Source organism: Arvicanthis niloticus, chromosome 1, assembly GCF_011762505.2.
Source record: "Arvicanthis niloticus isolate mArvNil1 chromosome 1, mArvNil1.pat.X, whole genome shotgun sequence".
Classification (NCBI taxonomy): Eukaryota; Metazoa; Chordata; class Mammalia; order Rodentia; family Muridae; genus Arvicanthis; species Arvicanthis niloticus.
In genome coordinates, this window is record NC_047658.1 from 63,489,179 (window position 1) to 63,561,267 (window position 72,089).

Consider the following 72,089-nt stretch of genomic DNA (forward strand, 5'->3'; position numbering starts at 1 on the left):
AGCATAAGAAACAGTCCCAAGACATTTTAGATCAAGAATATTTTTCTTTCAGATGACAATTCATCCCTATGGTTAGCTGATCATGGTAATGTTAAGATGCAGAGAAATGCTTTGGTTTTACTGTCATTTAAAAGAGTCGTGTTCCAAGGCTGTCAGAAACACCCACAAGAATGCTTTAGTGAGCTGGGGGAAAAGGGAGGAAGGAATTGAATACACATTGGTTTTGAAAAAATTTTCTTTAGTGGAGTGGTACTTTAAGAAAGAAAGCTCATAAATAAATAAGTTCTCTCCAGAGAACTCATAAATTTGGAACTGGCTAGAAGAGTCTAAGTCTTTTCTGAAATATAATGCATCTGAGAAGCCATTTCTTTGAATAAAATTGATTAATTACAGTCAAATATTTAAGACAATTTAGAAAAGCATTAGTTAATTAATTGAAAAAAATAATATATGAGGAATCATCTAGTATTATACACAATGCATATTGACCTAAAATATTCCAGTCATATATATTCATCCATCTCTGTCTGAGAAGAGAAAGGGGCCTCAAGGGTGCCTGGTAGGAGTGTATGCTGGTCAGAGATCAACTTTGATGTCATTCCTCAGGAACTATCAACAGTGTTTTTGAGAATGGATCTATCACTGCCCTGGGACTCACCAAGTAGGGCTAGATTTGCTGCTTAGTAAGTCTGGGATTGCTAATGCACACTAACATTCTTGGCTTTCACATTTTATTTTCTTTAGACAGGGTCTTTTTGTTTGTTTGTTTTGTTTTGTTTTGTTTTGTTTTGTTTTTTTCAAGACAGGGTTTCTCTGTGTAGTCCTGGCTATCCTGGAACTCACTCTGTAGACCAGGCTGGCCTCAAACTCAGAAATCTGCCTGCCTCTGCCTCCCAAGTGCTGGTATTAAAGGCATGCGCCACCGCTGCCCGGCTAGACAGGGTTTCTTAATTTAGCCCAGGCTATCATGGAACTCACTCTGTAGATGCTTGCCTCTGTCTCTGGATTGCTAAGAACACAGGTGTGCACCATCATGTCGGTATCTCTAGATTTGTTTTAAATGCTTTAGGTATCAAACTCAGTACCTTTGCTTGCATGGCAGCTACTTTGCTAACTGAGTTATCTACCACCTCTCACCTACTTTTTTAATGTAACCTACTTTTTAAATTCCTATTGGCTTACAATGCAAGGCTCCACTCAACAGTTAGCATCTCCACCTGCCAGGTATGAGCCAGGCATGTAAGAAGACCTCTGCTAGCATACTCTCTCTCTCTTCCCCTTCTTCACTCTCTCTTTCTCTATTCTCACCTGTTCCCAGCTGGCCCCTGCTGCCCCTCTCTCTCTTTCCTGTTCTTTCTTCTTCTCTCTTACTGTTTTTCTCCCCACCTTTCTCTGCCTATACCCCTTTCCAGGCTACCACTCCATTCCCTGTAATAAATCTGCTTCATACTAGGCCTATCTTATGCATGATTGTTCCAGGGACACCTTGGCCAGGCAGTGGTAAAACAGTATATAAGACAGTATCTTTATAGATACCATACATGGAATGTCTCTATCCCCAGAAAAGATTACATTAAAATGATAATACTAATACTAGTATTTATTGAGAGTATTATTTAAAGATCTTTCATGGAAATAATAATCAACCTAACTGCACCTAATGCTAAGAATGTCACAGATTTAGACTTTATTAAAGCTCTCCATGTTCCCTAAATCTGCCTTCTTTCTCAATTCTATCATATATTTAATGCCTTAATTCTTTCAGAGCTCAGATCAGAAACAAGAATTATCTTGAAAAATTTACTTTCTTGTTTGACTATTAGATTGTGACATATTGATCAGAATTGATGGCCTCTCTATTTCTCATCTAGGTTGTGACTAATGTTCTTTCTTCAAGAGTCCCACATACACACACCCACATGCATACTTCATAGATCATCACTACCTAGTATTGTAGAGCAAAAGCAGAATAGAATATGCAGTCTGGAATGTAAGCTAAATTACTCCAACATCTTGGAACTCAAGATTAATCAGACATTTGAAATAATACACACACACACACATGTGCACACACACAACATTATATGAAGTATGCTGCATTTACTTGCTTCTGCAGTCTTGGGAACAATTATAAATGCTATAGTCTACCTTCATTACCATATACACTTCTAATATTGGGAACTGATTGGTGATCAGGAAAGATTCTTTCATAGTAAGATAAAAAATAAAAAATACAAAAATTAAATAGGATAAATTTTCTAAGTAGAGAGAGTGATGGATTGGGATGGGTTGAGAGGAAAGGAGTGTCTGGTTATAGTTGGAGGAGTGACAACCATAATCAGAAAATACTGTATGAAAAATCTATTTTCAATAAAACAAACGTAAAGAAAGAAAGATTTCATGACATTCTACCAGAAAAGATGAGTTAGTTCATCAAGTCTTCAGACTAACTTCTCAGTCTTAGTGCTAACCACCCCACCACTACATTCTCTTGCTCATTCTTCCACATCTCTGTCCGAGAACCTTTAGCCTCATTAACCACAATCATCTGCCCTCAAGGGAGAGGCACACTGTTATCCTGAAACATTAAGGCAGCACAAGTGTTGGTTGACTGCCGAGATGCTCTGTGAGTTTGTTCTGACAGATGGTTGAGATGATATAGTGAGTGGTTCCTGAACAACATCCTTTTGCAAAGAATACACTTAGACTATAATGTGAAGGGAGTGACTTTCATTCACAAAGAAATGGTTACATTTGGATGATAATTATATTTGAAAATGTAAAAATAGAGGTTGAAAAGTTGTCAGGGTAACACATTTTTGCAGCAGTAATACAGCCAATAACAAGTGATACTGGCAATAGTAGAATGTGATGCTATTGTACAAGGGGTCTCAGGCTTTAGGTCAGAGTAGCCTTTAACATTGCCTGTGACTCTAACTTTACTCTGATGGTGGGTGTGGAAAGGTGTTCTATTAATGCTGAAAACCAACATCTGCTTTTATATGTCATTGATGCTGAAGTAGCAATGTGGACAAATATAGTGACAGTATGCCTGACAAATATGCTCATGTGAGGAGTCCAAGGGACAAGATGTGGGGGAAAGCACAGTAGTAGAAGGAGTCCCATTGCCTGTTCTCCCTCTTTAAGATTTTCTTTCTAGTTATTGCAGTTGGTTTTATAAATAGCCACAAACATAAACAGTTGATGTGAATGAAGGTGAAACCAGAAGCTGCATTTTCTACCATATTGTAATTGCATTTGGCTCAGAACCATATATACATCTCAAAACATACCAAGGACAATATATACATCTCAAAACTAGTACAACTACACACTTAGAATGCTAAATTTTATTCTGCATACTCATTTTAGGTGGAAAACTCTAATAGTATAAAGGAAAAGCAAACTAGAAAAGATGATCAGAAGAAAGCTTTCACAGAACCTACAACAAACAATAGAAGGGAGGTGAGGAGAGACCTCTCAAGTGGAAGACATTTTACATAAGAGCCTAAAGCTAGTCTTTAAAGGTCTTAAACAAATTTTAAAGGATGATCAGTTAGCATTTTAGAAGAAACCTTCTCAGTACATATCCAAAGAATACTACATAAACTTGAGAGAACTTTTCACAAAATGTTAATTTTCAAAAACAAAAAAAACTGTATTTCATAATAAAACATTGATTCTCAAAGCTCTACTTAAAATAAAATTTCATTTTTCATGTGAAAATAAAGAATTTTAAAATGTGGCAATATTAAAAGTGAATTATGAAAACAGACTTTGTGGGGAAAAGTACTTTGAATATGTGCATAAATGTAGTTAATTTAAGATTGATTAAAATAAAAATAACAAGTGATATGTCTGTAATGTATGTAATATCAGAAAACAAATTATTAAATGCAAATAATTAATAATGCAAATATGTATCATAATTGTGAACATTAATGAACCTCAATGATATAAAATAAAGAAGTATATATATTAACTCTAGTGAAAATGTAGATTAGTGTTGGAACAAAATTAAAATGTTCTAATTGCTTTTTAAAACATGTATCAAAGAATATTTTAAAAAGTAGAAATTTAGTATTGGATTTAAAATGATGGTGCTCTTTTATGCTACTTTGGAAGACAGAAAACAAACATACATTCTGCATTGTAGTCTACAGTAAACAAATAACAAAAAAGAAATATAAAAACCTTACTGAGAATGTAAAACAAAGTGACAGAATTAAGACACAGCACATGACACTAGTGCGAGTAAAGGAAATTACTTTGAACTCTTAGTGATTCAGAATGAAGCATTCCCAAAAAATGATAAAAGCTAACATAAGCTTTAAAACATCTGAAAATGCAGAGGCACATCTCAAATGAATGTGTGAGTGAAAGTTTATCATGAATAGACACATAGAAAACAAGTGAGCATGAGCGGCTAATGCAAAGCAACGAAATGTTAGTGCAAAAATGAATGGGCTCCTGTTATAACTTTGAATCTGGCAGTTACAATCTAAATGTTATTAAAACCCCATGCCTTAAGTGATATAATATCAAATCATAGAAGATAAAACATGGAATAGTAAATTAGCAATAGGTTACACAAACACAGAGATATTTAAAATGTTCCAAACATATTAAGACTTAAATTCTTATTTATTAAAGCACTCCATAAATATCAATATTTATTGGCTATTTGATGGAAAATATACTTTCTTGGTGAAAAACCTCACTATTTCTAAAATATAAGAATTGTACCATTTCCTTTCTTTCAATACAAAAATGAAGAGATATTTGTTACACTTATTTTGCAATGTTCAACAAATAAATTTAAATATAAAGTATAAAATAAATATAAAATTTAATTATTGAACCAAAATAAGTACAACATAAAATAAATGCCTTTATTTCCCTCTTCCCAATTTCAAGGCTTTCTCCTCTCCATTCTAAAAAGTCTCTTGGTTACCACAGGAAAAGATACATTTTATAGGAGCTGCATATGTTAGTCCTTTCAGGGATCTTGGTCAATAGAAGAAGTTCAGAGCTAATCCCACTAATTGATATCACAGGAGCAAACCCAGATATAAACTTCAACTATCTTCAAGTATCTGTGAACTGTTATTAGAAATATATGAGTTTGCCAGTCTGTCCTGCTTTCCACATGATTGGGAGAAGAACTGAAAAAGGGTTGTTCTTCAGGAAAGAAAATACACAGATATTGGGGGGGGGGGTGCAGAGGTGCAAAAGCTTGCAGCAGAAAAAGAGTATCTTTGCTGTTCCTCCCACCATGAATTGGTTACAGTAACCTGCAAATGTCAGTGCCTGAGAGAGCTTCAACTGAATGACTCTTGCCAAATGTGTCCAGTTGATCATGTGCCAGTGGAAAACAACACACTCAAGAAAAATCAGTTGGTCTTGATTAGCTAAAACATAAGCAAGCAAAATGTCAGCAAACAAAAAAGACACTAAGTAAAATAGATAGGGAAGAAGGTGAGTATGGGAAGAGTTGAGTAGAGAAGTAAATATAAAACAGGATGCATGAGATTATCAAAGAAGAAATGAGCACATTAAAGACAACAAAATATTTAAAAAGATGCCCATTATCTACAGGGGGCATAATATAATGATCAGAATATATATGCTGAATAGATTAGACATACTGAGATAGACAAATGGAGCGTAAATATTCAAACGATGAAAGTGTTGGATCAAAACTAGGACATTCCCCTCATCCACGCATATGCAAATATGACTACACCTATAGATACATCCTTCAGAAATAGAAACTAAAGACATGGTTTGTATTAGAAAGCAGTGAATTGATACTAAGATGTAATATATATATATATATATATATATATATATATATATATATATATGATTTATAGTAACTCAACATGAACAAATTCATATTTCTCATTGAAACATTAGGACTTGGGGCTGGCATGAATGCTCAGCAGACAAAGGTTTGTGCCACTATAACTGTATTCCAGCCTAGGAAACCATGATAGAAACCGCTGTATGACACTCACATTCATAAAAACATACACATAGAAAATAAGTAAATGGTGAAGAAATAAAGCTATTAAGTGCATAATGACTGATAAAATAATTACCAGTTTCTGAAATGATGGGAGCGTTTGCCTCAGCTTGACCTTCACTGATGAATCAAATGATTTGGACAAAGTAGCACACATCTCTAAAACCTAGGTATTTAAGGAGCTGTAACAGTGTGATTTCAAGTGTGAGACCACCATGGGTATTTCAGTGAAATGTGATGTCAAAATAAAAAAGGTTTAGGTATGTAGCTAAGTGAAAGATGCTAGCATATATGGGAGCCTGGGTTCAGTACTTTCACCAGAAACAAATAGTTGATAGATAGATAGTAGACAGACAGACAGACAGACAGACAGATAGAAAGTAAGTATTTGAGTGAGTGAGTGAGTGAGTGAGTGAGCAAGCAGGCAAGGAAAATCAAGTAAAAGACACAATTTAATATTAAAAATAGAAATTGTGAGTTTCTCTCATCACTCATCAGCCGTGCAACTTCAGTGGACTCCAGTCCACCTTGAATTCAAAATAAATTTAATTCAGCTGAATATATCTTTTGCTCTATCTAAATTAAGTACAATTAGAGTAAACTACATGGAATATTGAGTACATATGATAGATTTGCTATAATACTTCTTGAAATATCATTAATACTCAATAATATTAGTTGCTTATATACTATTATAAATGTTTAGTTTCATCATCAATATTGTTAGGAATCTTCTATGATAAAAGATCTATTTATTTGGGGGAAAGGCAAATATCTAAGTCTTCAGTAAAAATGATGACGCCATAACTAGCTTTCATCTTATTTCAATAAAATGTCTTAGACTGTGCATTTTGAAATGCACAGCTCTGGAGGACAGGAAGTCTATGACAAAGAAAACCACAGCTGCGGCTAGTAAGGTTCATTCTGTGCTTTATGGATAGCACCTGCTTCTATAACCCACAATTGAAAATGGGCAGAGAGACTCCTTTAGTCACCTTTTAATTCTCTCCCACCTCAGGACTAAAGTGAAGGAACTGAATAAAGTAACATCTTTATATTTCTGATTTTAGTCAGTGTTGGGGGTTGATCTGGTGCCGCTATGTATTCAAATGCTAAATACTGGGCCCCAAGATCTGGTTGTCTACAGAAGAGAGAATTCCAATGTATACCAGCCTTTGTTGTGTAACCTTTGCTTCCCAATTTAAAGCTATTGGTTAACTAAATCTGTCTGACAGCCAATTACTAAGGAGAATATACAAAGGCAGGGTTTTGGTTACCAGGCTGGGGGTCCCAGGTAGAAATCACAAGGAGAAAGCAGAAGAGGAGAGAGAAAGAGAAAGAAGCTGGAGGAAACAGGAGGTCTCCATAAGTGGTGATGGACAAGGAACATGAAGCCAAGTGAAATGCCCCCTGAGGACAGACTGGTGGAGTAAAAATAAATCCAGGGGAGGATCAAACAGCAAGTACTTGGAGAGTGCAACTAGAGAAATAAGAGTCTAGCCTATAGAAAAATAGATTAGGGGTAACTTACCCAGTAATAGTACAAAAAATGATTTAGAATTAAACAAGACTCTGCCTTGATTATTGGGAGATATCTGGGTACTTTAATAACTAATAGAGCTATTGATAACATTTTAAAAATACCATGTACAAATCATCCTTTGTAAAGCCATTCACATGTATAAAGGAAATCATTCTTGGTTATCCAATGGCTTTTCAGATGCTTTCCCTATGTCTTGCTATGTCTTGTTTTTTTTAGCATGTCCTTTCCTCCAGATCACCCCATCCTGAGAAACGTTGTCTCATACAACATTAGACATACAATATATAAACATCAGTTGAATAACATCCATTCTGATCAAACAGGGATGAGAGGAAATCCAAGTAGCAACACCCACCCTTTTTACAGGTTAAGTGTTATTTTAGACAACGTATTTAATATGTAATATATTTGATAGTAATTGGAATCTGCCATACACTAATGGGGGACAATTTGTAAGTACAAACTCTGTAGCCTGCTAGATTTTTCTAGGTATCACTCAATGTGTTGCTTACATATATTTAAACCAAACCTACCAACTTTCTATCAACAATTCTGTAACTTGAAAACATAGTTTTGTAAAAGTGTTCTGGAGTCACTGAGGTTCTCATACCTCTCTCAATGTTCAGGTCTATCCACTATATCTGCTTTACTTGCAAGACAATCAGAGATAAGAATTGATTTCACATCAGAAGGCAATGATACATATCTAGTATTTGATATTTATATATGCACACATGAGGAATCTGTTGAGCTTTTCAGATTAATATTCTTTCATTTTTACTTCTTTGCTTATTTATGAGTAACTCTGTTTGACTCCATTCAATTCCTGTCTTTTATTTTTTTCTAATACTTTATACGCATCTTTCTTCAAATTTGGAAATATATTTTGTATTTTCAAGATGCACTGTTATGTGCTAGCCTCAGAAATTTTTAGACAGAATGATGTATAGCATATATAGAACTACAAGGAAATATTATTATTGTGCTCTTTCTGGTGTATTAGATTTCCTAACACTTGTTTTCAATAAGAACTTCCTATTTATTAGTATGGGAAATATTTTCAATACTGTTATTCCTCATGTGAAACTCATAAATTTTCTCATAGATTTATAGGATACACATCATGGATAGAGGAATGGAGATTTTCATTACACTGTACTGTACTTTACTTCAGAAGTCTTCTGGTCCAGATATGCTTTACTTTTAAATCTCTTTTGTATAGAGTGTAGGTTCTTACTACAGAGGTCAGAGATGGAGTTATAAATTGCACACAGTATTTAAGTAATGCCTTGGAGAAAACTGTATTGAAATAGAAGCAGTTGTGCAGAAATAACACTCTCAGCAATGTGTGAAAGACTGATTTTATACCCTCAGCTTTAGTTTAAAAAAATGAGATAAAAGAAAGAACAGAATACTTGTCAAAAATGATGAATTGGAGGACTTGAAAATAAGAGTGTAAGAAAAGAAACTTGTCAATTTAAAGCAAAATTTAGCACTCTATTGAGTCCTTTAGAGTATCCTCACAAAGGATGTATCTAGTTTGTCTGGATTCTTGTGATATGGAAACAATAGAGATTTCTTGCTTCTAGACTGAAAGAGCTATCTATATGTGATTCTCACTAGGGAATGATATTTGGTGATGCGCTTCTAACATATGAACTTATAAGATGCTTGCCAAAAAGCAGTAAAGACACTCTCCCATTCCTTTCTCAGGTTGCATTTCACTTTTTAATATAATTTTTTCTGTAACCCAGATGGGAGACCTGAACCTCAATTGTGAGTACAGGCATTCTATTCACTAATCTGAATCCATAAGCAATCATAGAGCATTCCAGATGCTATACATTAAAGACAACTTTTTTTATGAACAAAAATCCAGAATTTTATGTCAACTTAATTAATTCTAGCAATAGACAACTCTCACCATATATCCACAGTGCACCAATGTCTGTATTTCCCCACCATACCTCAGTCTAAGAATATTATACACCATTAAAATCTTATGTTTCTTTTACTTGGTGTGTGTGTGTGTGTGTGTGTGTGTGTGTGTGTGTGTGTAAAACTCTTCCACTTAAGTTAAATACCTCCTATGTAGTACTAATTTTGAAAGTATCAATAAGTGATATAGGAATTGATACAACATGGGCGGTGGTGGCGCATGCCTTTGATCCCAGCACTTGGGAGGCAGAGGCAGGCAGATTTCTGAGTTCGAGGCCAGCCTGGACTACAGAGTGAGTTCCAGGATAGCCAGGACTACACAGAGAAACCCGGTCTCAAAAAACAAAAAACAAAAACAAAAACAAAAAACAAAACAAAACAAAAGAATTGATACAACACACAATTTAGGTAGTGCAGGATTATGTTACTAAAGATTCTTCACCTCCACAGATAATATTTGCTGCCACAGTTTCTGTCAACTACATGCAAATTACATGAGAAAGGGCTTTTCATACATTTTCAAAAAGTCGTCTGGTGAGTCTACAAAAAAATCCAATAAAATAGCAGAGTTAGCTGCTCTTAGTTAATTTCCTATTGATAAACTAAAGGTGGGCTCGGAGCCAAAAATTCATTTTATTTCAACTGAGAAACCATGAGTTATCCCTTAAAACTTTAGAATCCACACATTGAAATGTATAGCACTTGAAATTCAGAGAAAAATATTAGGAATTGTGAATAATTGATGTGAGAAATGAGTGAAAATATTAGCATAGTACAGGAGCAAGGAAATAATAGAGACCCCTAGCTGACATATACTTGAGGGGATTTCTGTTAAAAACATTATCAAGATAGATGATCTTATTAAGAGTATTTTGTAAGAAGCTTGAGTAAATCTTGACTGCCTGAATTTTCTTTATCTGATACACAATCTGCTCAAAGTTTCTTTTTATTTGTGTATCATTACTTACCTATTGAAAACCCTTCAGGTGCAAAACATTCCTTTTACTTTATTATGAAGCAATTTAAAATAATTTCTTGTCATTCAATTGGACAATTTACTCTCCATACATTTGAGGGAATGCTGTATATATCTAAAATCATCTCTATGAGCATAATCATAGAGAATAATCAATTTTCAAACCTACACATTATAGTCATCAATGCATAGGCCAGGCATATACATTTTTTATTTTAGGAACACTGAACTAAGCTAATTTCATTGTGCTGGAACATTTGAAAACTGCATGCTTTGTCTGACCATAAAAAATCTAAGAAATAGCTATGAAGTACATTAAACTTACTTATAAAAATCCTTAGTGAGTTATATAACTGATATATATATATATATATATATATATATATATGCAGTTATTTAGAATTGTTGGCCCCAATCATATTTAGGAAAAAGTGAAGGGATTGTACTTGATAAGGATTGCTAGGCTTCTTCTACTTATACTTACTATATCCTGGAAGGATTCTGATCTTTATCAAGATATATATCTATACATATTATCCATATCTAAGTCTATATATTTATATGTGCATCTACATGTATTATCTATATATCTATGTATATCTAGATATACAGATAGATATAGATATATAGATGTGTATGTTTTTACTCACACACAGAATGATAAGAGACCTTCAAGATACAAAATTGTGCCTTAAATATAGCTATTGTTTCTATATTTTATAATAAACATACATTTCACTAATTTGATTATCTTAAAAACTACATTTCTATCACATTCATTTATGTTTGTAATGTTTATGCCATGATGAAACCATGGAAGGAAAAATAACTTGCAGTATTTGTTCCAGTCTTTCATTGTGCTGGTTCTGTAGATTGAACTTGTGCTCTCAGGGTTGGTGGCATGAATCCCTACCTATTGAGAAATCTCATTGGCCCTTGTTCATAATCTTCAAATCTGAGATATGTGTATTTTTAAATTGCCATAAAATTTTTTCTGTTGCTTTTGATAATTAAAATACTGTGTTTTAGGAATTAATGTTTTTGAGCACTTAGAATATTTTCTTATTTTTTTGATCATGATCTCAGTAAATCATCTAAGATGAAATGCATTAAAATTATGAAGAACCCTCCATATGACAGACACTATATGACATGAGCTTATATTAGAGATGATTTAAAAGAAAACTTGGCATGAAGTCTCATTCTGGTTCAAGGATCTGTGGATTATTCTTAACTTCTTGGAAAGAAAGTGAAGAAACTCTTATTGTTTACCAAAGACATGATTGCATATACATGAAACTACAGTACCAAATGGTAATCCCTGAATACATACATGTGAATAAAATTATTCTGACTAGGCAAGGTATATTTAGGAATGTATATGTATATATACATCTATACATATAAAAATTATTTTTAAAAGATGTAATTTGGAAAAGAGCAAGAAGGGGTATACTGGGCATTAGAGGGAGGAAAAAGAATGGGGAAATAATGTAATTATATTATAATATCAAAAATTTAAAAACAATAACAAAAGATTCTGGGGATCTGTATTTATTTCAAAACTCCAGACAACTATTAATGTCTGTAAGTAAATTATCCTTTTATAGTGCTATTAAAAGGGAAGCCATGTGTCCCACGATGAAATGTAGTTTGTGAACGTAATTGAGTTACAAATGTATAAACAATCTCACAAGATGAGGAAGAGGTTGATAGAGAGGAAGAAGAGGAGACACAGGGATGGGATGAGGAGAGGGAAGGAGAAACCTGTAAAACTGACACTTTGCAAACCAATTGACTGAGTTATTAGGTTCACTTAAATATGGTAAACAATGGCAGAAATAAAAATGACATAAAAATGTTTAACATTTGCCATTATCAGGGGTTTAAGAAGTAGGTTTGGCAGTAGAATGAGTTGACAGGCTAGGGAACGTACATTCCTACAGTTTAAGAAACTCTCTGTCTTTCCCTGTCAGCCTGCCTGCACTTCTGCAGTGATAGGGCTGGAATCTTTTTTCTATGTTCTATATAATCCAACCTTTTATTTCCGTGGGTTTTTTTTTTTTTTAGTTGAACACTTTTTATAATGCCTCTTAAAAATTTAAGTGCGACATTTTTTGTTTGTTTGTTTAATCGTTGGCCCCTGAAGCATACAAATAAAATATTTCATCTGTGAGTTATAGATGGCCTCAGCTCCATTTGCTTACTGTTTTGTTTCATTTTAATCTCATGCATGTATTAAGGTCAGTTCTAGGTTGAGGGACTAGCAATACAATAGATGTAAGTAGTCAAGTAACAAGCAAGACAATAAACACATATAGTCAAAGAACAAGCAAGGCATTAAACCCAATTACGTGAACACTCCTGTGGTCACTGTTTCTAAGGGTTTATCAGGATGACCAAAATATCTGAGTCTACTTTTCTCTCCTAGACCAAAGTCATTTTCATGTCTCAAGTCTACTTCCTTTTTCTAGCCTAAAATTTAGATTCCTGTCCCAAATTACTACTTTGTTCTAGCCTAATTTAGATTCCTCCCTGAAATTACTTCCTTGTTCTAGCCTAAGATTTATATTCCTACCTGAAAATATTTTTTTGCTCTACCCTAATGTCAGATTCCTGCCTGAACCCCACTTCCTTGTCCATGGCCAATATTATACTCCTGCCAAGCGGTCCATTTCCTTGTCCTTGGCCCATGTCAGATTCTTGCCAAGCAGCCCCAAAGGCTCTCTGCCTCTCTGCCTTTTTAACTTCATTAACAAGACTGAGCCTGCCTTAGGTCATTCTGACAAGAATGCCTTCCTTACTTGTCATGAAATATGCATTATCCAAAGCAATGCACTTCTGTCTTAGGTTGGTAAGGCTCTATGCAGAATCTTTTCCATCCTTGGCTTGCCAGCATATTAATTAAATAACTATGTCTCAGTTTTAATGTTACATAGTGAGCTTATGAATTTCAAGAATGATGCTCTGCTGAGCATTGATGTGGTAGGTACTGTAGATAAAATTACCCATGGCCTGAGGTCAGTATTTCTATTTTGGTCAAGCTTCAAGAATGGCATATATAGCTTGGTCAAGCTAGCCCTTTTTGTCCTGGGAATACCTTTATTTCTGCCCATCATGTTAAAGCTTATCTTTAACAACATCAACATGTTGGCAGCCAAAGTTCATGGTTTGAACCTATTTCTGTGGTTTATGACAATGCATCTTAACTACTTATCTATTCTTTTTCTAGGAAGTACACAACAGTAAGTATATGGGAGGTTTGGGTGGCTTTCTAGGAAACAAGCTTTCTTAGACTTATGAGACTCATTTGTCTGGAACTTAATGTCTTTAGAGGTTGGTTCCTTAGCCCAAAGTCATTTCCACATTTGGGAGCTTTAAAATCTTTACTGAGATTTCTTGTAATCCTATATATTATTTTGTATTGCTCACTGTAAATTTCAGTCATACAGGACTGTATATACAGTCATAGTACTTCACAACAAACAACAGAAAACAATGATGACAACAAAAATCTAAAATGACAACATGAAAAAAATTAAAGCAATATTTTCAAACAGGAACAAGCAAGCATTTAGACAGACAGACCAACACACACATGCACACGCACACGCACACGCACACGCACACACACACAAGTACAGAGAGAGAGAGAAAGAGAGAGAAAGAGAGAGAAAGAGAGAGAGAGAGAGAGAGAGAGAGAGAGAGAGAGAGAGGGCATAGACAGAGAGATGGAGAGAGAGAAGGCGAGAGAGAGAATTCAAATTATAATAGAACTTAATAGAACTGATTATTGTTACACATTAAAACAGGGACTTTTGCTATTTACAAGCTTAAAATATTGGAGGAAAAGCATTTCATTAGTCTCAAAGTTGGATAGAAGACTTCTGGTTACTGACAGCAATGATATTCTTAAAGTTAACATTTCATCTCTCAGCAGCAACTGATTTTGACAGCATCTTCTAGAATTATTGACTGTGAGGAAAACGGTACCCATGTTTAATGCATATTTGAGTTATCTGCAGGCCGTATACTTTTGAGCATGTTGTCTAATCAGAAACATAGCTAACTTGTACAGAAGACCCTTAGTAATCATCCTGTGCTCTTCTGCTGAGACAGAGAATTGTGCTAGGTTTGGATCTCCAGCCACAGATGTCCAGAGTAAACAATATTCAGAAAACATTTTGGACTTTAATTTAAAATATTATCCTTTATTTATATTCAAATATCTAATAACCTCTATTGGGCACTATAGTGACTCATCTAAGTCACAAGAAGAGTTTAAATTTTGCTAGTGTTTTTATGATTTGGATTCATTCATTAAGACTAGTTTTTCATGAAGTACTAAATGGACTTTTGACACTTATAAGGCATGTAATGAATATTAATCAGTTGATTTTTCTCCTGGAAGAAGTTAACTTTTTTTTTTTCCATAAGGGAAACTTTGGCAGTAAAGTTCTGTCCAGCACTGTGTAAAACATTCAGTGAAATTTGAACTGAAACCATACTATAAGACCAGCTTTTACAAAGTATTTGTTAGTCAAATAAATTGTATAGCCTTCATTGCCAGAGGAACATAACCAGATACACATGGCTCTAAATACTGTTGCACCATCTGTTTGCTCACTCCAGGGCTGCTCTCTCTCCCTGTCGAGTCTCCTGAATTAGTTTCATCCATCCCAATGAGGTTAAGGTCCCCATAATACATCCTTGTCTTATTGTCAATCAAGTCAAGTTTTAGTGCTGATCAATTGACACTGTGTGGTCACTAAAAGCACCATGTCAATGTCATTCATTTAAGTTTTACCTTCCTTGGCTGCATTCTGAAGTCTGTGTTGGAGTGTGAATTATCAATACAATCATCTTAATTATGTGTCCATTCATTTATACTTACGCTGAAGTCCACAAACATCTGTTGGTTAAAATTATTGGGTTACTTTCTTGGCTACTGAAGACTAAGTTCATGCAAGATATTAGATATAAACTGAGAAAATGTTGCATATAATTCCTCAGAAGATGTTCAAGGATTTAAGTGAAGAAATTATCATTTGTCCAAAAATAAATAATGGTGTGAAGTATTTGATGAAAAAAAACCCTGCAAGACATAAGTAAAAAGGGAACCATATCACAGTGAACTTGGTACATAATAAAATATGGATCACATTCAGTGTGGAGGAATTTTAATTCAGCAACATGGCTGCTCTTGCAGGGGAGAATCTTCTAGGTCTGGGTCCTCTGGCTGAGGTACAGACTTGCCTTTAATTCCAGGAAACAGAAGCAAGTGGATCTGAGTTCAAGGCCAGCCTGGTATAGAACAATTTCAGGTAAAGAAAAACACACATGGTATGTACTCACTAATAAGTAGATATTAGCTCAAAAGCTCACAATACCTAAGATACAACACAGACCACATGAAGCTCAAGAAGAAGGAAGACCAAAGTGTGGGTGCTTCGGTCCTTCTTAGAAGAAGTAACAAAATACTCATGGTAGCAAGTATGGAGACAAAGTTTAGAGCAAAGACTGGAAGAGAAGGTGTCTGGAGACTGCCCTACCTTGGGATCCATCCCATGTGCAGTCACTAAATGCAGACATTGTTGTGGATGCCAGGAAGTGCATGCAGACCTGTCTTCTGAGAGACTCTGCCAGAGCCTAGATATTTTACACTTCCCAAACCTTTCCTACGCCAAGCTTTTTCTCTCTCTTTCAAAAATATGTAATTCAAAGAATAATAAAACAAATAATCAAAACGAAACACCATAAACACACACACACACACACACACACACACACAATTAAAAGCCATAATATACAAAAAGAAGACAGCAAGGCAAAAAACAAATGTTCAAACAGAGCAACAGAAGACAAAAAATAAGCACTGAGTTGGTTTTGTCTTGTCCATCTATTGCTGGGCACAGTGTGTGTATCCTTATGTGTAGTTTCTATACTCAGTGAGACTGTATTGGAGAAAATTATATTTTTGCAAGTGAGTGACAATTGGAGACAGCTTCTGGGTTCAAGGTGGAAGCTGTGTCTACTTCTCACTCCTAGCACTGGAACATGGTCTGATTTAAACCTGTACATGCCATGTACATGCTGCCATAGTCTCTGCGAGCTCCTATGTGCATATGCATTGTTTCTGTTGTATCTGAAAGACATTGTTTCCTTGGTGCCATCCATCTCCTCTGACTTTTATAATCTTTTCACTTCATCTTCTGCACAGCTATCTGAGCCCTAAGGGGAGGACTTTGATGTAGACATCCTAAATAGGACTATTTCAAAGTACTTTACTCTCTGCACTTTCTTGTTATTGTATTAGTTCTGATCTACTGCAGGAAGATTCTTCTTTGATAATGGCTGAGCAAGACTTTGATATACGGTTATAGCAGAATGTCATTAGTGGTCATTTTATTGCTATGTTCCTTTCACCTTCTCACTTATTAAGAATGAGTTGTATATAGAAACTTTCTTTGAATGTGATAGGAATCTTGTAAGTAAAGTTTAACTAAGGTATCATTTTTTCCATAAAAAATTACACCACATCATTAAAAAGAACAATTACCTAATATTGTAGAATTAGATTGTTACCAGATAATATACATTTCTGACTAGTGAATACCTGGCTTTATAAAATTAAAACTGTAAGGCTGGGTAAGCAAGTAGTCTCAGAGTGAAAGCACTTGCTACCAAGCCTGAAAACCTGAATTTAATCTCTGAATCTTAGAAAGTGACACTGCCTTTTACATGATTTCCTCCAGCCCCCCACCCCAATTTGTGCAAGGTGACACATGCATGACCCCCACAAACAAGTAAATGCAAAAGAAAATTTTCAAAAATTTATGAATTTTCTAATATAGTCTTAATAAGCAAAACAATCTAGGGATGAGATTCTCCGTAATGACATTTAAAGTGATGACATTCATGGATTCTGAGCTAAGCATTTTTTATTTGTATGGCAAAAGATGTATTCAAATTTTCTCCTAGTATAAATATTAAGGACTTTATTCTCATAAAGATTGTCTACCATCTGTCTACAGTAAAGATGGCTTCTGAACCAGAGAAGAGACTGAGCTGCCCCTGATATTTGTTTATGTTTAATAATGGTAAAATTCTCACCATTGAAGGCATTGTAGGAGGAAAAAATAAAAAAGAAGTACTTAAGTAAGTGCACACAGGACATGGAACAAGAAACAAAACAGTATTGTTGATCTATTCATCTAAAGTAAGAAACTCTCCGAAGATGACAAATAATTATAATTAATAGAGATGCTTACCAAGGTGACTTTATATGTAATTGATATGTAAAATGCTGTAGTGCTTTTATGCTGTAGCGAGAAACACAAAATGTAGTTTGTACTGCTGCAGTTCACACAGTAGCAACAAAATGTAAGAGTTGGGGGAATATAACTCATTTAAGAAAAACAAGATCTTAATGACAAATTTATATAATAGATAATGTGGTATGTTATGAGAATCAAAATAGTTGAAGAAAAACACTTGTTTTTATTGTTAAAAAGAAATTATTTAGACATGCAATTTTCTTTAGATTTAGGATTTTTAGTGACCATAAAAATCCCATTAAAACTCCATAGATTTATTTTTAAAATATTTGAAGTAATGAGTTATAAAGAGATAAATCACTTCTGAAGAAACAAAGAAGAGAAAAAGGAAACATCCATATGGTACTAACAGACACATATGGGACCTCCTAAAACTATAGTAGTTAAAACACCAAAGAATTCAGAAATAATTAGTTTGGGGTAGAAAATGCGCACAAACCTGAACACGAGGGAACATATGAGTGGTACCGCTGTTTTACACAAATTTGATGTATAAAAGGGAGTCTTTTCAAACACATGGGAGAAATACAACCTTGACAGTTTGAAAAACTCCAGAAGTGAATCTTTTCTTATTCTACATACAATATTCAATCATTTTTGTCACAATTTCTTACTTGTATATAATTCCCCTCACCAATCACTCAACCATGACTGCTAGACCCATTTTCTAGCAACGGAACCTGGGTATTCTGCAAGCTTATTAAATGATCTTTCTCTTTCTTATTTATTTATTTATTTATTTATTTATTTATTTATTTATGTTTTATTCTTTAACTATTTTTTATAGTCCAGAATTTATCCCCCTCGCAATCTACCCTCAAACTGTTCCACACCCCACATCTCCTCTCCACACCACCTCTGTCTCCAAAAGGATGTCCCCCTCCCACCACACCCTACCAGACCTTCTCATACCCTGGGGCCCCAAGTCTCTCAAAGGCTAGGTGCATCTTCTCTGACTGAGTCCAGACCCTCACATATACACAAGTCCTCTGCTGTATATGTGTTGGGGGGCTGCATATCAGCTGGTGTACACTGCCTAGTTGGTGGCTCAGTGTCTGAGAGATCTTAGTGGTCCAAGTTGGTTGAGACTGCTGGTCTTTCTCTAGGGTCACCCTACCCCTCAGCTTCTTTCAGCTATTTCCTAAGTCAGCAAAAGGGGTCAAGAGCTTGTGTCTACTGGTTGGGTGTAAACATCTAAATCTGATTCTTTCAGCTGCTTGTTGGGGCTCCCAGAGGGCAGCCATGCTAAGCTCCTGTCTGCAAGCACACCACAGCATCAATAACAGTATTAGGACCATCAGCCCTTGAGCTGGGTCCCAATTTCAGTCTGTCACTGGACCTCCTTTTCCTCAGGCTATTCTCCATTTTTGTCCCTGAAGTTCTTTTAGACATGATCATAGTTTTTGACTGTGGGATGGCAGCCCCATCCCTCACTTGATGCTCTTTTTCCTTGAAGTGGCCTCTACAAGTTCTCTTTCCCGACTGTAGGGAATTCCATCAAAGGTTCTTCCCATTGAGCCCTAAGAGTCTCTCATATCCCAGATCTCTGGTACCTTCTAGAGTGTCCCTCCATCTCCTACCTCCAGAGGTTGCCTACTTTGATTCTTTCTGCTGGCCCTCAGGGCTCCAGTTTTGCCTGCTACACAGTCAAATAGATAAATAGATAAAGGAATTGCACAAAGCAGTCCAAGACCTAAAAGTGGAAGTAGAAACAATAAAGAAAACACAAAGGGAAGCAGCCATTGAAATGGAAAACCTAGGAAACAAGTCAGGAATTACAGATGTAAGAATTGTCTACAGAATATTAGAGATAGAAGAGTGAATTTCAGGTGTAGAAGATACCTTAGGAGATATTGATACAACTGTCAAAGAATTCAAAACATAAAAATCTAACCCAAAACATCCAGGAAATCTAAGATACAATGAAAAGACCAAATCTAAGAATAATAGAAATAGAGGAGAGAGAAGATTCACGGCTCAGAGGACCTAAAAATGTCTTCAACAAAATCATAGAAGAAAACGTTCTTTAAACATAAATTATGTTTTATAGTTTTATCTCCAATCAAAAAAATCAGGGTGATCAGTAAGTATAGGAATCAATTTATAATCAATTCCTCATTAATTGTAATCAAGGGAACCAAAATTTAAAATGCACTAGCCTATTACAGTCACCTGGTTAAAAAAACTGGGACTCAAAGGTAAAACAATGTCTAAAAAAACCTTCAAATAAATATAATTTTTCACTGAGATGGTGGTATACAAATCATTAAATCCAAGTAGGAAGCAGTTTATCAGTATCTGAATGGCTAAATGAATCAATATTTTTAGTTTATGTGTATTAGAACCATGTTATAAAAGTAGAAAATGATAATGAATTTGAAAATGTGATAGGAAGGCAAACATATCCTAATTGTGTATGAAACTACTAATGCTAAAGGAAAAAAAAATCCTAAGAAAGCTATGAGTTCGCCAACAAATAGATTAACTTAGAAGAATGAGATAATCTACAATGTCAAACTACAGAGATTTATTCAAGAAGATATATAAAACATAAATGAGTGCAGGGGATGGGAAGATTGAACTATTGATTAAAAATCCTTAAAACAAAGACTCAGGTCACCAAAACTCTTTGGATACCTGCTAGAGACCACCACTTCTTCCAGGTCCCTTTCTTCCCTCTAATTTAATATGTATTTATAGTTCCCCACCCAGGCCAGATCAGCGGCCTGACCAATACCTGCCCAAATGCCTGTGTGCTTCCCAGAATATCCTCAGTGATCATGGACACAGAGCTCTATCATTCTGCTGGCCAACTTCCCCACCCAGGCCAGACTGGTGGATTGATAGCCCACCCAAACTACTCCAGTCTGCGAACCTCTCAGGAGATCTTTAGTAAACCAGGGGCACAGGAGGCCTATTCTAACTAGAGACACAGGAGACTCCCTCTGACCACCAACCAGAGAAAACACTGGCTGCCTCCAAGGAGACCAGTCCTAACTCGGACTAACACAGAGCTCTACCTGTCTCCAAGGAGACCAGTTCCAGTCAGAGACCCCCAGGCCAGTTAATACCAGAGAGAACCAGATGGCCAGAGGCAATTAGATGTTATTCAAACTCAGTTCTCCTACCAAAGCAAGCTCTGGCTTTGCTAACAGGCATGAAAAGCAAGATAATGATCTAAAATCTTATCTCATGAAGAAGATAGAGGCCTTTAAGGAGGATATAAAGAACTCCCTTAGAGAAATAAAAGAAAATACAATCAAGCAGGTAAAGGAATTGAACAAAACTAACCCAAGTCAAAATCTCTAACCCAGAAGTATCTCTGTCTAAAAGAATTGCAATATGGACAAAAATGGAGAAGAAACTGAAGGAAAGGAGGTCCAATGACTGGCCTGACTTGGAATCTATCTCATGGGGCGACCCCAAGGTCTGACACTACTATACTATAATGTCCTCACAGACATGAGCCTGGCATGGCTGCCCTCTCAAAGACCATATCAGCAGCTGACTGAGACAGAAGCCAGTACTTACACTGAGACATTGGACTGAAGTCATGGACACCTATAATTGAATCAGGGTAATTATTGAAGAACCTGAAAGGGAGAGACCCCATAGGAAGACCAGTAGTCTTAACTAACCTAGACCCCAGGGAGCTCCCAGAAACTGAGCCACCATTCAGGACCCTGGGACAAGGACCCTGGGACATATATAGCAGAGGACTTCTTGGTTTGGCCTCAGTGCGAGAAGAGAAAATGTGCTTAATCCTTGAGAGACTTGAAGACCCAGGGAAGGGGAGGTCTGGTGGTTGGGAAACACCCTTACAGAGGCAAGGAGGAAAACAAATAGGATGAGGAACTGTGGGAGGAGGGACCAAGAGTGGGGGTCAACAACTAGAATGCAAATAAAATAAATAAATAAGTAAGTAAATAAATAAATAAATATGAAAAGTATATATAGTTTCCTAAGAACACAAGAAAAATGATACATTAGAAGATATAAAGAAAGGATATCTATAATCATGCTCAAATTTGTGTTATTAAGGATTAGCAAATTACACATACATTTGTAAACAGTGAGAAGTATTATTTTATAAAATGAAAATTTAGGAGATTAAATACATTTTGTTGAAACTAAAATTGAGTGTTCAAAATAGTTCAGTGGGATGTAGAGTGTGAGGGTATTATATCTGTCATTGAACACTAGAAATGTTTTAAGTGGCAGCAACTTGCAAGGTTATGAATGATCATCAACCTGTGAAACAGTTATTTAGTATTAGTGACTGCCAATCACTTTCATTTTTACTGTCTACCAGTTGTGTTGCTTCAATAATGTTAAAAGCTTTCTTAAACTTTCTCCGATTTTATTATATCTTTGAACAAAAACATAAATGACTTATGGGCTTGTGCTACATAAGCTACAATTTGGAGAGAAACTAAGAACCAAGAAAGATGTTATAAAGCCGAGGTCCACCTCCACACGTTGGAAATCATAGCACATTTTCATACATCCCTGTTTTCTAAATAATCTTCCACACTTTTTTCCAATTTTATCTCATATTTTCTCAGTTCAGATAATATCTCACATTGTTTTTATTAAAAAATAAAGAATATATAAATATATGTATAGTTCTACATATGTATATCTCTATGTAACTATGTTTTAAGTTTTGCCTTCTCTCTCTCTCTCTCTCTCTCTCTCTCTTTGGCACAAGTCTTCTGACTATGGAAGATAATCATTTTCTCTCTTTTTCTTGCTATATACTAACCTGGATCCAGATGTTGTAACATTGTTTAGTTGACTATACTGGGGAGTTAAGATGGGATATGCTAATAATGATTTCCCTACTTTCCCAGGTCTGTTTGATGTAGTATGTCTGTATGAATTGAATCACTGATTTTCCTTATGTCACAGACAAACCAAGTGCCGAGACTATGCACTGTTTGTGTAATATATGCAGCTCTTTAGATGCTATGCCAATCCTGGGAAAAATCATTGCCCATCAGATGTGCTTTTATTGACCCATGACATCACAATATGAATTGCAAATGCTTCCTTCTGAGAGCAGTAAATCCGTGTTTTCCAGATACAAAATCATTTCAAGATTGGCAGTAGAGATATCTGAAACTGAAGGTGTTTGTCACATTGTTGTTGTTTTTGATTTAAAGTAAATTATTTGTTTGATAGGTCACCATAATTTTGCAATCTACATGATATAGTAAAAGTATTTACTCTTATTATATCTCTGTGATAGCAAAGTGATCTATTGCCAAACATTACTTGTCTCTTGAGTGTTCCAAGCCATCAAGTGATATCAGTCACCCTGGTTGTGCTGTCACGTAGCTCAAAACAATAGATATAAAAATACAAAATATTCTGAAATAGAAATCTCATACATTGTATTCATACTGTTATTATTGTAAGGGCTCTTGATGTGAGAACCGTTTTTCTAGTTTTAAAAAGAACAATAGGCAATTGCTGCAAAAAGTCCTCCACTACTTGTTTTCATTGTATAACAAACTCTATGCCTCCTGTAAACAATGACACTTCTATGATCCCACTAATAATCAGCATTCTGCAGGGTTTCTAACAGTTTAGTTATATTTACACACTCAATATTAGTAACAGCATGCTATCTTATCTTTCTGCAACTAGATTACTTGATGTCTTATAATGTCCTCATGGTTCAAGGATGCTGCTGATCAGAACAAGATGTTCTTTGCTTTGAGGACTTTATAATCTGTGTGTGTGTGTCTGTGTGTGTAAGTTGTATGTATGTCTCTGCCCCTGTGTTTGTGTCTATGTGTCTGTGTATTAATGCATTCATATATTCAAAAACATATCATTTTCTTTGTCTATTCATCTATTGATAGGAATAGTTAACTCAATATATTATATATATTATATATTGAATATCTTCTTACATTCCATTTGTTAGTATTGGGGGTGGTAATAACAATATAAATTATAATTATTGGCTTATAATACCTTATTTTTCTCTATTTTTGGTGTTATTGTAGTGCCCACTGCAAATGAGCACAGGTGAATTTGTCCTTTATTGTTTCCAGAAAAATTAAAGAAAATTGCAAAATTGAAATTTTTCTTTAAATATATGATAGAATTCCAAAGGGGTCCCCGAATTCAGTCCAATGGTTGGATGTAAGTATCTGCCTCTGTCTCAGTCAGCTGCTGGTAGGGTTTCTCAGAGGACAGCCGTGCTAGGCTCCTGTCTGTAAGCACATTGTAATATAGTAGTGTCAGGCCTTGGTGACCCCTTATGAGATGGATCCCAAGTTGGGTCGGCCATTGGACCTCCTTTCCTTCAGTAGTTTCTCTATTTTCATCCCTGGTGAAAATTCTGTTAGATGGGGACAATTTTGGGTCAGGAATTTTTACTGTGGGTAAGTAACCTAACTCTCCACTTGAGGCCCTGTCTATCTACTAGAGGTGGATTCTGAAAACTCTCTCTTCCCATTGTTGGGAATTTTGGCTAAGGTCACCCTCACTGAGTTCTTAGAGTCTCTCACCTCCTGGGTCTCTGGTACTTTCTAGAGGACCTCCCCATCTTCGCTACCCCTCATTGAGGCTGCATATTTCCATTCATACTCCTGGCCATGGGGCTTCTCTTCTGTCCACCCTACTCCCCATACTTTATTCTGTCCCCCTTTCTCCTCCCTTTTTCCCCTGAGGTCCCTCCCTCCCTCTGTCTTCCATGATTACTTTCCCCCTTCTACATGAGACTGAAACACCCTCATTTGGGGCTTCCCGTTTGTTATACTTATGGTTTGTGGGTTGTAGCCTAGGCTTTCTGTATTTTTGTTTAGCATTCACTTATCAGTGAGTACATACCACACATGTACTTTTGGATTTGGGTTACCTCACTCAAGATGATACTTTCTAGTTCCATCCATTTGCCTGTAAAATTCATGATACGTTTACTAGCATGCTTACAAAAATTTAACTCTTGCTCAGTCAACTATGCCACACAGCCACAAACTTTCTTCCAACCAAATTCTTGAATTCCTTTTCTGCTTGACTACAGGAAAAATATCATGATGTAAGAAGTTAAGTACTTCACTAGTTTGGTTCCATTTATCTGACTTTATTTATAGCTAGACTTCTAATCCTGTCTCCCTCATGCTTCCTAGATACATTTTATTTCACCTGTCTGAAATTATCAGTGATTTCTCACTAGTCTATCTATCTTTATTGTCAACCTATTTAATAACATGGAATGCTTTCCATTGCCTTGTCATCCTTTACTGTCTAGTGGAGCCTTACTCATTCTGTAAGATGCAGATAAGTACTCTCATTTTGCATGGAAGAGTGTCCGCACATATTTATTTGGGCTACACCCAAGACTTCATAGAATATGACAATGAACTAGACAAAAGGCAAAAGCTCAAAAAACAAAGAGAACATCGGAGATTTAATTAAAACTCTGAAGATGTAATGTACAAGACCAAAGACCCCGAGAAGCATAGGAATTAGCAACATAGTTGTCTGTAAAGGAAGGAATCAACAGATTTACATATCAAAACTACAAGGGAGCTGCCATTATTTAGATACAAGGAAACAAAACTAGGAAGTCTCAGAGGAGAGAGATGTCCACAAAAGAATAGAAAAAGTACTAATGAACAGAATCTATAAGAACACTGGATATTATTAAGAAAAGTATTCTTTTATTATTCATTATTATTGTTATGATTATTATTTGAATTTTTTACAGTTTAGTCATTATCCCCCTTTCAGTCTGCCCTCCAACCATTCCTTATCCCATTCTGCCTCCCCTGTCTCCAAGAAGATATCCCCACCCCAACACTCCCACTGCACTAGACCTCCCGACTCCCTGGAACCTCAAGTCTCTTGAGGGTTGGTGTGTCTTCTCTCACTGAGGCCAACCAGTCAGTCTTCTGGGTGAGGAGAACCTCTAGAATGTATCACAGATCTGTTAGGTAAGTGACTCACAGGACTCACAGGGAGGGACCTTAGATGAAATGCTCAACAGTGCAGAGAGGGAACTTGGGAAAGCCCATCTCCAGTAGAAAAACAAGGCATCAACTGGAGGGATGGGGTTGCCATCCCACAGGCAAAGACTGACACAGAATTGTTCCTGTCTAAAAGAACTGCAGGGACAAAAATGGAGAAGAGACTAACGGAAAGAAGGTCCAGTGACAGAACTAAATTGGAATCCAGCTCAAGAGGAGGATCCAAGACCTGACATTATTATTGATGCTATGGTATACTTACAAACAGGAGTCTAACGTGGCTGCCCTCCAAGAGGCCCAGCAAGCAGCTGAAAGAATCACATGCAAATACTTACACCCAATCAATTGTCAGAAGCTGAGAACCCTTGTGGTTGAAATTAAAAAAGCTGGAAGAAGTTGAAGAGGAGGGCGACCCCATAGGAAGACCAGCAGTCTCAAATAACCTAGACCCCTGAGATCGCTCAGACACTAAGCCACCAACCAGGCAGCATATACTAGCTGACATGAGGCCTCCAATACATGTACAGAAAAGTTGTATTATTAAACCAATATCCCAATAGAAATACTGAGGATATAAAAGCCAGCTAAGACAATATAACCTTTTATTTTATTGTTTAAGTTACATTACTTGTAGGTTTTTCTGTTCCTTGCATACAAAATTACATTATAACTTGGCATAACGCAAATTCCTTTTATCAGTTTATGATATTGATATACATGATCTCACAAAGGCATACAAATATACAAAAATAGGCACCTTGTGTACAAATCAATAAAGGATTATGGTACATGCCTATTAAGGTTAAATCATTCATTTTGAAGAGCATAAATGGAAGTATGCTCAAAACCTATGTAACCTATGTTGGAGGAAGGACGTCAGATCAAATGTATTATTTTTTATTCAATTTTGTACTTTTTACTTATGTGTATGTATGCATATAGTTGTACACTTGTGCTTGTGTGTGCCTGAGTGCAGATGCTTGTAGAGGCCAGGGCCTACAGATCCCTCTGGAGCTGGAGTTGTAGTAAATTTGAACCATCCAATTTAGATTCCAAGAACCAAACTCATAGCTACTGGAAGCCCAGTAAGCACCCTTAATTAGTAAACCATCTATGAAGTCCTTCAAATGCTTTTTAAAATTTTGTTTTGTTTAGTAACCATTTTCTTTTAATCTTGAGATAAAAGGATAATTATATCATTTATCCATTTGATTTTCTCCAGTGTATCCCTTCTTGCTTTATTTAATAATTCATGGCCTATTTTTCATTATTTTTGTTTATATATATATATATTGTATGTGTGTCTGTGTGTCTGTGTGTGTGTGTGTGTAATTTCTAAGCATAACTTGTTCATTGTATTTTACTTGTCTGTATTTATCCAGGACTGACCATTGGTATTGGATAATCAATTGACATTATTTTCCTTAGAAAAGACAGTTTCTCCTACTCCTAGAGTATCTTGATTTGGAGTTTTTATGTAGGCTTCAGGCCTACTGGCCTTTTACCTGTGCACTTTGGCATGTGTTTAGTTTGTGAAATTAAAAATAAAAATGGTGAAAATGAGCTTACATCTGCAGTGGCCAGCACAAAAGAGCTGGTTCTGGGGTGGGTGTGGGGAATGGGAGAGTAGTCTCTGAGGGTGTGAGAGCTGGAAAGCTGGACCCACCTCTTCGTGAGGCAGTGCTGGAGAGCTGGCCCTGTTGGCATGAGCACAAAAGAGACAGTCCTACCTCTTGCTAGCTGCCACAGGAGGAGAGCTGTCTCTGCCCCTTACCTTGGCAAAGTGGGAAAGCTGCTGTGCTGGCGACACAGGCACAGGAGAACTGGCAGGCTGAACAACACATCCACTATCCAGGCCCAGATACAGTTGGCCCCACCCAATATATACTCTATCTATTAACTACTAGAGTGCATGAAAGTGCTGGTCCTACAGAATGAAAGCTGCAGAATCTCTATACACAGAGCAATAATAGGGTCTTAGAGGATCTGACATAGATAGTGTAGCAGAAGCCAGAAGCCTCACATAACATTTATGACTCATTGCAATAAACATTTGCAAGGAAAGCTCTTTGGGCAAAAGGGTGCTCTATGTGACACATAACAGTTTTCACAGAGAGATTTTTTAATTTTTAACTTTTATATGATTTTTATTCTCTTCTCTGTTGTTTTTATTTTTGTTTTCTTTTGTAGGGCGCTTGCAGAGAACATAGATGGAGGCATGGAGGAATGAATGGGATTGAGTACCTGATGTGAAATTCACAAGGAAAAAATAAAAAGTTTAAAAAATGTAGAGAAGGCACAATTTAAAGAAAAAAATATATACAAGTGGAAAGATGACATTAGAAAATTTCTCTGGAAGAAGGAACATTTCCATATATATCATCAGTAAAAAGGAAAGAAACATAGCATAGTTGTAGTATAGACCTTTAATTCCATCACTTGGGAGGCAGAGGCAAGCAGTGCTCTGAATTTGAGATCAGCCTGTTCTACATAGTGAGTTCTAGGACAGCCAAGGCAATATAGAGAAAGCCTGTCTTAAAACACCAAGCAAGCAAGTAAATAAATAAATGGAAAAACAAATAGGAAAGGAAGAGTAAAAGATGTGGTGATCTCTTATTCCTCTAGGAGATATCCCAGAAAGCCAAATGCTTGTATACATAACTAACACTTGTGTGTGAGGGCACAGGTGTTCTATTGGGCACAAACATCATACATGTTTTTGCCAAGGTCTCTAGTATTAGGCATTGTTTGATATAACTATTTTTCTTAATATTGCTACCACTGCTGCAGCTGTATCACAGTGTCAATATATCTGATTAGTAGACACCTGGGAGAGTAGAAAACTTTCTATTTGGCTATTCCATCTTTTGTAATGGGCATTTGTGTTTTAATGCTTAGTATTTTTCCTTCCCATAAAGACTTCAAATGTCAGTGCTATAGTTACAAGTATTTAATACATAGGAGAGCTAGGAAAAGCAGAAAATGTCCTGCAGTGTATGAAATGAGAATACCAGAAATGGCTGTGAGGAGTACTTAGCAGCATGTTCACACACTGGTGCAGAGTGAGGGACAGTTTTGTTTTGGGTGGCTGTTATCCACAATGAAACAATCAAATCAATCTAACACATTCAACAATGGGAAAATCATTAGTAGCTCATGTAATGAACTCAAGCCTTCAGAATAAGCATTGATGGAGGCTTAATGGTTCTTATGAGCTCTTTCAGATAATTTGGCAATGAATTCAATAGTGAAACTGACAAATATTAACATCTAAAATATTATTAGTTGGAAGAAAATAAAAAAATCCAATATAATCTCAGTTCTCACAATGATTTATGAGTACTACTCAGACACTGTGTACTTGAAATGTGGCTGGCTGCACGTGGAGAAAAGCAAACGGAAGTGGTGTTAGCTGAGACTTTCAACAGGTATTAAGTAGAGAATGGTGTTTGTGGATTTAGGAACACAGAAGTCAGTAACACAATGAAGAGAAGGTAGATTTTAAAGCCTTTCAAACAACTAATTCAGAAATGGTGCTCAAAAATTAGATTGTTTTTAAAGGAACAATTAAAATATCACCTTGTCTCACATGCCCGGCACTGCAAAGTCAGTTCCTTTAAGCTAACTTTAAGCATTGCTTTAAACACATGTTGACTTTGGCAGCACTTATCCCTTCCAATGACAGTTGGTTAGCTATGCATATATGATCCCCTTTACCCGTATACTGTCTACTCTGAGCATGAGATAACACTTACATGGGATCATTAAACCCCAGGTAAATGTTTCTTAAAGCAAGCTCTACCCACCCACTCTGCTCTACTCCATTTGTATCCATACCCTACTTTTCACTCCATCTTTGACATGCTTTATTTTAATGACTTGTTCCCATTTTAATGTGCTCTGGAGAAAATAAGGCAAACTCTGCGAGCTAATTTAATCAAGTTCCCAAGGACAACAGTGCATTCTGTTCTGATACATCCTTACATTGTAGTCTGAAAAATCCACTTGACAAAATCATTTTGACATATGCTGTCAACCCTCATTTGGATAGAATATTGATCATTTTCTACTATAATATATTGAGTATATTTCACACATTAAATCCTAGTCAATAAAGGCTAAATTTGTTTCTTGATTAAATTGCATCCTTAAGGGGACAGCATAAAAATCCTTTGCATTCTTATCTGCATACAGAACAATAGGGCATAACTAGCTGCTATAGCGTATGCACATAATCACAGGGTAGAAGAGTGTATGGGAGGGGTTTGAGGAAGGAAAGGGAAGGAGTGAATTATGAAACAACAGTATAGTATCAAAATTAAATATTATTACAAAATAATTATGATGGAGGAAATAGTATTTGAAGTATATTTTGAAAATGTTTCCAAAATTCACTCTTAATTCAGAAAATATACAACTTCCTCATAGTCAAAAGGTGTTCTGTGTAAATCTTCAAGTATGGATTCCCTGATCTAGGTTAAAATATGCATATGTATTAAATGTTACAAAATGAAACTTACATAATGAGTTTTAAATAACTAGATCTTAGGTAAATGAGTATCTATTGTTTTAGCTTTATGCTGTTTCCTGGAAAAAAATCAAATATTTACTTGGAAGGCATACCAATGGCATGGTACAATGCCTCTTCATAGGTTATCAAATAAAATACACAAAGCCAGGTATAGGCTTTGTGTTTTTAAGTTGTTGGTCAATGGGATCCCATAGACAAGCCCCCTCAAACATTATAGGATACCACTGTTTGTCTATACTACACTCGAGAATGTGATAACATATAGTTGAGTCATAGGACATGGAGAAATCAAACTAGTACTGATTTAGAAGCTTTGTCCTACTGGTTAGTTGTTACACTACCATGAGGTTCTGTTTATGCCACCAATGAAAAGAAGTAGTCAATATTTATCTTACACAAATGTGAATTCTAAAGGTTACAATAATGTGTTCCAGGCAAGATAGGCCCACTGATTCAAATGTAGTATAGAATATTATTGGAGAAACCAACTATTTTCTAATTGGATTTAAAACCTTCTCCATAAGAGGGACTTATTAACTGGTTAGGCCATCCACCCAAGGGAGGAACTCAGATCTACTTTTTTTTTTTTTTTTTTTTTGACCGAATAGATATAATGTTAAACTGCCTCCTAAACCTTTAATTTTATACCCCTAGATTAGGGGTATAAACTCTCATCCTCAGAGAAGCTTCTTTTTTGTGGTACATGATGATTAGTGTCAGGACTGTTTAGCTTGCAAAGAATCAGAGATTATGGATTTCTCTGCTCTAAACTAGACATCCATATAACACCTCCTCACCCAAAGGTCAGAGATCATCAAGGAAAAGAAAGCGGAAACAGATAGAGAAACCAGTTCTAATGGGTGACTGAACTTATCACTATTTGCTAGATGTGAAGGAGTTATTGTACCCATCAATTCACAGCAGCTATGACTGCAGGTATAAGACCTGCCAAAGATCAAGACATCTCAAAGTCAAGCATGAATGTGTGACAAGCCTGTAAAACTTGATCCCTGGATGAGGTGCTACTGGTAAATGATAGCTGCCAGAGAGGAAGCATAAGATTTCTTCAGGGAAGCAATCCTAGAAAATCTACTTATGCTCATATAGATGGTCTTATAAGTATGCACATATAGTAAGGATTAAATGGAGATGGCAGGTTAAATACAACAAGTGATCACATGAAGTTGGAAGGAGAATGTTTTGGAGACTAAGGGGAGGGACTAGAGGAGTGAGAATGGTATGGGTTTGACCAAAATATATTATCATATTTGAAAATAAATTTTACCTATGAAATTATCAATTAAAAATGTAACAAAACTACCTGAATAGTAGAATAGCAAAGATGAATATTAAAAGAAAATTGCTCCTTGTTCAGCAAGCATTTATATTAAATTGAGTATTAATAACTTGTCAGAGGCTATAGAGGATAACAGTGATTATTCTCTCCATATAATATATTTTCTTGGCCTGAAAACAGAAATAAGAACTTTGGTTACATTTTAAGTTGGTATTACTTAGAATCAATTTATTTTTTAGGCTATTTTTACTGTCTGATATTTTTGTAAGAATACATACACACTGAAAATAAAAAAAAAACTATATTTTTAAACTCTTTTTCATCCTCTTTTGAGTCATGAGTTTTTACCTAACTAATTATTTTGTACACTAAAGACACTTGCTGTTATTTCTGTAAAGTCTGGCTTGGGAGACTAGAGATCTATTTGTAGTACATGGATATTTCAGTTGCTTGTACAAAATAAAAGGTAAGAATGAGTGTTCCTTGGGCTTCTGCTCAGCTTCAAATGTCAAATATTCCTTTGTGGCTAGAGATGACACACAGAGGATAACCGGGCAGTGAGTCAGCACAGTGATCTCAGCACAGCTTTGAAAGCAGCCTTTTAACTGACTCATTCCACTGATGTTTATGCTCACCGTTCCTGACCTATTACCTATTTTAGATACATATTGTTGTTGTAATAAAATAGCATAGCTGAAAGGAACTTATGGAAGCAATAGTTACTTCCGCTTGCAATTCCAGAGGGTGGTCTCTAATATCAAATAAAATCATTTTTCAACCAGAAGTAATCAAAAAAGATAAAGAAGGACACTTCATATTCATCAAAGGAAAAATATACCAAGAGGAACTCGCAATTCTGAACATCTATGCCCCAAATGCAAGGGCACCCACATACATAAAAGAAACTTTACTAAAGCTTAAAGCATACATTGCACCCTACACAATAATAGTGGGAGATTTCAACACCCCACTTTCAGCTATGGACAGATGATGGAAACAGAAACTAAACCGAGACACAATGAAACTAACAGAAGTTATGAACCAATTGGACTTAACTGACATCTATAGAACATTTCATCCTAAAACAAAAGAATATACCTTTTTCTCAGCACCTCATAGTACCTTCTAGAAAATAGACCATATAATTGGTCACAAAACAGGCCTCAACAGATACAAAAAGATTGAAATAATCCCTAGTACCTTATCAGACCACCATGGACTAAGACTCGTCTTCGACATGGACAAAAACAACAGAAAGCCCACGTACACTTGGAAACTGAACAATGCTCTACTCAATGATAACTTGGTCAAGGAAGAAATAAAGAAAGAAATAAAAGACTTCTTAGATTTAAATGAAAATGAGGGCACATCATATCAAAACATGTGGGACTCACTGAAAGCAGTACTAAGAGGAAAAATCATAGCTCTAAGTGCTCACAAAAAGAAAGTGGAAAGAGCATACTTTAACAACTTGACAGCAAACCTGAAAGCATTAGAACAAAAAGAAGCTAGTATACCCAAGAGGAGTAGACGGCAGGAAATAATCAAACTCAGGGCTGAAATCAACCAAGTCGAAACAAAAAGAACTATACAAAATATCAACAAAACCAGGAGCTGGTTCTTTGAGAAAATCAACAAGATAGACAAACCCTTAGCCAGACCAACTAAAGGGCACAGAGACAGCATTCAAATTAATAAAATCAGAACTGAAAAGGGAGACATAACAACAGAAACAGAGGAAATTAAAAAAATTATCAGCTCCTACTACAAAGGCCTATACTCAACAAAATTGGAAAATCTGGAGGAAATGGACAATTTTCTAGATAGATACCAGGTACCAAAGTTAAACGAGGAGCAGATAAACCATCTAAACAGTCCCATAACGCCTAAAGAAATAGACACAGTCATTAAATATCTTCCCACCAAAAAATGTCCGGGGCCAGATGGTTTCAGTGCAGAATTCTTTCAGACCTTCAAGGAAGAACTAATACCAATCCTCTTTAAGCTATTCCATCAAATAGAAACAGAAGGAACACTACCCAATTCATTCTATGAAGCTACCATTACACTCATACCTAAACCACAGAAAGACCCATCAAAGAAAGAGAACTACAGACCAATCTCTCTTATGAATATTGATGCAAAAATACTCAATTAAATTTTTGCAAACCGAATCCAACAACACATCAAAACAATTATCCATCAAGATCAAGTAGGCTTTATCCCAGGAATGCAGGGATGGTTCAATATTCGGAAATCCATCAATGTAATCCACTACATAAATAACTCAAAGAGAAAAACCACATGGTCATCTCACTAGACGCTGAGAAATCATTTGACAAAATTCAACATCCCTTCATGTTAAAAGTCTTGGAAAGATCAGGAATTCAAGGCCCATACCTAAACATAGTAAAAGCAATATACAGCAAGCCAGTAGCCAACATCAAACTAAATGAAGAGAAACTTGAAGCAATCCCACTAAGATCAGGGACTAGGCAAGGCTACCCACTCTCACCTTACTTATTCAATATAGTACTGGAAGTCTTAGCTAGAGCAATTAGACAACAAAAGGAAGTCAAAGAGATACAGATAGGAAAGGAAGAAGTCAAAATTTCACTATTTGCAGATGATATGATAGTATACTTAAGTGAACCTAAAACTTCCACCAGAGAACTCCTAAACCTGATAAACAACTTTAGCAATGTGGCTGGATATAAAATCAACTCAAACAAATCAGTAGCCTTCCTCTATTCAAAGGATAAACAGGCAGAGAAAGAAATTAGGGAAATGACACCCTTCACAATAGCCACAAATAAAATAAATTATCTTGGAGTGAATCTAACAAAGCAAGTGAAAGATCTGTATAACAGTTTCTTCATTTTCCTGCTTTGGTTGAAAAATTCTCATAATCGTAATCTCCAATATTCCAGTACTTACGTATTTCAGAAGTTGTTAGATTTCCTTTGAAGTTTACTGTTTTGATTAATGTAAAATGTTCTATAATTTCTGGGAAAAAAGGTTTCTGAGTACCACTTTGTGTAAATCCTGAAGCAGTACATTAATTACCATAATAAACCATGAGTGATCTGGAGTTCTAATATATAGCATATATTAAGATGAGTGATAAGCATTACTGTGCAATTTCAGCCATTGCCTTGACCCAGTGAATATGTCAAGGTCTTCAAATCCCACAGGATAAGACTATAGACATGGTTTGTCATGAGAGGCAAAGGTATTCACATCCTTTTTCTTGTTGCTTACTTATGGTTACTATGACAATAGTTGTTCGCACTACCTATCTTACCTTCACTATTAAGCAGCTATATCTTTCTGCATTTCAAGAATTTTACCTCTAAAGTTTTCTTAGCACTTTCTTGATACTCTTTCTATTGCTGGCTTTTACAAAGACATAATAAATCCTCAGTGCTAGTGGTACTTGTGGAAAGTTTCTAGACATTTTAGATAGTCTTTCCATTCATTTTTAATGGCAATCCTAGGAGTTCATTTTTATTACTTGGTTCTGGATTGTTCAACTTTGCATAAACAACAAAATATGTTATTGGGTTAATTCATGTGCATATACATGTTATTAAAGATGCATACTTTCTAAATACAACACTCTGATTAATTATGATAAAATAAGAGAATTAGAATAAAACCACAATATACAATCCAACTGAATTCATAATTTATTCTCTTAATTCAGAAAGCTAATTGTAACCATGTTCTAAATAACTTAATATCATGTGTTCAGTATTGATTATACAAATTATCATTTATATGTTTTTTAGTTTTATCTCATAGCTCTAAATACACATAACAATATAGATTTGAAAAAATTAAATTTGAATGCAGGAAATGTGACAGAAATTTATTTTGAAAATTTAAATATGTACAAACAGGTAAGTAAATTACACTTTAAATTCTATTGTTTTAGAGAAAGCAGTAATTGCCCACTAAGACTATTATTTGGACTAAAATTTAGAATAAAGCCTGAACATTTAGTATTAATTTTGCTATTAAGGTTGAAGACATTTTCTCAGATATGCAAATTACTTCCCCTGATTTATTTATTAAATGAATGCCAGTGTAATTGGAGGACCAGCCTCTGTTTTTAGAGCCTGTAGTGTCAAACTCTACAATAATAATCTGTAAAGATGATGAAAATATAAATTTTCAAATTTTTTCTTACAGGAATTATTTTTTATTTGTTCAAGGTACTGAAAAATAAATATTTACAAATTATCTTAAATAAATATTATATACATTATAAAAATTTTTTACATACTTATATACAAAACAGTAGACAAAACTCTTCATGTTAATACCAATCTGTGTTCCCAGATACTTAGCTGACTGAGGCAAGATGATTTCTTGCACCCATGAACTCATATTCAGCTTCAGCAAGATTTGAAGTCTGTAGTGTTAAGGTGACATACACAGAAACGTAACACCCAACTGCAAAGTACACTAAAGTTTATACCTCAGTTAAAGTCAATGCATGGTGTTCTTGGTCTCAGCGACACTGAAATATATGAAAATTATATTGAGGAAATCTACACTTTGTTCAATGATTTTTAAGAATGTGCAAGAAGTCCAGGAGTACCATTTGCTCTCAAGAACATGTCAAAGTGCAGGTGATGTTGGATAGTAAATATCTGCTGGGATGTGAGAGCACTTTCCTCTTGTCCAAGATTTGATGTATCAGAAACACAGTGAAATGTACTGAATTTCAACAACAGCCAATCATACTAGTCACAGGAAATCTTGGAAATTCTTTTGAATTGAGCTGGTTGGTAGATTTCCTCTGAAATTGTTGATAAGTTTTATATCAACTGGGAGCTATGTGCAGCTAAATGATCAAGAATGACCTCACTCCAGGCTGCACTCAGATATCCAGCCAGATCCAAAGGCTCTTTAGTTGTTTGTTTCAGATGGCACCTGACTGGCTAGTCTTATTCACATGTGTCAGGGACAGAGGTAGCACAGCCTTATGTGTGCATTTTAGTAAGTCATTTTTTTAATGTCTTCAGGTGGCTTCATCTATTCTCACTAAAACAATCAAAATACTATAAAAATTTGTTGAGATTTTTTCCTATAACTACAATTGAAGCATCAAAAATCAGTCTAGACAACAATATTCCCTTGTGACACTGGAAACAGAGGCTTAGAGGTGTCTTGAATGGCCTTTGGAAATATCCCTTGGCAGTAAAATTGTGCTGTCCCTATACTCTAGAGTATTTACCTGTTTACTTGATATTCGTATTTGCATATATTGTCAATAAATATATATTTAGCTTGTCATTCATGTGATATAAAGTCAATTCCATTTTTGCCAGATTCATGCATTTTGGCAGTATGTCATACATAATTCTGTTTCAAGGGTATTTTTGATTGTTAAAAAATAATATTCAAATTCTTAGCACAATGAAGACCTTTTGCTTTCTCTCAAGTCTTCATCCTCATATATGTCCAGTATCAATTTGGTGCCTGTCCTTTCCAAGCTTAGAAGTGATGATGAACATCTAAGAAGACATTAGAAGTAAAGGGTGTACTGCCTATAGACTAGGCAGAGTTGAAGGTCCCTGTGTGTTTCTAATAAGAGAAGCCTACAGGCTTATGCTATTTACCCTTCTGCTCACCCAGCCTGGTTTCTTGTGGAAATGAAATTTGTTCTTCTCCTGCTGTGAGAACCATGGCTGAATTTGTCATGTGTGACACATTTCCACTCCTTTCCAACAATTTATTCAGCCCAATCAGAGATCTGTTCAGTGTCTGCTGAACTGCTGTTGTTAAAAATGCAAAGCTTGGAGACACTGCTTAGGAAAGCTGACTCTCAGCTTGATTTCTATTGACAGAGGCACCATGGACAAAGGCATAAATAAAAAGTTGCAGTGACTGAGGAAAAAGTCAGGGCTTACTGTTAGAACTCATTATTCTTAGCAGTTTGACTAGAAGAGGGCATCAGTAGGGACAGGAGTGATTTCCTGCTGGAAGTCACCCTAATGCAGCAAGTCTGGCAGTCATTAGTAGCTTCCCCAGAAAATCAGATTGGACAGCTCATCTGTCACAGGCAGGATGAAGTCTACTCCATGTCTTGACACAATACATGGCACAAAAGTTCAGTGGACTGTCAGCCACAGGAACTCACCAGAAGTTTCAATTTACTGAGTTTCCCCCTTGCTTTCAGTATTATAGCATCAGAGCAAGACAAGCTTTGAATTGAAATCATCTTTAGGATGTATTTCATTCCTAGAATTTTTAAGGCAAATTTACATTTTACACAAATAGAGGTGGAAAAACTTCTTAGAATGGGAGAGGAACATTATCTGGTTCATCTCAAAGGATTGAAATTTAATAGACATCAAATTCAATTGATTCCTAGGTCAAGTAAGAGTGGCAATAATTTGTAATTTTTGTCTTCTTGCAAATTAAAGATATTGAAGCTCAAAGAGATAAAAGGCCTTACTACAAATTAGATATTTTAAAATTTTTATCTATGCTTTGTTTGCTTTAGAAATGTTACAGTGGTCTTTGCTTTACTGATAGGGAAGTTGGGGTGCATGTAAGTAAGTAATTTACTTCAAGTCCCACAGATGGAAAGATACAAAGCAGTAATGTGAACTCCCTTCTGCTGAAGCTCTAACTGCCTAAACTCTAGGTACGGTTACCTGTAATGGTAATAGGAAGAATTCAAATAGAAACCTGACTGATTCTTCAGTGTTTCAGAAGATAATTCATCCAATTAAAAAAGGAAGAAGAAGAGGAAGAGGTGAAAGAGGTTGTTGATGTTCCTGTTCGTGAAAGTATTACTCGAAAAAGATTGAAAGACAGACAAGAAAGAAAGCAGGATGGAACATGAGTGATGGAAATGAGAAACAGGCAGAGGTCATTCTTCCTGAGGCCAGTTGTCATTTGTGTAGAGTGGGAGATAGTTTAAAGTCTAATATGTAGAATTTTATGAAAGTCAAACTACAGTCACAGTCAATATAAAATATATTTTCCCCTGTGCCAATGAGTTCAAGGCTCTTTTCCACGTTCTCTTCTATTAGATTCAATGTATCTGGTTTGATATTGAGGTCCTTGATCCACTAGGATTTGAGCTCTGTGCAAGGTGATAAATATGGATATATTTTCATTTTTCTACATACAGACAGCCAGTTAGACCAGTACTATTTAATGAAGATGCTTCCATTTTTCCACTGTATACTTTTGACTTCTTTGTCAAAGATCAAGTGTCCATAAATGTATGGTTTTATTTCTGGTTTTCAATTCTATTCCATTTATCAACCTGTCTGTCTCTTTACCAATATTATGCAGTTTTTTTTTTTTTTTTTTTTTTTTTTTTTTTTTTTTTTTTTATCACTACTGCTCTGTAGTATAACTTGAGGTCAGGGATAGTTATTCCCCTAGCAGTTCTTTTATTGTTTAGAATTGTTTTCCCTATTTTTGGATTTTTTGCCTTTCCAGATGAATTTGAGAATTGCTCTTTCTATGTCTGTAAAGAATTGTGTTGGGATGTTGATGAGGGATTCTGTTGCCCTCCAAAAGACTCAGCAAGCAGCTGAGGGAGTCAGATGCTGATATTTGTACCCAACTAATGAACAGAACGTGCTGATGCTGACACCTGTGGTTGAATTACAGAAAAGATGAGAAAAGCTGAGGAGGAAGCTGATCCTGTAGGAGGACCAGCAGTCTCAATTAATCTGGACCCCCAAGAACTCTCAGACACTGGACCACCAACCAGGCAGCATACACCAACTGATATAAGGCCCCCAACACATATACAGCAGAGGACTGCTGGGTCTGGGTTCAGTCAGAGAAGATGCACCTAACCCTCAAGAGACTGGAGGCCTGAGGGAGTAGAGAGATATGGTGGTGTGGGAAGTAGGGGGGTGGGCATATCCTTGTGAAGGTGGGGTAGGGAGGAGGAGCAGTCAGAGGGTGGACCCGGAGAGAGATTAAAGCTGGATTGTAAAAATAAATCAAATAAAATTAATATATATTATATATATTTCACCACTGTCAACAATTTTTAATAGTTGTTGGGTAGTAAAAATATCAATTATACTTGGCTAACTGTATATATTTGCACACCAACTTCATTATGTCTTGCCTCCTTCAAATTTAAAGTTAATATTAGTAAATTAGTAAAATGTGGCATTAGTTTTTAATAGCATTTGTTTATGTTCTACATACTCTGTATTTCCACATAAATTTTAGAATCAGGTGTAAATTTTTTTCTTTAATTTTTTATTTTTATTATTTATTTATTTTTACACTTTTTGGTGAGTGCTTCATAGCCTCAGTAAGAGTGTCAGGCCCTTAGGACCTCCCCTTAAGATGGATCCTACTTTGGGCCTGTCGCTGAATCTTCTTTTCCTCAGGCTCCTTTCCATTTCCATCCCTGCAGGTCTTTCAGACAGAAACAATTATGAGTCATAGTTTTGATTGTAGGATGGCAACCACTTCCCTCATCTGATGTCCTGTCTGTCTGCTGGAGGTGAGCTCTATAAGTTCCCTCTCCCCACTGTATGGCATTACATCGAAGGTTCCTCCCTTTGAGTCATGAGAGTCTCTCATCTCTCAGGTCTCTGGTGAACTCCGGAGGGTCCCCCCACCACCCCTAACCTCTTCCCTCTGAAGTCGCCTGTTTTTCTTCTTTCTACTGGCTCTCAGGGCTTCAGTTCTTTCCCTGACCCAATACCAGATCATGTTCCCCTCTCCCCTGCCCCAACTTCTGCTTTCCCATCCCCTTTCAGGTCTCTTCCTCCCTTCTCCCTAAATTTTTAAAATCAAAATATGACTAGAATTTTGTAATTGCTTTTAGATTTTAGGTTAATTTGAGGTGAATCAACACAATAAATACTGTCTTTAAACTCAGAAGCATGGTCTAGATGTCCTAACACCAAAGCTTCATGGATTTCAGTTTTAAAATATTTTTATTATGTTTATTAACAATATTTATTATTCCAAACATCACTATAACTAATATTTTAAATATCAACTTCTTATGTACCGAATCAACTACAATGAACTTTTAATATTGCTCATGCATCTAGCAATCTTATAAACATTTTAGATCTCTTTGGCTGTGTAAATAAACTTGAAATTCCATATTGATAATTATGTCATGTGTAAGCAGAGACAATATCTTTTTGTCTAATTATCAACTTGTATGACACTCATTATTATTTATTATCAATACTTTATTATAATAATGACAACTAATAGTAAACCATTTAAAAGAATTTTAAGGTAGGTGTCTTGTTCTGTCGCTGTGTGAAAACAGTTAAACTTTCTCCATCAAAACATCAGATACTAGCTATGGAAATTGACATTTGTGGTATCCAACTCTGTCTGAACAATTGATTTCTTGCTAGGAGTTTTAAAAGGAATATTTGTGGATTCTGAATTTTGCAAAATTGTTGTTTTCTATACTGATGACATATTTCTTCCTAAACATTAATAATATAAATTACAAATTTTGAGCTTTTCAATTATTAAATTATCTCAATATTTTTGGGAATATTATTTTGTTATCGGTGTTAAAATATTCTTTGTCACATATAGTTGGAGTCCATTTGTTGAGATTTTGCACAGAATATAAGCTTTCTCTTTATATAATGTAATGCTGATAATGGAATAATGTATTAAAGAATTTGGACATATAAGTAACATTTTGTTCTTTTCCAATCTTTTTGAAGAATTTATATACATTTAGGATAATTGACTAGAGAAATTTTCTGGGCCTGTAATTGTCTTCAGAGTCTTTTATTTTAAGTTTGAGTGAGTTTCAATATGTATCTTTCAAGGAAATGTTTCATATCACAAATTATTAATATATTGGCAATGTACATTGATACTTTGCACATGGATGTAGAGATTTTCTCATTATTGTTTTTTATTTTAATAATTTTTCTTATTTCTACTTTTAGTGTTGTCTGTCTAGCTACATTTAAATAATTCTGTCTCTAAAAAAGGGAAACCTGATTTAAATAACTTACTATTGCTAATGTTTCATTAATTCTTTCTCTGCTACCTATTACTATTTATCCCTTATTCTTTAATTTTAATTTTCTTTCTAGTACTTTGAGGCTATGGATCTTTATGTGAGACCCTTTATTCTCTTCATCATATAACTGCATATGCTCTATGTAATATTTTATAACCACATCAGAGAATTATATTAATGTTTTAGATTTTTCCAATTAAAAATGTATTTCCATTTCTCATTTAGTTTCTCTTTGTCTCATGAGTTATGATGTATATAATTTGGTTTCTAAATAGCAAAGTATTTCTAAGAAAAAAAATCCATTAATTACAATTAATTTAACTTCAATGTATTCAAATAATCTTTTAAATAATATGACTATCAATTTAATAAAACTTGTTTTTCTGAAACATTTTATATATTTGTATAAATATATTTATAAATTTTACTATAAAACTTATAGATGAATAAAAACATCACATACCAAAATTAACTAAAATCAAAGTCTATACAACTTAATAAATATAGGGTTTGAACTGGCATTTGAAGCTGTGAAACTCCACATTAAAACTTTATACTTTCAGTATGAAATATATTTTATGCTGTTATGTATGACCTTAAACATCCGCAGCAAAATTAGAATTGGAGAAGCAATATAGCTTTATTTCCTCATTCATAACTTGTGATACTTTGATTCATCCTTACTCTATTGGCTTATATTCAGCTCTATTTGTTGCTTCTTTGTGTTGTATCTTATCTACATGTACATTTCTTTGCATGTATTACTACTATAGGATATATTTCTCATTAATGTATAATATTTCATCACACACACACACACACACACACACACACACACACACACACACTACGGCAAGTTGGTTAAAATGTTCTATTCTTTAACATCCTTACTGAAGCTTATGACTCTTGAAGGAAAAATATATATTTGCTTTTCTATGACTGTAGATTTTTGTTCTGCTTTATGATTCTATTAGTTCTTCTTGTCCTTTTAAAACTTGAGTGTTAGAAAAATTGAAGATATTGGTTTATATATTATTTTAATAACCATTAAAGTAACCATTATTGAGGGTTATAAATGGAGAACTTTAGCTTATTAAAGGCTATCTTAAATTGAATTTATACTAATTTGTATAAAATATATCAATGATATTCTTTGAATTTTCACATCTTGTCCTTTTTTATAGTCATATATTGCAACTTTCCATGTGGGTGAAAACTCTTAAGGTTTTTTGTCCTTTAGCAGTGTATGCTTGCTCTTATGCAGTTTCAGATTTCCTAATTGTGTCATTCTTTTTCTGCCCAAAAGACTTTTTAGAATCTTTTTATCAGTGAGTTTACAGTAGTGATAACCTTTTTCATTTATGCATATCAAAAATAACTTTACTAAGTCTTCACTCTGAAAACTTACTTGGATGAATACATAATTCAACGATCAGAACTTTCATTTTTTCTTCCTTTTTATCATACTGTAAGAAAGTGCTCTTCCATATTGCTTGTTGTAAAAATACCTTCTTACCCTTACATTGGTCCTTTTGCACTGAGTCTACATCTTGTTTCTCTATCTGCAATAATGATTAATTTTTATTACTGACTTTGAAATTATTATTGATGATGTAAGTTTGTATCAATTTTCTTTTTGTAAAATTACACTTGTTTAATTTCTCTCTGTGTGTGCATGTGTGTGTGCACGTGTGTGCACTTGTGTGTGTGTGTTTGTTGTGTGTGTGTTCCCTAACACATATATAAAGGTCACAGACAGCTTCTAAACATAGGTTTACTTTATCTAGCACATGGTATGGGAACAGCACATGCTGTCACGCTTAGTGACAGATATTTTTTCAGTGTGCAATCTGTCCAGCCTCCTACCATTTTCCTTTCTGCTTCTCAGGTCCAGAAGCACACTGAGACTTGTATATATTCATGTTTCCAATGTTGGGCCATAATATCTTGAAATATTTCTTTTTACAATCTTCAAGTATATTATGTACATATATCTTTGACTCTCTTATACTGAATAGATTTATTATTAACTCATAAAGTTTATAAATATTTTGTTTGACAATGTTTAATCTGCCATTAACTCTATCCATATCTTCCATCTTGGACATTTTAGTTTTTATTACCAGAAGTTTAGCTTTAAAAGCTGGAGAGATGACTTAGTGGAATAAAGCAATTGCTTTTGGGTAGAGGACAGTTCATGACCCACTGTCTTATGACCTCCATGTACACACACACACACACACACACACACACACTCCCCACTCACAGACACACAAACCCGAGCAAAAGAGACCAAGAAAGGGGCAGAAAGAAAGAAAGAAAGAGAATAAAAATAAATCTTTAAAATATTCAGTTTTAATTGTCTCTTCCATGCTTCGTAACTTTTAAGCATGTATGATATAATTTTAAAACTGTTTGACTGCTCTTGTCTCTGAATTCCAATAGCTTTGTCATTTCTGATTGATTTAATTACTTGTGCAGGATTTTATGTTTCTTCTTCTTGCATGACTGGTTGTCTTTTAATTGAATGTCAGACATTTGAATATCACATAAATATATCAGCTTCACTTTACAGTGTAGTTTCATACTTGTAAATAATCATACCCCAGTATAGCTTGTTGATACTATTTTAAATGGGTATAGAAAAATGAAATGATTGTGACTAGTTATTCTTTACTATTGCTACATCTTTCTGAATTTTCCTCTTCTGCCCTCTGAATCTTGAATTCATTTTGACTAGTGGGACTTGACACTGTTCCTTGCTCTCTGTCAGATACTTCTGTTAATTCATTGGGTGATTATAGCCCTGCTTCCTGAATTTTTCACACCTTCATGAATTAATCAGTGTTCTGTTCTCAGAGAGTTACCTTTAATAACGCCTGCTTTTCTCTATGTTCAGCTTCCTAGTGTTCTATGCTCTGGCATGTAGTATATATCATTCCCATTTCCTCAACTCAGGTGATCTGCTGGGCTCTGATTTCCTGGAGTTCCAATAGTTTCCTTCATTGTGTAAACTGAGGACTATAATTTTATTTGTTTTTGCTTTTCCTGATTTGGTATTTTCCCTTGTATACATCTCATGTTTTGAATTTCCAAGAAGAGGTATAAATCTAGTCTTGTTGCTTCATCAGGATTGGAGGTAAACATTTTTCCAAGTCATGTTCATGTGAGAAAGTAAAAAGTAATATCAAGATAATTATAATTAAATTTCTTCTTTGATAATTATATGGATGTATAAAATGTGCAGGATTTTTCCACACTCTTGTGTTTCTCCCTCCCTTACACCCCTGTCTTTCCCATAAAACTATTTCCCAAATTTCATGACTTCTTGTTTTGTTTTGTGGTGCATCAAGTTTGAGTTTAACTAGAGCTATCTGCCCAACTAAGATTTTGAACTTAGCTCTTGGAAACTGGTAGGTTCACTACCAGTGATTTCTGCTGCTGTGAATTCGTTGTTGCAATGACTGTATCATGCCCAGGAAATGACATTTTGCATTACTTCTCACTCTCTGTAGCATTTATGTCCTTTAATACCGCCTTTCTCATAGTGTTTTTCTAAGCTTCAGAGGCAACAAATGAAGTGTCTTCTTTAGAACTGAGCCAGCCCAGTCTTGGATATCTTGATTTGTTTGTTTGATTGGTTGATGGGTTACTTACTAACTTACTTACTTACTTACTTACTTACCTACTTACTTACTTATCTGAGACAGTCAATGTATTCCTGGCTGTTCTGGAACTTATTCTATAGACTAGGTTGGTATGAATTCACAGAGATGTTCCTGCCTCTGCCTCTCAAGTTCTGGGGTTAGAGGCAAGTGAGACCACCATCAGGAAGTTGGTTGATTTTGTTTTGCTATTTCTGTAACTGTTTTTAGTGTTTCATAGGCATCTTGTCCTGTATGATCATCTATTTTTCTATTGGAACCAAGGATATAGTACTCCTTTCTGGGTTTCCTTGAGTCTAGGTCCCTTAGTGCAAAAGTTGGTGGATGAGAGGATGGAGAAAAGTAAAGTTTTACTTAAGAGTCATTTTAGGTCAGGTAAAAAAAAAAAGAATGGCTGGTCCCAAGGCAATGAAATACTTGGTTTTATATAAATGTTTAGTTGCTATGTTATGTAAGGAAAAATATCATTAATCACTTTGCAATGTTAATATTATTCATAAACATATTTATATTGTATGATATTAATTAAATTTATAGCCATATTATATTAAGCTAATTTATTGTATTTTACTTGCAGGTATTTGAGTGACATGATGCTAGGTGTGGCATGTAGATCAGTATCCTGAATGTGTGACTGTGGAGTTCAATTGTTATCTGTTAAAAAAAATTATTAATTAACTATGAAATAGTGATATTAGCACCTCCTTTGCTCACCTTTCCAAATAGATTGAAGTAACAAGTAGAAGTAAAATTGTAACTGGGAAGCAATATGTCAATATGAATTATTATTAAAATTATGTCAATCATAATTTGAAGAAACGTAAATGAAAAAATTCATACATTATAGCCCACTATTTCTTTTTGTGCATATTTTCTCCACACATCTCTCTATCATCAAAGGAATCTCTTAACTCAAAAATACTTCCCTTTCCTTTGAGGTACAGTGATGAGACATAGTAAGACTGCTGTCCTATAAATTACATAATTGTGCCTACATTATGTTTTTGTGTGCTTTTAGAGAAGTCTCAGAACTCTTAAATCTTTTAAATCTTTAAAACAAAATGGATGTAATTATACTAATTAAGGAAGTACATGTTTAAAAATATAGCAATATCAACTTTGTGTGTCTTTTGTATGGAAGAAAATAAATATAACATACAAGAATAACTGTATATTCTAAGTATTCAGTGATAGTAGTTCTAAAACACTAAATGAGTCCACTTAAACATCAGTGTGAACAGTTTGAGTACAATGGACTATATTCCTCTCTGTACATAACTGAAGACTCAGATACCAAATCTAAGTAAGTTTTTTACTCTTTCCTAACCCCCAAAAAGATTCATCTGCAGTCAGTTATCCAAATATTATTGCACTTCTTGTAAGACCTCAGCTCCTGCCAGGCTTATTTCAGTTACACTCATGGCAAAATTCATCCTATTTTTTTATCCTTGAATTCTTGAATTTCCTACTGTAACCCTTAATTACATTTGCCTCTAATTAAAATGCTATTTTATTCCTCAGGATAGATCACTCATAGGAAATACAAAAAAAGAAAAGAGAAAAAAAGAAAAAATTTCTTTATAGAACAGCCGAAAATCTGTGTTCTTTTTACTAACAGATTCCTTTTGAGCAGGTCTGTGCATTTTTTTTTATGTGCTTCCTCTCACATATTCCACCTCAGCATGTTCTAGGATCATTCTCGATGACCAAACATAAACCTTGTTGTGGCTGCACAAGTTACACCCCCCATGAATTATATCATTGTTATATCCATTAGATGCAATTTGTTTTTATTAGGCTCAATCAAATAATAGGTACTATTTACACAACACTAATCATCTATTAGTCATTGCTCTAAGAACGGTGCTTCATTTTATCTATTCCTCACTATGAGAAAAAGAGAGGCTACTTCTCATATATATATATATGCACAAAGATATATAAGAAAACTAAAATGTATCTGCAATCATAATTCTCAGTAGTAGAGACCATGTATTATTGTTAGTTGAATGAGCTTGTTCTCAAGAGAAAGTCCCTGCCATGTCCCTGTCCTTTCACATACAAATTGATCCATAATAAAAAAGTTGCTTACTTCTTGATTCAATTCCTTCATCTGTAGAATAAAATCATTAATAATATTCACCATTAAAATATTTTAAAGATTAAAATAAGACATATAGTAATAAGAATGTATTTCACTTATATTAATTATTATCATCATTATCATCATCATCATTGTCATCATCATCTGTGACAGTGATAGCTGCTTCTTTCTTCATATTAGGAGAATATTATTTCTCCCTCTACCAGTTCTCCTTATAACAGTGCTGCATGGGAACAGAGTGATTGATCTAAACATTAGGGGGCTGAAATTAGCCCTGGCATCTTTGACCTTACCAATGTTCATCCAGATGTTGGATTTCATTCCCATAGTGGTGATTTACAATAGATGACACATTTATGAATAGCCCTTAAGGAAGAAAGTTCTTCTGATGAGAAGCAAATGATGTTCCTTTAGAAATACAAAATGACTCCTGGTATGATTAATGGCCTTCCCAGAAATGTCAAAGTAATTAATAACAATTAGAAATTTAATACAAAATGATGCCACCTGCTTGCGAACAATAGATTAATGTGCATGGTATGTGTTAGCTGTCTTATAGAAGTGTAATTTTATTACAAAATTGATATACAAATATGTGTGTAATATATACATATATTTGAATATATATGTTCATATGCATAGTAAAGAATATAGTAATCAAAGGCTAAAGAATATAGGAGTGTTAACAGGAACTGTAGAACCCATAGAAGCTCAGAAGCCCGGAGAACCAATCCATCTCCAGACTTTGTTCTCTGTAGCTCCTTTGAACAGTGAACACAAACAAATATTTGAAGACGGTGAACATAGGAGACAGAGTAAGTTCCCATTCCTAGTCACTCTATTTCCTGGTATTGGTAGTACTGGGAAGAGTTTTTAAATACACCTTAGAGAAAATTTGTAGACTGGTGAATGATTACAAGAAAAAAAAGGCTTGAACTTCAAATTTCTGAAAAAAGAAGTTGAAGAAGATATCAGAAGATAGAAAGATCTCCCATTCTCATGGTTCTGCAGGGTTAACAAATAAAAAATGGCCATCTTACCAAAAGAAATCAACAGATTCAATAAAATTTCCATTAATACTCCAACACAATTCTTTAGAGACCTTGAAAAAACAATTTGCAACTTCACATGGGGGAAAACACAGGATAGCTAAAACAATTCTGCATAATAAAAGAGCTTCTGGAGATTGTACCATGCTGGATCTCAAGGTGTACTACAGAGCAATAGTAATAAAAACTACATGGTATTTGTATAGAAACAAACTGTTGTTCTTTTATTGGTTGATCAATGGTATCAAATCAAAGACTCTGAAATAAACCCACACACTTATGAACACTTGATTTTTGACAATGAAGCCAAATTTGTACAATGGAAAAAGAAAGCACCTTTAACAAATGATACTTGTCTAACTGGATGTCTGCATGAAGAAGAATGAAAAGAGATCTATATCTATCATTCTGAACAAAACTCAAGTCAACATGAATCAAAGACCTCAAAATAAAACTAAATGTATTATGTCTAATCAAAGAGAAAGTGGAAATAGCCTTGAAGGCATTGGTATATGTGACAACTTCCTAAACAGGACACCAGTAGTGCAGACACTAAGCTCAAGAATTGATAAATGGTACCTCATGAAACTGCAAAGATTCTGTAAGGCAAAGGACACTGTCAATAGGATAAAATGGCAACCTACAGACTGGGAAAAGATTTTCACCAACGATATGTTGGATAGAGGGTGAATATCCAAAATATATAAAGAAAACAAGAGGTTGGACAACAACAAACTAATTAACCCAATAAAAAATAGAGTGCAGAATTTAATAAGAGAATTCTCAACAAAGGAATCTCTAATGATTGAGAAACACTTAGAGAGATTTTCAACATCCTTAGTCTTCAGGGAAATGCAAATCAAATGACCCTGAGATTTCACCTTACACCCATCAGAATGGCTTGGCTTAAAAACTCCAAGAACAGCACATGCTGGGGAGGATATGGACCAAGGAAAGTACTCTTCCATTGCTGGTGGAAGTGCAAACTTGTACAACCACTCTGGAAATCAATTTGGTGTTTTTTCAGAAAATTGGGAATTGTTCTCCCTCAAGATTCAGCTATACCACTCCTGGGCTTTTGCTCAAAAGATACTCCACTATACCACAAAGACATTTATTTGTTCCATTATGTTCGTAGCAGCTTTATTTTTAATAGCCAGAAACTGGACATATCCCAGATGCCCCTCGAATGAAGAACAGGTAAAGAAAATGTGTTTCACTTAAACAGTTGAGTACTACTCAGCTATTAAAAGCATGGGCATCCTGAATTTTACAAGCAAATAGGTGGAACTAGAAAGTATCATTTTGAGCGAGGTAGCCCAGACCCTAAAGGACATACATGGTGTGTACTCACTTAAAGTGGATATTAGCCATATAACAAAGGACACCCATGGTATAATCCACAGACCCAAAGAAATTTAAAAAAACCAAAAAAAAAACCAAAGAGACCAAGGAAGGGTGCTTGACTCTCACTCAAGAAAGGGAAAGAAAATTGCCACTAGAAGTAGATGGGGAGGGAACTGGATAGGAGAGGGGATGGGGGAGTGAACAGGGTTGGGGTGGGGATCAGATGCAGGGAGAGCCAAAAAGAGGGGGCCTGGTTAGTGAATGAAAATCTGTGGCACATCTTTAGAATGTGCCAGAGACCTGAGGTTTGGGAGTCTCCAGAGAGTATATGATGATGAGTCTAGCTAATACTCCTAGCAGCAGGATTTTTGGATCCTTAAAGTGGCCACCTTCCATAGCCAGGCAGGCCTAGCAGGTCTCCCAGTAGAGGATTAAAGACATCAACCCACCCACAAAACCTTTGACCCAAAATCTGTCCAGTCTACAGATAGTGCAAGCATAAAGGTGTTACAGAATCTGAGGGAATGACCAACCAATGACTGGCCCTGTCATCTATCCTTTGGGCAATAACCAATCCATGACATTATAAGACAGAGAGAGAGAGAGAGAGAGAGAGAGAGAGAGAGAGAGAGAGAGAGAGAGAGAGAGAGAGAGAGAGAGAGAGACTGAGAGGGAGAATGTTAAGCATCTTGAAAATCATCACTTCACTTTTCATAATGACTGCATAACCAATCTTTTGCCTCCCCTTGTAAACATTGTTATGTTTCTTTTCTATCAGTGTTTCAGCTAGACTACTGATTATATGACATTTTTAGGCACACTGAGTAAATATAAAATAAATCTTGTAAACTTTAATCTTCCTTGAATTATTCAGATTTAACCATGTTTTAAAAAAGTAAGCTGAGGCTGGAGATAGGGCTTAGGAGTTAAGAAAAATTAGTTTCCTTGCAAATAATCAACTTCAGTTGCTACTGCATACATAGTAACCAAAACTGTACGTATATCTAGTTACAAGGTATTTAATGCCTTTTTGATCTCTGTGGGTTCCTGCAATCAATCAGATGGCATACTTATGTACATTCAGACATATACACGTGCTCCAAGTGTGTATAATTTACTTTAAGGCAAGTTTTATTTCTAAATAAAAATTGAATATTTTTATAATTACAGACTAATTAAACCTAATAAACTATGATTCTGTCACTACAGACCAGATACTCATATATCTTAAGAATATGAAAACACATACAATGTTAAATCACAGACATATAATGATAATCATTTTGTAATCAACAAAATAGCATAACTACCCAGTGCCATATGTAAAGAGTGAAAAGCTATTTCCCTATGAGCACAGAGAAGAAAGAACTAAATGAATCCTGTTATTAGTGGCCAGACATGTGATGTGGCTTTAGCTAGTCACGAACTCACATTTGTAGTAATACCCTATAGAAAACACTTGGTAAGGTATGGGGATAAATTACCCTAAGGACTCTGGCATAGAGATGGTCCAATTCAAAGCATTTTTAATGGAGGAAGCTAGAAATAGCCCTTCAACCTGATCTACTTCTTTTCCTGTCGAGTTGCCATACATGATGTACATTATATTTCCTTATCCTCCACATGATTTTATGTATAGAATCTTGTAAGCAGAGTTGCTACAGTTACCATATAAGATAACAAATTCAATTTTTTAAATTGTTTTCAGCAATTTTCCAGCTTCTAGGGGGAAAAGGGGAATCAGTCAGCTCTATGCACACAGAAGATAAAGCCATCCACAGCACAATGTCCTACCCTGAGGGTGTATTGAGCTGAGCATGATTAAATTGTCAGTTAGAGATGGATCTGAATCATGATTTAATTTGATCACCAATATCAATAAAATGAACTAAGCAATTGACTTTAGTGAAAAACTTCAGGGTCATTCTTGAGTGAAAATTTGTAATAGCCTTTGTTACATTCTGATTAATGAATTCCCAACTAGTTTACATTAAGTCTCATACCATTACATTGTAATCATAATGTAACAATTATAAGGAAGTAAAGTGCCATTACATCCTACTTTTAATTAATTTATCATTTTCAAGCAATGATGAAAACATTTTTCAATATTGCTTTAACAAATAGAGTATCTAGTATTAGTGAATTGGAATATGTTTCTAAGCTTATCTATGATAGTTTTTCTTTGCTCAACTATATATTTATAGGTTTTCTCAGAGATATTATGATTGTTTGCTTTGATTATGAATAGATATTTAATTCTGTCACATTTGTGAAAATTTATATGTACAGGATTATTGTTATTTACTTTTACCTTTTATTGTTTTTTTTTTTTTTTTTTTTTTTTTTTTTTTTTTTTTTTTTTTTTTTTGTGGGGGCACAGAGCCTTATAGAAGTTTGGTGGTTTTAAAAATTATTCTTAGTTTTTTTTCCCCTTAAAGGTTTCTAAAATCTTCCCTCTAGACCATATCAATGCATACTTTTATTTTCTTTTTAATGATTTTATAAAACTATTTATTTTTTTTAAATGCATTAGGAATGTAATGTTTTATGTTATGAGTTCTGGATCTGTGCTTTTTATTATAATAAGGGTTAATCAATAACCATAACATGATTTACCATGCAATCATCATCCCATTTCTCCAATGAATTTAAACTATCTTTGGTTCTTAGGATCTGTTGCATATTTCCATGGGACTCAAATAAGAAATGGCTCAGTTACATAAGTAATCCTGTGCTTTAATCTAACTTAAGAATCTTGGTTGTATTTTTAAAACTAATTCATAAGATACTGTTTTGTCAGTGGATTACCAAATATTTTCAGATTCAGTAACTCCTTACACTGGTTCATAGAAGGACCTGATTAAAAGATACTATTACAAAGTTTCAGTGAAATTTATTAATGAGGTGATACAAAAACAAATGTTGGAGAATGCATTCTCTTTTATTTAATAACACAATATATATTTGAAAGATTGAAATGGGTTTGTGATGTTCAAGGTATGCAAAGCTTCAAGTTATAAATCAGGAAGAAAATGATGGTCTACCATGCACATTCATGGGTAACTAACCATGCTTATGATACTATGGTATGCCAGTCAGAAATCTACCTTGATATGTTGCCTATGAAGGGATTTGAGGAGAGTACATTTAGTTTCACTTGAAGACAGCTACTGATACTGGCAGTTACCACTGCATTCTAGGAGCTGAGAAGGTGTGCATCAGAGAATGAATCAGTAAAAGGATCCCCCTTTGTTTTCTGAATAAGGTATTGTCCATGTTGTGCTCTGAGTTGTGTCTCCATAGTCTCCTCAACCTTTTACAAATTAGTGGGATAAAAATAGTGTTCAACCAATGTATAGATGGATAATGGAGATCAAGAGATACGTCAGAATATTTCTAAGATACACCTAACCCCAGGGGATTTTCAACAACATATTACTCACATTTTCTAAATATTTACCAAATAAAGCATTTCCTTTTCTTTTTAAGTCCAAAGCATTTATTTTAACAACCTTATCAGCATGATTGACACAGGTTGACACGTGATGCTTTCAGGGTACACAAGAATAAGAGTTACAATAAATAAATAAATAAATAAACAAATCACTAAATCAATCAATTCACGGTTCTTAATCACAACCAAAATAACCAAATAAAAAAGTTACACATATTAAAACTTCTGATGTATTTAACTGAAAAGGTGTGTACACAACATAATTTAAAGTGGCACAGCAAGGGCCACTGAAAGCTCACATTAAACAGTTTATGCATATGATAGTAAAGGAACAAATTGTTGAGTGTCAGTTTCCATTAGCTGAAGGAAGGCATAGTAGTGTAGAATCCATTTTTGCTTACACATGATGTACAGCTTAACGAAATACTATCAGCTTGTTTAAAATAGCAGCCATAACCGGCCTCCGTTGCTTAATTCTCCTTTCTACATTCTTCAATTACCATCACCTGGATTTGTCATAAATCAATAGACATAATAAACTATCTAATTCATAATGCACTTTTCTGCGCAATGAAAAAGGAAGCACCCTGTGGCTCAAAGCAAACATCAGTCCAGTAAATGTCCATGAAGGTTTATCTGAAACTGCTTCCCAAGGGACAGAAGGGCCAATCTGAATAGTGATATTGCCAATATTGATAGGTTTAGAAGTAGATAGAGTAATTGCGGCAAGGAAGAATCAATGATGGGGTGAGGGAAAGGACAGGGACCTACAGGGGCGTCAGTTGCTCTTTTCCCTACTTCTTCATCCTGTTGGTTGCTTGTCCAGAGGCTGCATTTGTCTCAGAGCCACTGGATGATGAGAGTACCAGTTTAATGTCCACAGCTTAGCTATGGCATTATCGAAAGCTCATTTACCTAAGAGGTAGGCCTAACATGGTACATCCTGTATCTATAGTAGAAGGCAGATAAAATGGAGAGCCAGACCAAGTCAGATGGGGCATGTGGGCTGCATGTGCTTTTGCCAATTTCGAAGGCTTCATTGTACATGGCTTCACCCAAAGTTTTCATTCTCCCGAGAAGCTACCTCTGCCAAGGAGCAGTGGTAATCACCCTTCATATTCAGATAGAACACCTTGATCTCATATGGAAATGATTGCAGTTCTTGATGAGGAGCTTGCCAAGCAGAGGGAAGCCATCATTGCAAACTGTTTCCAGTACCCTCTTGATCTCCTGGGAAGCACTAATTTCTCTAACTTCTTTTAACTTCCTCTAACTTATTTTCATTGCCATGTGCCATGGATATTTGGTCACTGCTAGTAATAGCCTTCCAAGAAAATTGCCTGGCACCAATTACATTCTTGTAGATCACAGAAAGTAGATTTCGATTGTTATTAGAGATTCATTCAGCTCTGCCACAGCCTTCGTGGAGGAGAGCATGTTGTCTTTTTGTTCTTAGTAATGTTTGTTTATTTGTTTCAGCTATGCCAGTGCCAGTTGCTGCCACTGCAGCAGCTGCTCTCTCTCTTCCTTGTTGCTCACATTGGTCTTGCCTAGAGTTCCCACACTGCCTGTTCACTTGCCTGCCTGTCAGTCAGCTTCCTGATTACCACCCTTACTTTCCATTTTGATAGCTTTAAATTTGGTTGGTGATGACTGATCTCAGTTGTCACAGAAGAAATGGATGTTGGTTCCTGAACGTATTAGATAAATGAAATCTGTGTCTACTACCCATATCATCATGAGGACATTTGTCAGAACTTACATATCCAAAAATAATGGACATGAAAATCTCTGTTCCAATAATGGGTATCAGACAGGACTATGAGCCTGACACAAATATGGATATTGGATCTGGCTAAGGACCTCCATCAGCTAAGTACTGTCAGAATGTAGTGGAAAGAGAAAAGTGAGTGGGATGCTAGAATATGATTTTCAGGTTATATAAAAACCAGGACTATAGTAAAGTCTATCAAAATCCCATACCCAACCTCAATATCCAACCTCCTTGTGCCTTTTTATATATAGGACACTAATACTATCTCAGTTTATATGGAATTCTAATTTTGTATAGATGGACTAACTATTGCATTGATACAGGGGTTGACAGAGCACTCCTGTTGTATGTGCTTATGTATTATTTGTGTAAAATAGTATGAGTGGGTATAACTATAAATGTATCTGCTTCTTTAGAATTATTATTTGCCATCTTAGGGACTACATTTTGCTTCAATTTAGTAGCAACACAAAGATAGAAATAAGAATTTGAGAGAAGAGGTGTGCTGGGATGGTTGTCTGGTAACACTGAAGTAAGTTCACAGGGAAGCAGCTGCAGTTCTATACCTGTGAATGGGGTCCCAAGACAATGGCTTCCAGAAGCACTGCTTCTTCTGTCCATCTGTTCATATAGTTGGGTACCAAGGGCTTTTTACAAAAGTTTCTGCCTGTGTGTGTAATAGCTCCTTAATAATTTTCCTGCATGTCTTAATAAATATGTTTAAATGTTTTAAGATAGTCATATAAGAGCTGCAATTATCCTCCCTAAAAACAAAGAAAAAAACAGAAATATAAGAGGTGATTAGAAAGACTTATATGAAAATTAAACAATTTAAAATAAAAGGGTTAGCTAGACATGCCACTTCACATCTTTAATCCCAGTGCTTGACAGATGAAAACAGAAGATTGCCTCAGATACAAGGCTACATTGAGCTATGTAGTTGATTCGAGGTCAGCCTGGGCTACAAAATGTTACTTTGCATTAAAAGATCAAGATAAAGAAACCTGTGGGTTATGGGATAAATTTTGTTAATTTAAGTTAATAAATATTACTTAAGATGAAATTAGAGGGTGTTTCTAAGAGACATCGTTCATTCATATTTTAAAACTCATTAGTACATGTTCATATTACAAGAATTCATGATTCCCTTGGTCTTTTTGTTCCCTTTTAAAATGCTGAGGCTTTAAATTTCCACTCAAGAGCCAGGAAGCAAGATAGGGCTATTAGATTTAACGTCATATATTTTCCCAAGCAGAATCCACAGCACTTGTTTAATATGTATGCAGCCCATTTTAGACTGTAATCTCTTTTCAGTTATTTACACCACTGACAGGCTTTAGATTCTTATTTCTGACACTATGATTTAATGTCCTGACATAAGACTCAGATTTATAGCTTCACTCCTGGCCCTAGAGTCCCACTTGACGTCTCTCCAATTCAGTGATTTGGAGATTCTCAGAAGGGGATTTTTCTCACAGGGTTTTAGATTCATCATGGGTTTCTTTTCCCTTTGGAATGATGTCCTTACCCTGTGTTTTGTGATGAATTTAGTAGCCTTTGATTTTCCAAAATTGACTTTCCAGGTGTTTTTTTTTTTGGGGGGGGTCTATTTAAGATGATCATATGCAAAATATACACTCTCTGTGTGTATATTTTGTAAAATTGGGAATAAAATATCTCCTTCATATGGTTGTTGTGAGGGATAATTTTTTTAACTTAACACAGTGAAATCTATTTATTATGTAACAAAATACAATGTAACATAGTAGTATCCTGTTGTGATCATGCAATTTCAGTGTTCTCTTACAAAAATTGTTTCTTCTAAAATCATTCTATGCAGTAGCATGCCTTTGATCCTGAATTTATAAGAATATATTCCAAAGATAAAAAATGTATATATGACCAATATTTGTATTAAGAGTGCTGTGTGCTACAATGTCATTGAAGACCTAAGCACAATGTCAATATTTCTAAAGATATATATCCATCCATTAATCTTTCTACCCATTTATCCACCCAAACTGAACTTTAGTGATAGCATATACACCATTGTTAATATAGCCTTAGATAAGACAGAAACTGATTGTCACACACTGGATATTCTTATATAAGTTAGAAGGAATTATTGGTATATACGCTACAGATCTAAAAGAGAAAAAAATTCATCTTATTTACTTGCCTAAAAAGTTCACATATGGGATTATATTTGACCTGAGACTTAGGTTATATAGGCACATTAGAGGTGAGAAATAAATAATACATGCTAAATCTTAAAAGTACGAAAGGACTTTATTGGTTTAGAAAATGGAGGCAAGCCAATGATCCTGAGTTTGCAAGTATACCAGAAGACCAGTGCAAAGATATGTAGAGACTCAGTACTATACAAGCATTACTAGGATGAATAAAACAGTTGGGATTATCAGAAACTCATTTCTTTGAAAAAAAAGATGATGGTCACCCAGGCCTGATGGTATACATCTTTGGTTGCTGTACTCAGAGACAGTGGTAGGCAGATCTCTGAGTTTAAGGCAAGCCTGCTCTACAGTGGAGTTCCAGGATAGCCAGGGATATGTAGAGATGTTGTTTCAAACAAATAAACAAACAAACAATTACAAAAGTAAGAAAAGAGACAAAGTGATGGTCTTGATTTAATGTTTTTCGAAAGGTTGATCTCTTAGTAATGTTGGTAGATAGAGGTGAGTGGGAAGAACACAGGAACTTGAAACAGTTGGCCCACATATAAACCTAGGTTATAGTTATAGAAGCTTTGCTGAAGAAACTTTATCTCCCTTAGTCACTAGGCTTTCCCCAGGAACGTACACCCCCTAACCCTCTCAAAAAAACATGGTAGGAAAAGGAACTCAGTGACTCATGAGGTACTTCTCTACAGCACTGGCCTAATTAATTAATTGTTCTCTGATATTTAATTAAAGAGTTATGTTTATCTTTGTAAAGGATGTGGAACAACCAATTACAATTTTTATTGTGTGACCTTTTAAATTTAATTAAGCATTAAATGCCACATAGTTGCTTATATTTAGATCTGGGCAAATTATGGTATCTAGCCTATATTCTTATCTCATAGGCCTGAGAAAAAGTTAATTGAGACATAGTTCATGGCAGGATTATTCAGTAAAACTTGCAATGATGGTACTGTTCTTTATGGTTACAGAATCATACAGTTGTTGTTAGTAATATTTTGGGGATTTGAAATATATCTAATACAACTGAGGGGGACTTGAAATATATCTAATACAACTGAGGGACTTGGGTTTTTTGATATTTAAATCTCTACTTATTAAGAATTAACCTAAATTTAAATCAGTATGTAAAACTGTCAGCAAATTCTCCAGCATAATGTCTTCCTGCCTCCTTCTAGGCTCCCCACCATGATGATAATAGATTCACTTTTGAAACTGTAAGAAAGATCCCAATGATATGCTTTCTTTAATAAGAGTTGCTTCAGTCATAGTGTTTCATTGCAACAATAGTAACCCTAAGACAAGTTCCATATATATTTTAAATGTAGGAACATGAAAATATTAACTGTGTACTCAATGATGGCTGCCCATTTAAAATGTGGCAATTTATTTTTACCTTTTGGAATGGGAAACCTGTACTTCTTTCAGGTCAAGCCCTTAGTGTCTTATTCCAAACAACAGTAAAATTGGTCTATGTCAATATGTCAAGAGACTTTGTAGTTACTTGAATACAATTTTTTTTTTTTTACTTCCATTGTGGCTTGTCTTCTACTTGTGGCCTTTTAGAAAAGACCCTTTGTTAAGGACCTGAGATTTCTGGTCAATATGCATAAAGGGAGAGGAATCTAGAAAACAGTCATGGGAATCATCCTTCTTGGAGTCTTCAGCCCCAGGCCAGTGAGCAAAGGTTACAAATTCACTTACCACTTTACAAGAACCTGGAACCACTTAGCTATGCTGCATTCAAATTATTGATTGTCTGAACCACTAGATGAGAAATGGCTATCTGTATAAATCATGAAGATTGGATTATTTATTGCATAGTACCAAATAGATCATTCCTAAATACTTCCATCACAATGAATCATAAGCCCTCCATATAGTCCCCAAAATTCTAAGCCTTCCTAAATTATCAAGTTTTTGCTTTTGTTAAATATCTTCCTTCCTCTGTGAAATATCTAACATGGATTCTCTTTCATGAAGGCTAAGAACTGAAAAACCAATTTAATGTGAATTATTAGTGTTCACTATTCTTATATAAAATAAGATATAAACACCTAACTTAACAGTTGCCACACTTTTGTGTTCATGGTTTGCCTAAATATCATATATTGAGATTATATCATTATTATTTTACTAACAAATACAAAAAATTTAAATCTATTTATATATAAAACTTCCCTTTACTCATTCTGTTGTATTATTCTAAAGAAGGTTTAATATAATTACATAATTATCTCTTTCACATTCCTCCCTCCAAACTGCTTGGTCTCTTTTCTTGGTTTCTTTCATGCCCTTGTTTCTTCATTCATTTTGTTGCATGCCGTATGTGTGTGTGTATGTGTGTGTGTGTGCACATGCATATTTCTAAATGCATAAATAAAACCTACTCAGTCAGAATATTACTTGTATGAATGTTTCCAGGGCTGATTGTTTGGTATTAGATAACGTATTGGTATGCTCCTCTCTGTGGAAGTCTATCTTTTCTCTTTCTCAGCATTTTTTTTAATAAGACAGTTTTGCTAGTTTTAGCCTCAACTAAAGATTTCAGGATGTTCAATATCTTTGTATCATCAATTTATAAAAAAAGTCCTTCTGGGTTGTTTAATTAACTATGAATTATTGATACATGTTAACCTTTCAGCAAATGGTGTTGAACTGGTCTTCTTAATTCCCAATTCTTGTGGTAGTATTTATTTTACTGTTTCAAATCAAAAGTTTTCTAAACCCGGTTCCTCTCTAGTAAACCTTTTTGTGAGTTCTTACTTTCTAAGAAACTTCAGAAATAGATATATACTCACTTAAATTTCAAGATTGTGGAGAATATGGGTAGGGGAATATGTAAGAAATAAAGTCAATCAACACCAGGTTGTACTCTAGCTATTCTTAAATAACTGCAGTCACAAATGTGGCACAAACTTGGGAAGAGCATCATTAACCCAACATTTCAAAGACATTGTATATTTTTCAATATATTCCTCTTGTTTTAACACAAAATTGTTTTTATAATATTGCTTGAAATTTGGAGGCTTTATCAAGAACACATGTATCTCTTCATCACAATATTTTGTTGCTTCTGGCTAATCATGGAAACTTTCATTAAAACACATCTCATTCCCTGTTGTAAGCCAACTAACTCCTAGCTGAAAGCAGCTGTCATCTCTTGAAGCCATTTCAGGCCATATATATGAAGGTTGATACTTTCCCACCTTGACAAGAGACTTGTTTTTCTAGCATGATATTTTTGCAAACAGCCCACAACAACTGAGCACACTCTGATAAACATCTTGTTTTTCTCAGACATGTTCTAGACTTATGGTTTAGTGACCTCAGCTGCAAAGCTTTCATGGTTAAGTGTCTCCAGCTGCACTCCCCTGCTTGTGCTTATATATCCATAGTTGCCTTTCAATAAATGAGACTTGATCATATACTCTGTCTTGTCTCCATTCTTCTTGTCTCTTGCCCCTCCATCCACACTCTCTCCTTACAGACCCAGTTGACTGACCCGCAGGCTGGGTCACCTGACGCCCAATGAGAGGCAGCGATAATGAGAGACCCCGTGAGGAATGTTACTGGAAGAAAAGTCGACCAAAAATTCAAAAGTGAAACAACAGTGATTGCTGTGGGAACCTGCTGCGAGACCAGTAAATCATAGTAACAAAAAGTGGGGCAAGAAATAAGTCAGCATGAACTATATGTGGAACAGATGAGAAAGGCTTTAAAGACATGAGAGGTAAAGGTGAAAATTCAGCATTTTTTGTCATTTTTTTTTTTTTTTATTACAGAGTTATGTCCTTGGGTTCCTCAAGAAACAACCATTGATGAGAAAAGATGGCATAAAGTTAAAGATGCACTTCAAGATTTTTACAGGACATTTGGGCCTGAAAAGGTACCAGTTACTGCCTTTTCACATTGGAACTTGATAAATAAAATGATCTCAATAAAGTGTCCATCAATAGTGGCAGTCGTTGAAGAGGGTGAAAAAACATTTAGGACAGTGAAAGGAAAGAAAAAGGAAAAGACAAAAAAGGGTTTATTCCTCTAAGGAAGAAATAGATTTAATTTCTATAGATAATGATGATGATAAGGGAGCAACTTCTCAAAGGTCATCCAATAAGTCTTAAAATTTGGATCAGACTTTAGAGACAGAGAATTCAAGGGGGCAAGGAAACAAAACCAAATAGCTGCACTCAGCCCAAAGAGAGAAATAACTCAACTGTTCAAAAGAAAAAGACAAAACACATATATACAAAATTAAAATCCAAAATATGACCAAAAGATGATGACTATTTGTCTGAGTCAGACTGGCATAACCTAGAGGAAGAGGCAGCCAAATATCTCAATCCTGAATGCCCCCTCCCTATGTGCCTCCTCCTCCAGATGCTCCTGCTATGGAGTTGGTGGTTGTAGATCCCAGAAAGGAGTTACAGGACAATTTTTTTTCCTTAAACAACAAATAGAGTTAGAGGAAGAGCATTATGAATTAATTTATCAACTACAAAAATTAAGGATAGGGAAAAAGTCTCCCAAGGGCCAGGCCACCCACAAGAATCCCCTGGGTCCTCCAGTTCCTCAATGTGGAGTCTGCCCCTGCCTTCTGGCTTTAGTTCAGCCACAGATTGCCCTGAGGAAGGAGAGGCTGAGGCTTTCCCTGTATCAGAGACCACAGATGCTCAAGGGGTTGCTTGGAGTCTTCACACAGCCTTCACACAGGGCTTAATTTTCAAATCATTAAAGAATTAACAAATGTCACAATGTGGTGCCACTGCTCCTTTAACTCTTACAATCTTAGAATCTGCCACAGAAGAGTAAGTGACTACTGGGTATTAGAATACTCTAATGAGAGCAGTTCTTAGCAGTGGTGACCATCTTATTTGGAAATCAGAATATTATGAGAATTGTAAAAAGACAGCTAGGAGAAACGTTCAGATAGGCAATGATTGGTTCTTTGATGCCTTAGTGGGAGAAGGGCAATTTACTTCAAGTGATGACTAGATGACCCAGGTTTATTCACTCAAATTCAAATGCAACCATGAAGGCTTAGTGTAAACTCCCAGTAAAGGAAGATCATGGTGGTGCATCTTTGACAGCAGTCAGACAAGGGCCTGATGAACAATTTTCTGATTTTGTTCAATTGATGATATCAGCAGGGAGGATATTTAGTAATGCAGAGGCAGGTGTCGATTATGTGAAGTTTTCACTGACAGTTCCTCATCAGGAACAGCTGCTTATGCCTTTAAAGATCAAGTAATCTCCTTTTCTACATCATCTGTGTCAGCTCAATTGGTTGCATTACATGCTGTTATTGCTATGTTCCAAGCATTTCCAAATCGAGCCATTAATATTTATAGAGATAGCTCATATTTAGCTCAGTCTATCACTCTGCTAGAAACTGCTTCATAAATAAAGCATTTTTCAGAAGCATCTGATTTGTTTTTACAGTGTCAACAATTAATTTTTGAGGTAAAAGTGGAAATTCTTTATAGGACACCTGATAGACCACAATGGACTATCAAGTCCCTTCTCTGAGAGAAATACCAAGGCAGATCTAGCCACTCATCTAGCCGCAGTAACTTTATCAGATTTACTGTCTAACTTGAATCAGGCCATAAAGACTCATGAGTTACATCACCTTAATTATTAAACTTTAAAGATCATGTTTAAAATTACCAGAGAACAAGCTAAACAAATTGTCAAACAATGTTGATCATGTGTTACACTTTTACCAGTTCCTCATTTGGGTGTAAATTCAAAGGGATTGTTACCAAACAGTCTCTGGCAAATGGATGTTACTCATTATAATGAATTTGGAAATCAAAAATATATACATGTATGTATAGATACATATGGTGATTTCCTTTATGCAACATTACAAATTGGAGAAGCAAGCAAACATGTGATCACTCATATGCTCTCTAGAATCACTCTATTTGGTATGCCTAAACAGATAAAGACTGACAATGGTCAAGATTATAAAAGATCCAGTTTACACCAATTTTGTGAAAAATTGGGAATACTACATGAAATAGGTATTCCATATAATCCACAGAGCCAAGGTATGGTAGAAAGGACACATCAAGCCATTAAATGTCAATCTGAAAAAAATAAAAATGGGAAATTGTACCCTACCAAGGGGTCTCTCAGAAATATCCTTCATCATGCAATCTTTAGTTTAAATTTTTTAACTTTGGATTCTGAAGGAAAATCTGCTGCAGATAGATTTTGGCATCCTGATACCAAAATAATTTTGCAACAGTCCTCTGCAAGACCCATTTACCAGAACCTTGAATGGGCCAGACCCAGTGCTTATCTGGGGAAGAGGTTCTGTCTGTATATATTCCCAAACAGGAGTTGCTGCACGCTGGCTGTCGGAGAGACTGATTAAACAAATAGGCAATAATAACAAATCAGGGGAGGAGAAGCCCCCTGAGAACCCTATTTTTTCTTTGCAGGAAACATGAAGATCCTTCACAATTGCCTTCAAACTAGAACAGATCAACTAGCATATGCCATATAACCTGACTTGGAAAGTCCTCAATGCTAAAGGAGACATCATCACCAGCACCTTCAGGGTGGCTCCATTGGACTCTTGGTTCCCCAACTTATAATTTAATGGGGTGCATTGTTTAGACCTAGGAGAGAACTCATTACCACAGTTACCATAGCTGTCCTTTTGGGTTTGGGATTGACTGGGGCAGGGAAATGGATTTCCTCCCTTGATTTGCAAGATCAAAGCTATGATCAGCTCTGTATTATAGATTTAAATCTAGAAAGAATCCGCTATATAGAATCCGCTATATCACATTTGCAAAATTCATTATTCTCCTTAGCTGAAGTAGTGCTACAGAATAGAAGAGGCTTAGACCTTTTACTTCTCTAACAGGGGGGTTGTCTGCCACCCTTAAAGAAGAGTGCTGCTTTATACAGACCATTCAGGCATTGTTAAAGATTCTATTAAAAAGTCAGAGAGGGCCTAGAAACTGTAAACACCAGTGTGTCTAGGAAGAGGGCTGGTTCAAGGCTTGGTTTAGTACCTCACCATGTCTTACCGTTTTACTCCATACATCTTGACACCCCTATTAGGGCTATTTATTCTCTTTTCTCTCAGTCCCATACTGTTCAACAAAATGATGGCTTTTGTATTAAAACAGATAGATGCTATTCAAATAATACCCATACAGGTCCATTATTACAGGCTGAAAGTCAGGAACTCTAAAACCTCAGTCACTGAGACTGATGAAAATTAGTCCCTAATTTACACACCAAACCAGATAGTCAAAGAGAATTCCTCAAGACCCCTGACCCTATCTGAGAGACCTTACCAACCTAAGATAGGAGCTCAATCAAATGGCTGAGTATCCAGAGATGGGAACTGGAAGCTACGGTTTGTTCCTAAGACAGATAAGGTTTCCATGAGTTTTCCCAGCCTTCCATTTTGAAAAAATTACAAAGGGAGATCTGCTGCGAGCTGACTCCTAGCTAAAATCAGCTATCATCTTTGCAGCCATCTCAGGCCATACATTTGAAGGTTGATACTTTTCTACCCTGAGAAGAGACTTGTTTTTCTAGCATGATATTTTTGCAAACAGCCCATAACAACTGAGCACACTCTGATAAACATTGTGTTTTTCTCAGATATGTCTTGGATTTATGGTTTAGTGTCCTCAGCTGCAAGGCACTTGTGGTTAAGTGTCTCCAGCTGCACTCCCCTGCTTGTGCTTATATATCCATAATTGCCTTTCAATAAATGAGACTTGATCATATACTCTGTCTCGTCTCCATTCTTCTTGTCTCTGCCCCTCCATCCCCACTCACTCTCCCTTTCAGACCTCAATGACTGACCCATGGGCTGGGTCAATTCCCCTTTAATACCAAACCTGACTTTTATTCTTCTCTGTATATATTATTATTCTCTCTATATTGTTACACAATTCTTCAATGACTAACTCCTAGATTGACTCCAGCCATGGAAACAGGTAGGATAGTTGCAGATTTTACCTCTACCTCTATTCATCCAAGTCCAAACCCTAACTGTAGCCCCTTCTGCTTCTATAACTCCATATCCATTTTTTCTCTCTACTCATACTGTTGTCCCAACCACCAACTTCATCACACATTATCTGGAAACTAGCTAGCCAAGCCTGCAAGAGAAGCAAGTAGCCTATGAAGCAGGTAGGGAAGTTTCAGATCTTCACTCTCCCTTCTCTCCTTCATATCTAATTTCCCATTCTCAACCCCAGCACTTTAGCAGATTACCTGCTGTGGCCACTCCCTTCTCTGCCCCCATTCTAAGGGCATTAAGCAGACCTTTGTGGAACATCCTGCTTTTCTGCTTAATGTGTGGTCCATCTCACTCCTGATCCCATCCTGTCACCTCCCTATACCTAGGAACATATTTTATTTAGAACCTTCAGTTGCTTCACCTATCAGGATTGCAGCAGAATTGCCTAACAGGCAGCACACAGCCACCACACTATTCTAAAACCAGAGAAGGCAATAGAAACCAAGGAACAAATTACCTTGCCTAGGCAAGACCAAATATTAACACCAAGAATTCAGTCTCCCCAAACCCAGATGCTTAGATTATGAGCATGAAGACAACTGATGACAGACAAGATAATGTGTCTCCACTAGAGCCCAACAACTCTACCACAGTAGACTGGGTATTGCAGCATAGCCCAAAGTAGTGTCAGCAATAATCTATATTACAGCCGTGAGAAAGCAATAATCTATATTACAGCCATGAGAATAGCTAAAATCAATAAAATAAGGGGCAACTCATGATGGCGAGGATTTCAAGTAAGGGGAATACTAATACCCCTTGGGAGTGCAAGATGTATTGTCACTATCAAAATCAGGGTAGTGGTTACTCAGGAAGATGGGACTTGAACTACTCCAAGATCCAGCTATACCACTCTGGGGCATATACCCAAAGGATGCTTCATCCTTCTACAAAATGACTTATTCAACGGTGTTAATTGCTTATTCACAATAGCTAGAAAATAGAAACAACCTTGATAGCTCTTAATGGAAGAATGGAGGAAGAAAATGTGGTACTTATAAACTCAGCCTTTAAAAAATAATAACCAGAGGCTGGAAACAACCCAGATGTCCCACTACAGAAAAATGGATACAGAAAATCTGGTTCATTTGCACAATGGAATACTACTCATCTAATAAGAGGGAAACAGGCAAAATTTTGCAGGCAAACAGATGGAATGAGAAACTATCCTGAGTGAGGTAACTCAGACCTAAAAGAACATGCATAATATGTACTCACTATTAAGTGGATATTAGCCACACACACACACACAAAATACAGAATACTGAAGATACAGTCCACCAAATTCAAAATGGTCAACAAGCTGAAGAGCCCAAGTGAGGACACCTAAGTCTCACTTGGAAGGGAGAATAAAGCAATCACAAGAGGGGAGAGAGGGACATGGGAGGGGCAGTATATGTTGGAGAAGAGGGCAACATGATCTGATTTGGGGTGAGGAAAAAGGACTTCAGCCCCAAGGGCCAGCAGAAAAAATGGCAATCTTGAGAGGCAGGAGGTTGGGGGGACCCTCCAGAATGTACCAGAGACCTGTGAGGGGAGAGACCCTCAGGACTCAGAGGGATGAACCTTGGATGAAATGCCCTACAGTGGGGAGCAGGAACTTGTAGAACCCACCTCCAGCAGAAAGATCAGGCATCAAGTCAGAGATGGGGTTGCCATTCCACTGTAAATGCTCTCATCCATAATTGTTTCTGTTTGAAATAACTGAAGGGATGGAAATAGAGAGGAGCCTGAGGAAAAGAAGATCTAGTGTCAGGCCCAAAGTGGGATCCAGCTGAAGGGGAGACCCCAAGGCCTGACACTATTACTGAGGCTCTGAAGCACTCACAAAAGGGACCTATCATGACTGCCCTCTGAAAGACCCAATCAACATGCAGCTGAAAGAGTCAGATGCAGATATTTGCATCTAACAACCAATGGACAGAAGCTGCTGACCCCTGTGGTTAAATTAGGGAAAAGCTGGAAGAAGCTGAGGATGAGGGCAACATAGTAGGAGTACCAGCAGTCTCAATTAACCTGGACCCCTGAGATGATTCAAACACTGGACCACCAATCAGGCAGCATACACCACCTGATATGAGACCAGCAACACATATACAGCAGAGGACTGCCAGGCCTGGGTTCAATCAGAGAAGATGCACCTAACCCTCAAGAGACTCGAGGCCCCAGGGAGTTTAGAGGTCTGGTGGTTGGTGGAGACCTCCTTGTGGAGACAGGGTAGTTGGGAGGAGGTTTGGGATGGGAAAAAGTCAGAGGTTGGACGGAGGGGGGAATAAAATATGGAGTGTAAAGAATAAATAAATAAATAAATAAATAAATAAATAAATAAATTTAAAAAGAAAAAACAAATGACAAATAAAATAATAAATTATGCAATGACATGTGTGGAACTAAAAAAAAAAATCATCCTGAATGAGGTAACTCAGACACAAAAAGAAAATTTGGTATACATTTCTTATATTGGGGGTATTACCTATTAAGTTAATAATTGTAAGCTCTCATACAAATTACCACAAAGATAAGCTATGTATTTAGGGACCACTGTGCTACTGGTAGATTGGGAAATAGAACATTTAGTTATGGATGAATGGAAGCTATAAAAGGATGGTCAGTGAAGAATGGGAGGCAAGAAGGGCTAAAGGGAGAATATCAAAAAAAATTCGTAAAATTAAAGGCTACTTGAGGAGTATAATAGAAACCTAATACAGTAAAAACTTCCTAAAATATATACACACTTGAAGGCAATATAAGTAAAGTTGTCAAATAATGGAAAGAGCACCAACTGGCCATCTCTCGTTACCAAAGATTGAGTTACATTTCAAAGATTGGGTTGTATCCAATTGAGTTGTTGGCCAAAGTATTCCCATGGGAATGCACAAACAACCTAGGCTATTTCCACCATAGCAAGATTCCCATTGCTGAAGACATTACCTACAATCCTCACAAGTCATGGAGAAATAAAATTGGTCCTTTCACAGAACCTTCAGAGCTTTGTGCTAGTGTCTTTGATACAAGAAGATTCTCTGAATGTTACCAAAGCAGAAATATAAACACAAACCCAACCACAGATGCTTTGATCTGCAATGGTATTCTGAACGCAACATATGTTAGTGCAATGGTGGCACAAAGATTGTGGAGTAACCAACAAACATCTTGTTTGACTTAAGGCCCACTACAATAGATATGACCCATAGCTGACCATGCTAGTGACCAAAGACCCAAGACTAGATATTTCCAGGATGTAATAAAAAAACAAATACACTGTACTAAAAGTTAAAAGGTAGTAATAAATTGACTCATCATGATGTTCTGCTAAACTCAAGGATCAATGCCTTGTTCAGCCAGTATCAGAGAAGTTTTCTCCTGCAGCAAATGGGGACAAATATAGAAATCACATTATGCAAAGAATGAGAGATGTTGGAATACCAAATCCTCAGTGAGAAGTCTCCATCAAATACCTCCCTTCAGTGTTCAGGGAATCCAGCAGAGAGGAGGCAGAAATAGTGTAAGAGCCAGAGGCAATGGAGGACATCAAGGAAAAAAGGCCCTCTAGATAAAAATAACCTAAGCTCATATGAACTCAGAGACTCAGGTAGCATGGTCTTGCAAAAATGTGTACCAGATGGTTTCTGAGAGCTGGAAGGATAAGTGAACACACACTTGCATCTGTAAACCAGAAGCTATCTCAGCTTGATAACCACTTGCAAATAAAAAATTAGTTTCCTTCAAGGGAGTCTCACTGGGGAAACAAACTACTCTTAATGTTAAGCTGTATGCCCAGCAGCAGATGACCTGCATAATAGAAATTCAATGGTATCTTTTGGTTCTGTGTGACATAATGTCAGGGCTTTACTTTTCTAAAAATTGTATTGATACAGATATATTTGTAGGATTTTGCTTTCAAATATAATTTTTATTTTATTATTTATTTTAATTGAAAAAAAAACCTCATACAACATATACACAGTTCTCCCCTCTCCACCACTTCCAGCTATCTGTCCACTTCTTCACTCCTCCAGATATACCCTTGCTTCATTTCCTCTTCAAAAACCAGCAGACCTCCAAACAGGAAAAAAATTAAGATACAATAAGACAAGACAAAAATCTCACAATTGTTTTCTTTTAATTTATATATCATTTCTACTCTTTTTTACACCCTATAGGCCTGTTGTATATACATTGTGGCTTTCAATTTAGTCCTTTTATAGGATTTCCGAGCATGGGATTGAGTTGGTTTCTGTTTTGTTCGCCTTCTCTTGGGTTCTGTTCCTTCTGTTTGCTTGTTTTGTTCAATTTTTATGTGTTAGTAGTTTTTTATCATATCATTATATTAAACTATACTATATTATAATTTCGTTGAAGAGTGTTTGTTTAAAATGAGAAATAGAAAAGTAATAGATTTGGATGGGAGGGGTAGTGGGAGGAACAAGAAAGGGTAGAGGGAAGAGAAACCATAATTAGGATATATTATATGAGGAAATGATCTATTTTGAATAAAAGGTAACAAAAGAAAGTAGTTTAAATATTTTTCAGATTAAAATTTGTCCCTTAATATTAAAAATCTGTATTTGTTTTGGCTGAAACTTTTAGACATATTGGGCAGACAAAGTGTTCTGTAGTAATTCTAGAAAAAATATTTAGTTACTAACATTCTTAATGAATATAATAAAATAGTGCTGTATAGAAGAAAAATTGAAAATCAATCAATTCTAGTTAATTAAACAAGTCTGTCTCAAACATAACTTTACTTAGTTATCAGCAGTAGCCTAGTAGATAAACTTAGTGGATATTAAAATAGTATGCAATGTGAGTTACTACACAGTGTAGTTTCTAATCTCAGGTGACAAGAATGAAAACAAGAAAAGGGACTAAGAATACCACTGTGGAGTCAGCAGCACTTCCTGAGACTTGGGTCCCTGCCAGTTAGCTGAAAGATATCTGCTTGACTAGCATCTCTAAGAGTCTAAGTGTATGTGTCTTGTTTGTAGAAGCTGGGTGGCAGTTCATCATCCTTGAAACATCTCACTGTTGCTGCAATAAAGTGGTCATCATTTAACAGCACCATATATTAAAGCCATATAGTGCCCATTTGCTACTGAAAGTTTTATAAGAGGTTCTGCTCATCTGCTATAAAGAGGATATGTAACGATATTAAGAAAAATTACCCAATACAAAATAGAAAAAAATGAGAATGGCTTTTAACAAAAGGTTTCAGGGTCTCATGTTATTTCTGTTTTAATATTGTCTGTAGATGGCAGAACAAGTACAAAGGAGAAAACACCTATTTTAGTCTCATGATATGTGGATTGAAAGATGGTGTTGTTCCCTGTATCCTGAAGCATAATTGCCTACAAGTTAGTTGTTATATGTGGTCAACTATCATGTTCTAGATGTAGAAAGAAATGTGCATTAGTAAACAAGAAAGGGATTGTTACCTTTAAAAATAGATTATAGTCAAAATGATAAGATAGAAAGAAAATTCAGGGATTGGAAGCATTATTGGGTGGTTTTGAGTACATGTTGCTCCTATAGAAGACGTGGATTTGGCTCCCACCATATACACAGTAGCTCATGAGCTTCTATAACTCCAGTTCCAGTGGACTAAATGCTCTCCTCTCATCTCTGAATGTACCAGGAATGCAGGGCACGTGGTACACATGAATACATGCAAGCGGAACATTCATGAGCGGCACTAACTCTTGTACCAGTAACAAAAAGTACTCAACCGAAATATGTTGTAACTTTTTTTTTCAGTCCAAAATAAAGAACTAACCTCAGTTAGCATCTGGGAATAAACCAGATAAATGCATTTGAGACAGTCCCTCACATTTCTAAGTCTACTACTTAGAGATTAATATGCTTCCATAAGAATTTTCCTTAATGCCACCTAATCAAAACCAATGTCACCCAGCACTTTAAAGACTTTTTTATGGTATTCATCATATCAGTTCTGGATATCCACAGAAATCCAAACTGTATAAGTTTCTAAAACCCTATATAACATCACAGAAGTCTGGGCAAGGGAACCCTGTGCTTTCTGGAGGACCCACTTGGAAGTTTTCTTCCCCGATTATTGAATATAGACCTCATTATCCTTCACTTAGGGTGAGTGTGGTATATTGAGGGAAAGCTTAAAAGTTTGTTGAAAAGCAAGACAGAAACAATGCAATGGAAGACTCTATAGCCCAAACTAATAGCTATAGATGTTAACTTAGAACAATGAGAAGTTGCTGTAAAATATCAAACATGACAGTAGCATCCTATTTTGTTCATGTGTAACAACAACTCTAGTTGTAACGTGGAATACAGTACAAGCAGCACATTTGTAGAAGGACCAAATAGGAAGATATTGTGATGTTGAGGATCAAAGACAAAGGTTGTACTGCTGTCTGAGAAGGAGCCACAGAAAGAAGTTTTAAACAATAACAGTTCATTAACAGAGACTTTAATGCTTACTGGATACTTTAAAGTATCCATTATTAAAAAATGTTCTACATCATTGACCAATATAAAGTATCCATTATTAAAAATGTTCTACATCACTGACCAATATATATACATGGCAGATGAACTATTCTTTCAAGTTGGAGATCTTCACAACAGAAGTACCTTTGCTTGAAAAAAAAAGGTATAAGTGTAATATAAGTTGGCTTTAAAATATAAGAAAAAATTAAGTGGAGATATTTAGATGGCAATTATAGCTCAGAAAGAATGCTAGATTAAAGATGTGAACTTAGTAATTAGAACACTGATTTATTTCTATTTTCAGTCTCCAACTCC

At 35.6% G+C, this 72,089-nt stretch overlaps 1 pseudogene; it reads right to left on the reverse strand.

Annotated features, from left to right (window-relative positions):
- Positions 1–38,292: 38,292 nt before the first annotated feature.
- Positions 38,293–54,895, reverse strand: LOC117711623 (14-3-3 protein eta-like; annotated as a pseudogene).
- Positions 54,896–72,089: the final 17,194 nt, after the last annotated feature.